At 40.4% G+C, this 72,089-nt stretch overlaps 1 protein-coding gene across 1 annotated transcript; it reads left to right on the forward strand.

The window, feature by feature from the left end:
- Window positions 1-1,672: 1,672 nt before the first annotated feature.
- On the forward strand, window positions 1,673-27,895 carry LOC148028861 (Serinc-domain containing serine and sphingolipid biosynthesis protein). Its single transcript, XM_087687634.1, has 6 exons — window positions 1,673-2,004; window positions 2,360-2,599; window positions 2,712-2,823; window positions 2,921-3,095; window positions 27,000-27,240; window positions 27,331-27,895. Exons 1-6 carry the CDS (start codon window positions 1,818-1,820, stop codon window positions 27,621-27,623), a joined length of 1,248 nt encoding a protein of 415 aa, XP_087543760.1. The 5' UTR covers window positions 1,673-1,817; the 3' UTR covers window positions 27,624-27,895.
- Window positions 27,896-72,089: the final 44,194 nt, after the last annotated feature.

A 72,089-nucleotide genomic window follows, 5' to 3' on the forward strand; every position in this document is an offset into this window, starting at 1 on the left:
TTTGTGTATGAGCCCCGGTAATAAAATCTTACGAAATCCACCATAAAGCCTCATGGAATCCACCGTGGAATATGCCTCCTGGCATCAGGAAACAAGTGCAAATGTTTTGAAAGACTACATTGAAGAGCTTCATTAGGATTCAAGCAAGCAGGTGACTATCATGGATACAAAAGAAGCATATGCAAGTAAGCAGAGCAAGTTGCTCCAAACGCTCTTTCAAGTGAAAAAAAAAACCAGAAGGGCAATGCTCTTGCACGTGATAGTGTACCCTTGTTAAGATAAGATCGCAACATTTAAGTATAATTAATGTATTATATATACACACACATGTATTATTATACTCTAACATTGCAAGAATGCAAGTATGTGATACCTATCTCTCTCTATGTCCAATACTTAATAATATATATACGTATTATTTTCTATATAGTTCTCTTTCCCTTTCATTATGATGTTTTTTTTTTCTCATGTATTAATGTACTTTAATATTAATATCAATATAACACCAATATGAAGCATGTGAAGAATTTAGGTGACGAGCACCTAATGTTAGTATATGTAGATCCAACTAGGGAAAACTTTTTCTAATGCGTTCACTTATATTTCAAAAGGTGAATATTTACAGCACCAGAACAAGGTTCATCAGGCTAAAAGCCAAAACCAAGGTAAACACTGTACCTAAGACATTGACTTGAGTTTCATGCCAAAAAGCTTAAGGATCTAGTGATGGGATTCAAAAACTTTCAGCACCGAGATGCAATTAGCAAGTAGTGAGCTAGTGCTCTCAATAGGGGGAAGTTGGGAGAGTTCACTTGGAAAGCAATCTTATTCCTCTTGATCTAGATAAATTTCAGGGCTACAATAGATGATAGGACAATTAGTTTCCATGAGGCACAATCCAAAATTGCTATGATTGCCAAAGAAGATCGTAGTGAAGCCAATCTTAGGCTAGCACCTTTAAGCCACTTCTTGGTTTTGCGCCAAATAGGCTTGATTGGTGGGCACTCCTAGAAGAGGTGTTTCTCATCCTCTTTGTGCCGCTTGTAAGACACAGAGAGGGGATAAGGGAATTCTTTTGGATAGCGTAGCTTTGAGTAAGGACTTTTCTTGAAAGGAGCCTCCATCTGAAAAAAATTAGTCTATAGGGAGGGGTGGCCTTCCAAGTGCGCTTCAACCGCCGATGTTGGCAAGGTCTTGCTGCACTTGTTCAACTGCTAAACAAGTTGAGCTCATTAAGCCCTTAAACATCCAAGAGTGTGCTGGAGCCATTGTGACTCCCATGGGGCCAAATTGAAGCTGGCCCATTTAATAGAGATAGTCCAACTGAATAGTTTCGGCTTAGACCGGTTACACACTGGCCGGGACAAGAGGTGCAAAAAGAGGTGTTTGCCGCAATACGTGTCAACAGGTCATTGGATCTGATTTTCACGGTCGGTGGATACTTTTGGGGGGGGGGGATCTCCCCCGTTGTGAAATTCGGGCACTCTTAATGCACATGAAGTCAACACATTTATTCAAAAAGGGAATTGCACGACTACAAGTTGTTTTTTTTTTGTTCCGTGTCTAATCAAAGCAATGGACGGCTTGTCCAGCAGTACGAGGCTGTGTGTAACCGGCCTTAATACGAGATTTAAGGTTTCGAAAGCCCGTTCCGGTTTAATAAGAGATTTAAGGTTTCGAAGGCCGTTCCATGCTTTTGCTTCAGGGTCGGGCAAACGCGCATTCGAAAGAAAGAATCGTCAGAAAGAAAGAAAGAGTAGAAACCTTCGACCATATCCAATCGTCCGATCGATCGTCTATAGCCAGCAGCAGCAACTATGGGGTTGATGGCATCCTGCCTGGCCTCCTGCTGTGCCTCCTGTGCTTGCGAGGCATGCCGCTCAGTCGCAGGCGGTATCAGCCGCAGATCCGCTCGTATCGCCTACTGTGGCCTCTTTGCCCTTTCCCTCATCATCGCACTCATCTTCAGGGAAGTAGCGGCGCCTTTGATGGAGAAAATTCCCTGTAAGTCCTCGCATTTACCAGGAAGCTAGGTTTTCCACCTAGCGAATGGAGTTTTCTAATTCGACCTTAAGGATAACAGAGACCATGTGTCTGTTTTGCGTATATGCGTGCTGCTCGAATAACAGATAACGGGGGCTTTGTAGGTGCCCCGTGTAAGATCACTGCATTTCCTTTGAGAAAATTGGAAGTTGTCAGTGCTCTATAAATTTTATTGTGGAGAACGACATGGGTCTTTATGCTCTTATTTAGTCAAATTCGTTTGCTTGTGTACGAAATTTCTGGGAGTATTTTTTGAAAACGGACTGTTTGTTTTAGGAGCAAGTAGAATATTGACAATCCTTTCTCTGATATGCAGGGATCAACACCTTCGCTCACGTTCCAGAAAAAGAATGGTTCGAGACACAGGCGGTGGTGAGGATTAGCCTGGGAAATTTTCTGTTCTTCTTGCTTTTAGCCGTGATTATGATTGGGGTGAAGAAGCAGAACGATCCTCGTGATGGATTGCACCATGGAGGCTGGATGGCCAAGTTTATTGCGTGGTCCACACTTATTGTTTTGATGTTTTTCGTTCCCAATGGAGTAGTCTATGCATATGGTATGATTTTTGGTTTGACCTTACTTCTGGTATACGTCTTTGGCTTTGATTTTTTGAAAGGGCTTTCTTTGTAAGTTTACTAATCCCAATTCATGTGCTTTTGTTTGTGTAGAGACATTGTCCAAATTTGGTTCTGGTGCATTTCTTCTTGTGCAAGTCATCCTTCTGATAGATTTTACTCATAGTTGGAATGCAGCATGGGTGGAAAAGGACGAAAAGTTTTGGTATGTTAAGGCATTTCTTGACTGGCTGTGAAGACACATATATAGTATGTGTCCTCTTGTTTTTGGCCATCACAAAGGGTGTACTTTTGTTTTGCAGGTACATTGCCTTGCTCATTGCCTCTATTTTCTGCTATGCAGCAACTTTCACCTTGTCAGGACTTCTTTTCCACTGGTTCACCCCATCTGGGTATGATTGCCAGTTGAACACTTTCTTTATTACTGTCACCCTTTTCCTCGTCTGCGCATTCACTGTCATCTCTCTTCATCCAAAGGTAGTACATCTATGCTCTTACACTAGGTCTGAGGACTCTTTAAATGCTTTGTAATATGTTCGTATGCACAGGGGAGCCATGAAGTATATGTAGGCAGTGAGTGTTTTGCATAATTGTTCTAGGAAGTAAATCAAAATCAAAAGTTAAAGCAGTCCACTCTCTTCATTCTTGTCAATGTATTGGTGGGAATAGATCCCACTATCTGAATACATAGATTGAGTAAGTTTTCTCAAGGAGAACCTCAAAGCTCCACCTACAAATTAAGATTATCCATGTAGAAGATAGGTGAAATCTACATCCCCTGTATCATAGATTAATGTCTGACCTCATGAAGCCATCATTAGGTAGGTTGACTTCTGACCTTGTGAAGCAGTAACTACAAAGAAAGCAAGTTTAACATGTGACTTTGTGAAACAATCGTAAGAAAGAAATCGAGAATGCTTTCTAAGCTTAAACATTTATATAAGGGTGACATTGTAAGGCACTAGTCTTCAAAAATTAAAACAAAAAAGCGATGATAGAAGCTAAAGGAAGAAATGTACATAATAAAAAGAGGAGGGAGTGATGTTTTCTTGGGGGTGGGGCAGGAGGGGGGAGAGGAATACTTGTAGTTACGAATCCTGGCCATCTCGGGAGCCGATACATAATTCTCCACTCTTGCGTATTTGGTGTTGGGTGTAAAAGCCCTTTTGCTGCTCTTGTGTATATATATTTACTTGTGCATGTGAACACACCCTTGCGGGCGTCAATGTACCTTACCCTAAGTATAAATACATTCTTTTATTCTTTATGTGTACCACATTGGTACACACCCATCTTGAGTCTCCAATCTGTTTGCACACTTTTTGTTGTTGAATACACCTCCTTTGCCATGTGCACTACCTGGGTACTTCCGCTCACCCTTCAAATTGGTATTAGAGCTGCGTCAAGAGTGTGCGCGCTTCTCGAGGGTTGTATGGGTCAGTTTTTGTGTGTGCACGCGAGCAGACAAGTAGGCGTGATCAATTGGACCAACAACAATTAGCGCGACTATAGGCATGACCTGTTGGGATTAGTTCGGTGGTTAGTTTTTTGACCAGAGGTAGGTGGTGACCAGGCGTAGGTCACGAGTCAGCAGTGAGCGTCACGTTTCCAAGGGGCGTCACGTTTCCAACAAGCGCCATCAGGTGCAAGGCTTGCAACAGGTCTATGGCTTGGTTTTTGGACACATTTCAGCCAATTTTCAATAGTTTTTTAATTATTTCTTGCAAGCACGCTGCCTTCTCATTGATAGGGGTTAAGGTGCGTAAGCACAATGCTCAGATTTGTATCCGAAAATTTGGGCCTTTTTCCAGATTTGATGCTATTCATGCAAAACAAAGACATTTGACCCAAAAATTGTAGACATTGTGCGCATTTGCCTTGGAAAATTTGGGGCTTTTCATGTACAAGTGAAATTTTGCTGAGCTGAGCCAATTTCATTGAGATTTGTGCACATTTGGACCTTGAAATTTGGGGGTTTTGCAAAATTTGTGAAATTTTTGCAACATTTGCCTATATTTCACACTTGGGGATGATGTATTAATGGAGTTAGGCTAGATTTATTGCAAAAATTTTGGGGCTTTTCGCATCGGTGATGCACTTTGAGTCGATTTGTGCTTTGACAGTAAAATTACAGTAGATTCACTCTTGAGTGTGAGAAATTTAGACTTTGGATGTATTAAATGTTGTAAAATGGCAGGTTCTCTTGTTACATGTATTGCTAAATACTCATTATGCAGTGAAACAGTGGCACATACAACACTTGGGTTATTGCATTTGGGCATCATGGTGATGTATTATTGAAGTGGGAGGTGTCTTTTATGCATATGTATCAGATTTGGTTCATGTATATGCTGTAATCAGCCCAAGGGACTGAAATTGCAATATGATGTCTACTTGTTGGGCACTTTTGGAAGTGCAAGTTTGAATACTTGCAGTTATATTCAGCAACCTTGCTATTGGCTAAAAGTATTCAGCATTTTATTGCAGTTTTTTAATTGCTGTAAATGGCTGGCAGTGCATCTACGTTTGACACAAAGAATCTTTTTGAGATTCGTAAATTTGATGGCAATGGCCTTGATCTTTGGAAAGATCATATGCAAGGTATAGTTTTTTTAAAGGATTGTGATGATGCTTTGGCAGAATATAAGCTTGTTGCTTTGTCAGATGAGGATTGGGCTATAATGAATAAGACATCCATTACCTATATCAAAATGGTAGGTACAAATGATATCTTGGTTGATATCAAGGGACTCACCATTGCTTATGCAGTTTGGGAGAAACTCAGGCTACATATGAGAATACAACTTCTGTCAATCAAGTTCATCTCATGCAAAAGTTGGTCAACTTGAAGCTTGATGAGTCTAAGCCCGCCTTAGAGCATTTAAATGCTTTCATTGGTATTTTGAGTCAGTTACAGGATGCGGGATTGCCGACTTTTGATCCTAAGCTAAGGGCTATCTTCTTGCTCATGACTTTGCTAGATTCATGGGAAGCATTGGTTGTGTCATTGAGCAACAATCCCAACTTGACATTTGATGGTGTGCGTGGTTCTATTTTCAATGAGGAGATTAGATGCAAGGCAAGTGGGGAAAGCAGTGGATCAGTGTACAATATAAGTGGACGAATTGAAAAGAGATCAAATGCTGCAAATAAGCACAAAAATTGCAATAAAAGCAAGAAAAAACAGCAAGATGTCACTTGCTATCAGTGTGGATGCAAGGGGCATAAAAAGCCCAATTGCAGGTACTATAAAAACGAGCAAGAACGCAACAAGTAGGCTAATGCAAAAGGCAAAAAGAATGAGAAGGATAGTAGCTCTATCCGTAAAGAAATAGAGAAGACAAATATGATATCTAATTCTAATGTTGTTATTGAGGAGATAGAAGAAGATAAAGATATTGATTTGTTGGTTGCATCTTTAGATTCATATGCTATGACAGTGGAAGACATGTATATCACTAAAAGGAATGTGTTAGATGCATTGTTGTTTGCACTACCTGTTTGAACCCGCAGGCAACTAGGCGACGGTCTGCAGAGACCAGACGGTAGCTTTTTGCATTAGGCAACATCAAAATTGTGTTTTGCTAAAAACTCAAATTTGTGTTTTTCGCAGGTGTCCACTTTTTGGTACAAGCGTCACCATATTTCAACAGGTGACAGCTTTTTTCACCTTGGTGATAACTTTCTGTTGTAGGCGATGGTTTTTGGGCAAGTCCTAGCCTCTTGGTGGTAGGTGATAGTTGTTTTTCAGTCCAATGCAGCTTTCTGGTGATTATAGATTCGAAGATGTCTCACCAGTTCATGAGCTTTGATGACTCAGAGGAGGAGCTTTTTTCTAGACACTCTTTTGAGTGGAGATGCGATTATCACAATTAAAGTTGGCACGAGAAGTTCCCCGTTCGCACCCGTTTCCCTTCTATTCATCTTTTAGCAAGACTTTCCGATGCAAAGTGGACTCGAGAGAGAGGGAGAGGGAGAGAGGGTCGGGGGAGGCAACGAGTTGTCCTTGTGCTTTTGGCCTTCTCTCCTCTTTCAGAGAAGGTTCCGTCCTCAGTGAAGATGCCATCCTTGATACCTTCCATACAGGTGCTTGCCTTACCTTTATTACCCAAAGAAGACAAACTCAATGGTTTGAACTATTTGTTGTGGTCGTACAAGGTGAAGTGCATACTCGACACCTTTGATCTTTGGGCTCTTGTTTCAAATTCCATCCCCCATCCTAAGGAGGATCCCACAGATGGAATTTCTATGAACCTTGTAGCTTTGTAGAATTGACTCAACTCTCAAGCTTTATCCTTCCTTTTTATGAGTTTGCAGGATTTTGTCCTTGTGCATGTTCACTGTTGGGATGTAAAGGTCCTTTATTCACCTCCGTGTATTTTACACGTGTATTGTTATGTTGTACATGTGAATGCACCCTTACGGGCCCTAAGTATAAATACATTTTATTCTTTGTGTACCAACATATTGTTGGTACACCAAAATCTGTTCGTCACTCTTACTCTCACTCTCACTCTCACTCACCTGTTCACTTCCTTTGCTGCAAATCTTCACGCTTCCGCTACCCGCGCACTCCAACAACTGGTATCAGAGCTGAGGTTAAGGTGCTCGCGCTCCTCGAAGTCCATGTGAGACAACACCAGCTCTTCGCTTGCGAGAAATCAGTAAGTCGTCACTCATACAGGTCAGGTCGTCACTGTTTCCAGGCACGTGTATGTGCTGGACAGTCAGGCGACAGTGTTGCAGGTCATGTTTTGTGCAAGCGACAGCCTGATAGACAGGCGACAGGTCGTTTTTGACCTAGCAGGCAGGGACAGGTCGTTTTTGATCAGGCGGCAGTCAAACAGGTCACGAGCAGCCAGGGACAGGTTGTTTTTTGATCAGGCGGCAGTCAAACAGGTCACGAGCAGCCAGGACAGGTCGTTTTTTGATCAGGCGGCAGTCGAACAGGTCACGAACAGGTCACGAGTATCAGGCACAGGCTGGACAGGTCACGAGCATCAGGCGCAGGCTGGACAGGTCACGCGATGCTGTTTTCGTCACGTTTTTGAGCAGGCGACAGCTCACGCAAGGCTGCCGCAGGCAGCGCAGGTCAACGGCTGCAGTTCGATACGATTTTTCTTCCAGAAAATTTTAAAATTTTTTCTAAGGTTTACTGCAAGCAACCTCTTTGCCACTGACGGGAGTTCGCGCGCGCAAGCACAGTTCTTAGATTTGGTCAAATTTGAACCTGGAAATTTGGGGCTTTTCCCAGATTTGATGCTGTTTATGCTTGACAGTGACATTTGTGTCAGAAATTGCAGACATTGTGCACATTGACCTCAATTAATTTGGGGATTTTTCAAAATTTGTTGGAATTTTGCTCATCCGAGTAAAATTTCTTGGCATTGGACCAAGGAAAATTGGGGCTTTTCATGTATTGATGCAATTTTGCTCAGCTGAGTCAGTTTGGCTGACATTTGCGCACATTTGGACCTGGAAATTTGGGATTTTGTGCAGAATTTGATAAATTTCTGCATTATTTGCCTGTGCAGTGGCTGGTTTATGTCAAAACAGCAGAGGATTATTGCTGGTTATGCAAGAACAGCAGTGTATTTGCTGATTTAGCTTGTGCTCTTGCAGTTCAGTGCTTTTACACTTGTACTTTGTGAAAAAATGGCTGCAACTTCTTCCAGTTCTGACATTAAAAGTTTGATGGAAATCAAGCGATTTGATTGTCAGGGCTTTGATCTTTGGAAAGATCGTATGCAGGGCATACTGTTCTTAAAGGATTGTGAGGATGCTTTGCAAATGGATAAACCCGCACAAATGTCTGAGGCGGATTGGGCCAAAGTCAATAAAAGGGCTGTGGCTTATATAAAGATGGGTGTCACTGATGACATTTTGACAGACATTAAGGGTTTAGACACTGGTCATGCAATATGGGAGAAGTTGAAGACTACCTATGAGATCACCACACCTGTTAATCAGGTGCATTTAATGCGTAAGTTGGTGAATATGCGGCTGGATGAGTCCAAGCATGCAGCTGAGCACTTGAGTGCATTTACTGGCATTTTAAATCAGCTCAAGGATGCAAGTTTGGATTTTGATGATAAGTTGAGGGCGATCTTTTTGATCATGACATTGCCTGACTCTTGGGAGACTTTGGTTGTTTCTCTCAGCAATAACCCCAACCTCACATATGATGGTGTGAGGGGTTCGATCTTGAATGAAGAAATTAGACGTAAGTCTAGTGGAGAAGGCAACAACTCAGCTTACAATGTTAGAGGCAGGGCTGAAAAGAAAAATGCAAATGCTGGACAGAGAAGCAAGAGCAAGAGCAAAGGAAAAGAAAAGAGTGATGCTACATGCTATCAGTGTGGTCGGAAGGGCCACAAGAAGCCTGATTGCAGGTATTACAAGAAGGAACAAGAGAGAAAGAAGAATGCAGGAGACAAAAGAAGAAAGAGGAAAAGACAGATGCATCTGAGGCAGGTAAAGGCAAGGAAAAGGCCAATGTAGCCTCTAGTGTTGTCATAGAGGAGCTCTCAGATGCAGAGGCTGATGTATTATGTGCAGTGGATTATGATGCCCTTGTATGTCACATGCAGGATATGCAGATTACCAAGGTTGATGTGATTGATGCACTTTTGTCAGTTGATGATTGTGTCACTCAGACTTGGATTGTAGACTCTGGTGCCTCTTTCCATGTGACTCCATGCTTGGAGTTTTTTGCTACTTTTGATGCAGGCTGTTATGGCAAGGTTTACCTTGGAAATAATCATGCTTGCAGCATTGATGGGATTGGCACCATACACTTGTCTTTGGATAATGTGCAAGAACTTGTGTTGAAAGATGTCAGATATGTGCCTGGCATCAAGAAGAGTTTACTATCTGTTGGACAGCTTGACTTGCATGGTTACACCACACTGTTTGGTGGTGGTTTATGGAAATTAAAAAGGGGTTCCATGCTGATTGCTAAAGGAACCAAGAAGGGCACTTTGTATTGTCTGCACTGTAAAGCTTTGAATGGCAAGTTTCTTGCAGTTGCTGAAATTGGCTGTCATTTGGAGTTATGGTATAAGAGATTAGGCCATATGAGCCAGAAAGGACTTGATGTCCTTACCTCTTTGAAGAGGGTTGATGGAAAAGGCTCTAAGCTTGATTTTTGTAATGACTATCAGTTTGGAAAGCAAATGAAAAATTCCTTTTACTCTGGTGTCTCCCGTAAGTCAAATGTCTTGGACTTAGTGCATTCTGATGTATGTAGCATGCCTTTGAAATCGTTGGGTGGTGCTGCATACTTTGCCTCTTTTATTGATGACTGTTCCAGGAAGATTTGGGTTTATTTGTTGAAAAAGAAAAGTGAAGTGTTTGCTGTTTTTAAAACTTTTCATGCATTCGTGACCACTCAGACAGGTAGAAAGTTGAAATGCTTGAGAACTGATAATGGGGGTGAGTTCACGTCTAAAGAATTTAAGTCCTTTTGTGACCTGCATGGAATCAAGAGGGAGCTTACAGCCCCTTACAGCCCTTCTTCAAATGGTGTGGCTGAAAGATACAATAGGACTCTATGTGAGAGAGTGCGGTGCATGCTGTCCACTGCTAATCTCCCTCATGAATTTTGGGGAGAGGCACTTAAAACCGCGGTTCACATTTGTAACCGCTCTCCAAACAGGTCCCTAAATAATGGCATTCCTGAGGAGGTTTGGTCTGGCAAACCGGCCTCATATGACCATTTACGAATATTTGGCTGTGATGCTTTTGTGCATGTTAGAAATGAGCTGAGGAATAAACTTGACCCCAAATCCACCAAAGGCATTTTCATGGGCTATGGTGATGAGGGTGAATTTGGCTATAGAGTGTGGCTACCTCAATCCAAGAAAATTGTTCGCAGCCGTAATGTTGTGTTTAATGAGGCAAAGTTGCTGAAAAGTACTTTAGCCTCTGATGAAGACATGAAAAAGGTCAAATTTCAGAATTTGCAGCCACCTATTACTTCAAATGATGAGCCTCATGGTGCTGTACCACAGGCTGAAACTGATGATCAGCCGGTTATCTTTAAGCCAGATGATGATGGACATCAAATAGAAGCACAGGGAGGTCATGGACAGCAAGATAGACTTGCTGATTATGAAAATGCAGGTGCTGGAAATGAAAATGACGGTGCTGTACAGCATGAACAGCATGCTGAAAATGGCTTACAGCAGCCAATAAATGCTGAAAAGAACATGCCTCCAGATGTAGATCCGATTCCTGAGAGTGGATCATTGGGTACGCAGGTCTACATGCCTAAGAAGGCAGCCACATAGGTATGACCCCTCTTTGCATTATGTGATGCTTACTGACGAGGGTGAGCCTCTGACATATAAATAGGCTAAGTCATGCAAATTCAGCAATAAGTGGGAGCTAGCTATGCAGGAAGAGATCAAATCTCTGTATGCTAATGATACTTGGGATCTTGTGTTGTTGCCCAAAGGAAGAAAGCCTCTTCCAAACAAATGGGTTTACAAAGTAAAGACAGTTGATGGGAAACCCAAGTACAAGGCAAGATTGGTTGCCAAAGGGTATGCACAGAAGGAAGGGATTGACTTCCAGGAGGTCTTCTCACCTGTCATGAAGATGACCACACTACGTGTGCTTTTTGCTCTCACTGTTGTATTGGATTTAGAGCTGTACCAAATGGATGTGAAAACAGTCTTTTTGCATGGTGACATTGATGAGGAGATCTACATGAAACAGCCCGAGGGTTTTGTAGTTCCTGGAAAAGAGCAGTTGGTATGTAAACTAAAACGCAGCTTATATGGGCTGAAACAAGCACCACGGCAGTGGTACAAAAAGTTTGACACTTTTATGCTCTCTCATGGGTTTACACGCAGCCATGCATATCATTGTTTGTATATGAAAAAGGATACAGATGGCAGCCCTATCATACTTGTTTTATATGTGGATGATATTTTGCTAGCTGGGAAGAGAAAGACTAGCTTGGATGCCCTCAAAGATCAGCTGAAATCAGCTTTTTCCATGAAAGATTTGGGGAATGCAGAGCATATATTGGGCATGAGGATTCGTAGGGATAGAACGCAGAAATTGCTGTTCTTATCTCAAGAAAAGTACATTGAAAAGGTACTGGACAGATTTAACATGGCTGAAGCTAAGCCTCTCGGAGTACCCTTACCTCCATACCTTAAGCTTAGTAAAGCCAACAGCCCAAAAGATGACATGGAAGCCAATGCTATGAAGGGAGTCCCTTATGCATCAGCTTCTGGCTCTCTTATGTATGCTATGGTGGCTACTTGTCCCGACATTGCTCATGCAGTGGGAGTTGTCAGCAGGTTTATGTCAAATCTTGGCAAACCACATTGGGAGGCTGTCAAGTGTATTCTTAGATATCTGAAGGGTACACAAAGAAAGTGTATTTGCTATGGGCAGGGTGCACTTAATTTGCAGGGTTATTGTGATGCAGACATGGCAGGTGACTTAGACACTCGCAGGTCCACTAGCGGGTATGTCTTTACAGTTGGTGGAGGGGCCGTCTCTTGGTGCTCCAGGTTGCAGAACATCGTCGCACTGAGTACTACTGAAGCTGAATACATATCAGCTACTGAAGCTTCTAAGGAAGCTATATGGTTGAGCAGACTCGCAGAGGATCTCGGCATGTCTGTGAGTACTCCAGTGTTGGGATGTGATAGCCAGAGTGCTGTGTATCTGGCTAAAAATGCCATGTATCATTCACGCACAAAGCATATTGATGTGCGATATCACTTTATCAGACAGATTCTTGAGGATGGTCTAATCACATTGACCAAGATCAAAACACAGGACAACCTTGCAGATGTTCTCACTAAAAGTCTAGGCAAGGCTCAGCATGAGCATTGCATACGACTAGTGGGAGTTGGTTAAAGGTTCACTCCGGACCTTTAAGTGGGAGGTTGTTGGGATGTAAAGGTCCTTTATTCACCTCCGTGTATTTTACACGTGTATTGTTATGTTGTACATGTGAATGCACCCTTACGGGCCCTAAGTATAAATACATTTTATTCTTTGTGTACCAACACATTGTTGGTACACCAAAATCTGTTCGTCACTCTTACTCTCACTCTCACTCACCTGTTCACTTCATTTGCTGCAAATCTTCACGCTTCTGCTACCCGCGCACTCCAACATTCACTGGTTGAAGAACGTGGTGGAAGTGTGGAAGAAGCTTGTATCTTTGTATCAACATAAGACGTTTGTCCACAAGATTTCCGTGAAGAAGTTGTGGATGCTTAGTCTTGATGATTCCTCCTTTATGAAAGAGCACATCATGAAGATGGAGGACATGAGAGGTGAGCTTGCCTCTCTTGGTTGGATAATATTCTCTAAAGATATGGCTATGATCCTTTTGACTTCATCTCCTCGGTTCAATGTCTTCTACACCTTGAGGATCCATAAGACGCTCTTATGGGAGGAGCTTTCAACGCTTATCTTGAAGCATGACGAGCAACTGAGAGAGGTTGGGGCATATAGTTCTGGCTCCACCGAGGCATTTATTGCAGATACAAGTGGAGGGAAGAAGAAGAAGTCAGAGGCCTAGGATAAGAAGTAGGAGGACAAGAAGAAAGAGAAGTAGAATAAGCCCAAGTGCCCACATTGTGGGAAGGGTACTCATCCTGAGAAGTGTTGGCAAAAGTACCCCCATCTGAAGCCTAAGGAGAAGGATTCCAAGAATTCGAAAGTTGCCTTGTTAATGTGATAGAGTTTGTTTTGTGTATGTATTTGTCGAGGAGGATACAACTCTTGCTTCTTCTACTCAGGAGAAGCCTTGGCTTGTTGATAGTGGGGTCTCTTCTCACATTACCTATAGATAGGACTGGCTTCGGGACTTGAGTGCCAGAGGGGGTATCGTCACCATTGGTAACAACTCTACAGTTTCTGTTTGAGGATACACTAGTACTTGGTGGTATTTGATACCAGTTTGTTGGTCTAGGTCATTCATTTTGGCTATAAGTGTCAGTTGGTGACACTAGAGAAGTGGCATTAAATGGCATCTAACGTCAATTTGATGGACAAAGATGACGTAGAGACACTCGGGAATGGAAGTTGCCTAGCTAATTTAATTATTGGCCAATCAGCCTATTTTCTTGGGCACTGAAATAATTATTAGATTAATTTTTAGTATTTAAAGATTGAAAATTAATATTTAAATATAAATAATATTGAAAAATGAGATTAGAAGGTTGCAACTTGGCAAAACTTACCCATGCAAGTGGGAAAAACGTTTTAAGAGGCTGGTGGAGTCTATTTCAGCCATTGTGAGAGAGAAGGAGGCTATTAGAGAGTAAGGAGAGACTACTGATGTGATTTGTAGCCACTAGGGATCAGTCCTACAACATGTGATTGCAATTTGGAGCCCTCCAAGAGCAGGTGATAACAGCCCAAGGTCCTTCTGGTGCAGATGACAGCATATAGAAGGGGGGCAGAAGTCTTTTTGGTGGTCCTAACCTATAGATGATAGCTTTTATGGTGGTTTGAGTAGGGTAGCAATAATTTTTCAGTGTTTATTACAATGAAACTCTGAAATTTCTCTCTACAGCATTCTCTTTTATCTCCCAGCCTTTCTACAACCTTGCTCCGAAGCTTACAGTATTGAGATCACCAGAGGTTGAGAAATTTCAGATTTCTTTGTTGTAAACTCTAATCTACATAAAAAATTAGGGTTTAGCAGCAGCCTTGGAAAGTGTGCCAAAAAGTGGAAGCTCCAAGACTTGGATTTAACAAGGTTGAAGTTGTTTTCAATCAAATTCAAGTGGAGAGACCAGCAAATCAATGAATTTGGGGCATTTCTCATCTCCATCAAAGTGGGCGAAGGCCAATTGTTAGCTCGAACTTGGGGACAAATCAGATTGAAGACTTGCTGGTCATTTTGGACAGCAAGGGGAGTTGGAATATCAAAAGGGATTGGGAAAATCCCATTGTATATCAACTTCTTCTTCAAAATGTCCATTGTCCAAGATTGTGAGTTAATTTTCATTTCTCAGTTTTGTAATAAATGTTGCTATTGTAATTAAGTTGCAATCAGGGAATTATCACCCATCCATAGTAGGAAGGTTGGTTTCACTGTTCATGGTCTTACACGGCTTGGTATCCGTGTGGTCTTTACATAGAATGCGGTGACAGTGGAGGATGCTTCTACATGTAGTGTTCTTTGGATCGGATCTCAGGAGGGTGGGCTTTACATGCTCACAGCCTTAGCCACGATGTCTTCCCATGAGCTTGGTTGCGTTGGCATGCTCCACGAAAGAAGATAGTGGACGGACTACTTGATTTTCCTGCTATTCACACTTTATACCCTAGCTGTTTGAGGGGCAAGCAACATAGGTAGCCACATTTCAGATTGCCACTAGGAGGGCTTTTTTTCCACTTGAGTTGGTTCATACCGGTCTTTGTGGACCTATGGGCACGGCCTTCCTTGGAAAGGCCAAGTATTTGGTGCTGATTATAGACGACTTGAGTTGCTATGTGTGGCCTTATTTTCTAAAGTAGAAGAGTGAGGCGTACCTCTGTTTTTGTAAGTGAAAGGTGTTTGTGGAGACACAAACTACTTCCAAAGTTCATGGCGTATGAGCAAATCATGGTGGCAAGTTTACTACTTCCAAAGTTTGTGGCGTATGAGCAAATCATGGTGGCGAGTTTACTTCTAATCTCTTTTCTTGGTTTTGCAGGAATCACGGCATTTGGATGGAGTATACCTATCTGAATACACCTTCGGAGAATGATGTGGTGAAACACACAAATTGGACCATGCTAGAGATGGTCCGATTGATGTTGGAGCATTAGGGTCTTTCGTATACCCTTTAAGGTGAGGTGGTGACTACTGTGGTGCACATTTGCAACCGCTCCTCGACTTCTGTATTATAGGATATGACTCCTTATGAGGCTTTATATGGTCGAAATCCTTCCGTGTCTCATTTTTATCTTTGGTTGTGATGCTTTTGTCCATGTGGACAAGAAGAAGAGGCAAATGAAACTTGACTCCAAGTCAAGGAAGCTTATCTTCATGGGCTACAACACTACCACGAAGGACTATCGACTCTACGACCTAATGACATGAAAGCTTGAGGTGAGCAGGGATGTGATCTTTGATGAGGCTTTGGCCTACAAGGATCCAATTGATGATTCTATTGTAGGCGATTCTTCGTTATCGACCGACTCTCCCTCATGCTCGGTTTCTCTTTCCCTCCAGGTTGCCTTTTCGCACCCCTTCTTTGTCTTTGGCTCCTCCCCCTTCCCCTTCCCCTCCTCCTCCTTTCTCTACTTCGGCTTCCCTACCACCATTGACGGAGGCTACCACTTCTACTTCATCGCATATTTTCAACCCTATTGCCTTCCCTTCACAGTCTTCTTAGGGTGCTCAGCCATTAGAGGGGGAGCCTTTTTTAGAGGAGGATTTACCTTCCCTTGGTGAGGGGGAGTCCCTACCCCAGACAGGTGCATTACAGGTACCAAGACCGACAGTTTCCCTTGTAGCAGGATGAGCCTATTCAGATTCCCGGTTGGTACCGACAACTCATGCAGGCTTTAGGTGTTTCTCACTTTCTTGCTTCTCCTATAGGTCCACGTAGATCAGCTCGCTTATAGGCCCAGTGGAATAGTCCACTTTGTGTGAACTATGCTCTTATGTCACAGATTTTTCATGAATGTGAGCCTACTATGATTGAGGAGGCTCTTGTACAGGATATTTGGTGTCAGGCCACGTAGGAAGAGCTTGATTTCATTGTGCGTAATCAAACTTGGGAGTTGGTTCCGTGTCCCTCGAAGCGGCAGGTGATAGGTGTGAAGTGGGTCTTTAAGACCAAGTACCTTGCAGATGGTTCCTTGGACAAGTGCAAAGCTAGGCTTGTTGCCAAGGGTTTTGCTCAGAGGGCAAGGTTGGACTATTTTGAGACTTTTGCACCTACGGCTTGAATGTCTACTATTTGGGTTATTTTGGCTCTTGCAGCCCACCATTGCTGGCCTATTCATTAGATGGATGTGAAGTTTACCTTCTTGAATGGAGTCCTTGAGGAGGAGATTTATGTTTCATAGCCTCCTAGTTTTCTTGTGTAGGGGAAGGGGGACCATGTCTATAGATTGCGGAAGGCCCTCTATGGCTTGAAGCAAGCTCCCAAAGCTTGGTACCAAAGGTTTGATTGATTCTTTCTTCGGACTAGCTTCCATTGATTAGCTCATGACCCCACTCTATACTTCCAGGTTGAGGATGATTGGTGTGCTTTGCTCATCTTGTATGTGGGTGATCTTATCTTTACAAGGAGCCATACTCAAGAGGTTGATCATACTTGGGAGATTTTGTGATAGGAGTTTGACATGATGGATATAGAGATCCTTCACTTCTTCCTTAACTTGGAGATTTATTAGATGACACAAGGCATCTTTGTTTTGGAGTATAGGTACATTTCCAAGCTTCTCTCAGAGTTTGGTATAGTCGATTGTCGGCCTCTTTCATGTCCCATGGACCCAGAGTCCAAGCTTTTGGCAGTTGGAGTTCCCCTTCCAGATGCCACCTGTTATAAGTGTCTTGTTGGCTCCCTTGTTTGGCTTATTCACACTCAACTGGATATTTCTTTTGTTGTGGCTCCGTTTTATTCTTTTATGACGACTCCCATCGAGGAACATTGGAGCGTGGCCTTGCGCATTCTTTGTTATTTGTAGGGGACTCGATCCAATAGGATCATGTATGGAGAGGGGTTTACTCTCTTTGGTTGGAGTGATTTTGATTGGGCAGGTGATGCGGATTCACAGAGGTCCACTATAGGTTATGCCTTTTCCCTTGGATCGGGAGTTATCTCGTGGATTACCAAGAAGCAGCCTACTGTAGCCCTTTCTTCTACAGAGGCTGAGTATCATGTTCTATGTCACGGGGACGTGAAATTTTGAGATGCTTTAATCTTGCTAGTAACATTTGATTAAGTTATTAATCAAATGTGCAAGGTTGTTTAGCACATGTGATGCACATGGCAGTTATTTTATGGGAACGGGCCAAGGACCCCGAGGATGCAATGGGTGTTAAAGGCAAAAGTTGTGTTAAGTTATGCCAACTGGGTTTTGGTGGTCAGTTGGTGCCAGGTTGGACCCTAGGACAATTGTTTGGCCATTAAGTGTCAGTGGTGACACTAGGGACTAGCATTAATTAATTAATTAATTAATGCTAGTCTAAGGGTCAACAGAGATTGGGAACCACTCCAAGTTGCAAATGGCCCAGCCAATTTCATTACAGATGGGCATGTTTAATTTTGGGCAGGGTCAAAAGGGTTGAAATTAATTTTCAAAATTAATTAATTTTGAAAAATTAATTTAATGGCTGAAAATGCATTAGAAAGGCTGCCACTTGGCAAAACTTTCCCATGCAACTAGGGAGAAGGCTGTTGGAGGTGGTGGAAGCTGAATTGCAGCCATTCTAAGCTTGGTGGAGGGAGAGGAGGTGATCAGATTTGGCTTTGAGAGGCAATGGCGACTGATTGCGCACCGTGACAAGACAGGGGGCAGTAGGTTCTTCTCTTCCGCCTCAAGAGAGGCGGCGGTAGGAGAGGAGGGCTCGCCAGCTGGGCTGGTGTTTTATCCCCCTTTTGAAGTTGTTGGTGCTATCAGATTTGTCATCAGAGCTACTAATCAGAAGATACATTTCAGCTGATTTTCTCTCTCTCTATAGCATTCTCTCATCTCCTCCAGTCTATGCCTAAGCATTCTCAGTAATTCTCAGCCATTGGTAGCAAAGTACAGCCAAATTTGGTGGACAGCAGAGAGTTGACTGCTGTAAACCCTAAATTACAGCAGTAATTAGGGTTTAGCAGCCACCTTGGGACCCGTGCCATCAGTCAAAGGCATTGTACACTGAAATCAGCACCGGAAATTCGTGGAATTGTGAGGATTTCAGATGCCTGCCCATCTATTGTGATTTTGGGGCAGCATTTGACCAATTGGGGTTCCATTAGAGCAAGTCCTGGGTGAAAATCAAGGGCAATTTGTCCGAATGCTTTGCTGATTATTGGAACAGCAAGGGGCTTTTGAATCAGCCAAGGAGATCGTGAAATCTCGGCTTGTAATTTATCCATCAGCAATTGAAATTAAAGAAATACCGAAAGGAGCGCCGGTTTTGGGGCCAACAGGGTGTCCACTGTCCAAGTTTATGAAGGTAAAGTGAGCATTTCAGTTTATGTTCATTTGCTAATTGCTGTTATTAAGTGCTTAATCAGGTTAAACCACCCTATCCGAGAATGTTCTACAACTATGGAGGTGGTGTTGTGTGTGGAGGTGGTGTTGTGTTTCATGCTCGCACGAAGCACATCGAGGTTCTGTACCTCTACGTTTGAGAGCGGATCGTGGATTCCGAGTTGGCGGTGGCCTACTGTCCCATGGAGGACAACGTAGCTGATCTTTTCATGAAGCCTTTGCCCAAGGCTTCTGTGCTTCATCACATCAGGTTTTTGGGTCTTCAAATAGACACTCCTCAGATTTGAGAGATGGTGTTAGCTTGCATGTGTTAGTCATGCCAATCTATCATCTCTTGGTTGTGAGTTCTTGTCAGAGTCTGACAGAGACATAGGAGCTCAATTTAGGTGCATTTTTTTAATTTGTCGGCTTCGCGTGTGCATTCCTAGACTAGTTATTGCCTTCTATAGTGTGCCTACACCTACCATACATTGTCATTGCCATTTGGGATTTTTTTGGGGTGTCCCCTATTTTGTTTCACATTTCTTCTATGTGACTAGCATTTATGGTCTCTCCTAAATCGGGTCGGCTAATATTTTGGTGCTTTTGCTATTTATAGCTGTACCCTACACTTGGCAGACACACTCTTCAGTCTTCAGTCTTCAATCTTCCCTTTGTAGGTGCATACTATGACTCTTCGTGCTTGGTATTGCCATCGTCATCGGCGTGATTAGGTGCCCTTACTGACGCTTTGGGCTGCGTGTAGGGATTGATTAGTCCATCATCATTGTATCATCATTCTTCTTCAATCGGTGTAGTATTCTTCCCTTATTTTCTACTTCCTCTCTCTCTCTCTATGCTTCTCTATGTGTTCGTGTTTCTCTTCCGTTGGGCACTCTCATAGATTTCAGCTCTCTCTCTTTATGTTGTCAAGTCTCCATTGCTTTTATATGTGTGCTCTTGGGTTCTTTACCTCTCTCTCCTTGTCCATTTTCATGGATACCATGAGGGACAAGAGTAGTAGGTGTAGCAGTTGGAGGAGTATCTCCTCTTGATTGTTGAGGCGGATTACCGCTCGTAGGTGCAATTGCTGTTTGTTATGAGTATTGGTAGTGAGTACAAAACCTATTCTTTTTTGATAGGAGTTGTTAGATAGATCTAGTTTCTTTGGTTCCATTGGAAGAAGGGGTGTCACCCTCGTTAAAAGTTGCCTTGCCATTTTGAGAGTTCTTGCCACCTTTGGATTTTCCTTTGCAAAAGAGGATACCTGTTGTTGAGAAATAACAAATTATGTATGCTCCAGGAAGAGATGTACTGAATCCCATATGCATAGTGAGGAGAGTGGAGAAGCTGAAAAGCTATAAAGATATGTACTTGGTTCACTTTTCAAGTAATGCTATGTGTACTTTGTACTTCATTTTGTGTCTCTGTCATGGTCAGCTCAAGATTGTGTTTATGAGTCCAAGCCTACATCTTGGAACCTAATTCACTTGAGCAATAGTTTGTCTTCTGTCTATGTCACTATGAGTCTTGTTACCGACTTCCATCCTCCATAGTCAGTGCTATGCTCTAGATCCATATTTTCTCACATGGTATCAGAGCCCAGTTGAGCATGGCACTACTCCTCCAGCTTCATTTCACTCTTATCCAGCTCAACTTGAGCTCATATCAACTTAGGACAAGTCTGGAGTTCCAATTCCTACTCTTTCTTCTCACTACCTGCTTGGCAGCCATAGCTAGACTGCACCTACCTTCAGTTGAGCACTTAGATCTCATCATACAGGCTGTTTTAGCTCTTACTTTTTTCATCAAAGTTGCTTCTTAGCTTAAGGCACTCCCTGCTATCACATCAGATGATGACATTACACCTTGTAGAACGCAGCATTGTGCATTTAATGAAAATGATGGAGTTCAGAATACTACAATGGTGTATACAGCCCACACAGAGCGAAAAACTAGGCCTCTATCCCGGAACCCTAACTGGCAACCATAGCTAAAGCTTGTTTTTTTTTTCACTATTTCTTCTCATTGAAGCCTCTACCAATCAAACTTACTTAGATTTCAGCAAGATTTTCTCTCCAAGCCAACAAGAAAAAGCTTCAAGAAGAAGATTAAGCATCAATGCCCAACATTGAGCTCCAAGATAGTATCTCCTTGATACTCATGCAATGTTGTTAAACACCAATCATCCTGTGTTTCTTGACATATTGAGATACAACTTCTTTACTGGTTATTTGAAGCTGATTGCTGCTGGTAAAAAATGGCAGAGCTTGAGCAAATAGCAAAGTTTAATGGGGAAGGCTTTCATACTTGGAAAGAGAAGACACATACCACCTTATGCGGAAAGATTTGTGGAACTTGTTTGAAGATGAAGAAGAAGATGCAGATGACAAGAAAGAAGATGCTGCTGCAGAAGACCTGCCTAAAACAAAGGCATGGAAGAAGATGAACAACAAAGCTCTAGGTATTATTGCTTGGGGTCTATTAGATGATGTATTACACCACATCTCTGGCACCACATCTCTGGCATCAAGGATGCAAAGAAGGCATGGGAAGAACTTGACAAGATCTTTGGTACACAAGCAAAGAACTTGAAGGTAAAATTACTTATGCAGTTTTATAAGTTGGATGTAAAAGACAGTTCATGAATGATTGTACACATCAATAAGTTCAAGAGTCTTAAAACTCGGTTAGCAACTCTTAAAAAGAACATTGATGAAGATGAGGCAATAGCAGTGCTACTTGCCAGTGTTAATTATGAACCGTATGAGAACCTTGTTTCAACACTAAGTAATGTTTCTAGTCTCTCACTCAAAGACATTGAGCACTCACTGCTTGATAGAGAAAGCAAATTTAAAAGCAAAGATGTAAAAGAAACCAGCTCAAGGGAAAATCTCTTATATATCAAAGGAGCTACTGGACCGAAGGGAAGAGGTCGAGGATTCAACATCGATAACAAAAGTCAGATGACATGTTATTATTGCGGTAAGATTGGCCATATTGCCAGTGAATGTTTCTACAAGAAAAGAGCACAACAGATGCAGAATGGCTATCATCAAAGTCAATTCATGAATGAAGAAGAAGAAGAAGAAGCTTCCGTTACCATCAACAACTCTGACAGATTGTTCTAATGAATTTGTTCCCATAGTGGATTTACTTTGTAAAAACCCTTGTAAAAAATGTAAAGTCTCAAACTTTAACTTGACTAGGCTGCCTATGAGCTAGTCTCCTGGGCCATGTTATCGTGTGGGGGGGGGGGGGGGGGCAAAAGCCAACCTGTAGGCATGGTTACTAAATCAATAACCCATCTATAGTGAATGGATAAAGGAAAGGTATGCTGAAGCCCATCTCTATGCTTAACCATAGAGTACATTTTCAACAAAATGCTCAATGTCTTTATACATGTTTTGCCACCAAAATTTCTCTTGTATTTTGGCAAAAGTACAGTGAGAAGAGTGGAGAAGCTCAAAAGCTATAAAGACATGTACTTGGTTCACTTTTCAAGCAATGCTATGTGTACTTTATACTTCATTCTGTGTCTCTGTCATGGTCAACTCAAGATTGTGTTTATGAGTCTAAGCTTATATCTTGGAATCTAATTCACTTGAGCAATAGTCTATCTTCTTGTCTATGTCACACTGAGTCTTGTTACCGACATCCATCCTCCATAGTCAGTGCTATGCTCTAGATCCATATTTTCTCACAATACCAGAGGCCCCTCTAAAGTGGACCATGTGGGGGAGGTCTTTTCATGGACTTGGTATGCAGCCTTGTATGATGCAAGAGCTAGCATTTAAACTTATAAAAGATTTGTAGTTGGGGCAATGAAATGACTTGCAAGCATGAAGTGAAATTATTTAGGAGGGAGGTTATGTAGGAATGTGACTTGATCGTCATGTGATTTTGGTGAGCTAGTGGTGGCGATTTCGGGAGTAACCGGCTATACTCCGCTATCTTGACTTTTAGATCATCACTTTCCTTAATGGAAAACTCTTGTAGTCGTGATTGAGATTGATATATCAAGTTCAATTTCTTGCCGCATAGCAATCAATAAGATGATTCCGATTATCAGATGCTAGGAAAAAGTATTGTAACTATGAATGAAACTTGGGGAGTAATCCTTGTATCAACTTGATATTCATTGTAGCATTGTGAGCTTGGATTGATTAGGTTGGACCGATCAAGAGTTTGCCGACTTGTCACAAGGACGTAAAATTTTATTGCTTTGCTTAGCATTTGATTAAAAGTTAATCAAATGTGTCAATGTGACTTGCATACGTGAGGTGCATGTAGGTGGTACTTGGTGTCAGATTTGGGCTGGGATCAATTTATTGGCTACTAACGTCAGTGGTGACACTAGAGATTAGGCATTAATTAATTAATTAATGTTGGTCTAATGGTCAATAAATGCTTAGGGATACTCTGAAGATGAATTGACCTAGCCAATTTAATTATTGGTTGGCAAAATTATTTTTTTGATCACTAGAATAATTATTAAAGTATAAGCTGGATAATGCTGAAAAATGGGATTAGAAGACTGTCACTTGGCAAAACTTATCCATGCAAGTGAAAAAAACGTTTTTGGGAACTAGTGAAAGTCTATTCCAACCATTGTGAGAGAGGAGAAGGTTGTTAGAGAGTAAGAAGATGTAGGAAAGTCTCTTCTAGACATTGTGAGAGAGGAGGAGGTTGTTAGAGAGCAAGAAGATGTTGCTGATGTGATTTGCAGCCACCAAGAGCTAGTCCTATAGTTGGTGACAGCAGTTTAGAGCCCTATAAGTGTAGGTGATAGAATACAAGAGGGGGCGACAGCCTTTTTGGTGGTCTTAAGCTGTAGGTGATAGCTTCCATGGTTGTTTAAGCAGGGCAACAGCAGTTTTTTAGCCTTTCTTTTGATGAAACTTTGATAATTCTCTACAGCATTTGCTCTCATCCTACAATCATCTCTCAAGCATGGCAACCATGCAATGCATTTCGCTGGGATTGAAATGCGAAATGGCTAAGATGGCTGAAATGTCTTATTAAAATGTGAAACATCCCAAAGTGAAACGGTTGACTGAAATATGGTTTTTAAATGCAAAAAAATGGTATTTTCTCACTTTTTTGAGGTTTTTTGCAAACTCTCATAGAATACGATTCTTATTGATCTTGTGTACACAAAAAAGGACATCTTTTGCTTGATATATAAGGACTTGCATGGTGTAAATGTATAAGTTGAAACTCATTGCTTATAAAGAAACCTCATCGTTTCACTTGGCGTTTTGCTTGGAACTTACCCAAGGTGAAATATTTTGGGGTGAAAGGCAATGTTTCAATGGTAAAACATTTCGAGGATGAAACGTTTCATGATTACCTCGCTCTCAAGTTGTGTTAGCAAAATCCAATCATTTGAGTTATTAGAGGTGGAGATATTGGAAAATCTCTATTGTAAGTACTAATTTTTGTTGGGGTTTGATAGCTACCTTGAGATGCATGCTCAGAATTGAAGGCCTAGGACTTGAATTCCAGTAGTTGAAATTGAGGAATTTTAGGGAGATTCAAGAGGCTAGCCTGTCCATATTAGATTTGGAGCTTAATTTGTCTTTTAAGGAGCAGGATGAAAGCCAATCCTCAAGCAAACCAAGTGGCAAATTGGTTTGGAGGTTTATTGGTCAGTTTTGACAGCAAGAGACACTTGGATTAGTGGAGGAGATTAGAGAACCTCAGTTGTAGTCCATCCATTTGCAATAAAAGTTAAAGAAATACCGTAAGGGGTGCTAGTTTTGGGGCCAACAGGTTGTTCACATTGTCCGAGATTAAAGTGGTAAAGTGTGCATTTTTAGTTTATGTGAATTTTATGCTTGCTGTAATTGTTGATTAATTAGGTCTCATCCGACATATACTCTGGATTAACTACTAGATCCCAAAGACCTTGAGATTTCAAGCACATAATGAGGTTTTGACCAAGTCATGAAATTCGATCTATAAAATGAGTCTTATGTACAAAAGTGTTCTTGGCCATGGCAATTGAAGTGCGTGCATTGCAATGCGAAGACCACCGATCAAAAAAGGATGGTTGCAATTGGGAAAATCTGAGCAAAAACAACCAACCAGACCTCAAAAAGTAGTCATCCAGCCTACAAGGATGTCAAATACTGAAAAACACACATGCTGGAATGCAAAACATAGTTAGTAACAGCAATAAATGCAGGCCATACAGCAATTAAACAATGCAAAAATAAAAACACAGATAGCTGAGGTGGACAACATAGGCAATAGAGGGCTGGAAACAGGCTGTATTGCACTAGGGTCAGGCCACCTGGGCAGCAATTAGGGACGATCAAGAACAACAATTGGCAGGCATGCATCAAAAGAAAACAACACTCCAGGACCTAGGGTGGATGTACCTTCAGCATGTAATTTGATACCATGTCAGATCTTTAAAAGTTGAAATCTGATACCATGTCAAAAGTGGGTGCTACGATGGAAGTGTGAGAATTTGCTGTAATAGACTGCGCAACACAAGAAAGAAGAAAGACCGCAAAAGGAAAGAAGAAAAGAACATTGCAGAGGGAGAACTTAGAGGTATTGTTCGGGAAATGGAATTTGTTATTATACCAAGACCTGAGATAATAGTGTACAACAATGAGTCACTGGTTGTGTGAGCACTAGCAGCGGCTCCCTCTCTCCAATAGGACGTGCTCTAGAAGTCTGCAAGTAATAACTAATTGAGGAGGAAGGAGCCTAGGCCATGAAAACTCAAACCATTCTCTCTAGGAGTGGGCTGAATGGAGGGAGTCAATGGAGATAGCCTCTAGATGATCTTTAAGCAACATACCACCAAAGCTCGGATGTTGGAGGATGTCTGTTAGTTTGCCTTATTCTATAAGTCTATCATCTCCTGGTTGTGAGCCTTCTTAGTCAGAGTTTGACAGGGACATTTGGAGCTCTGATTGTGTTTTCTTTCTAGTTTTGTCTGTTTGTTTGGCATCTGTGCTGCCCTAGATAGCTGTGATCAGCCCCAGATGGCTGGGAACTGCTATCCCTGCCATGTTAGCAGTCTGCACAGGTCAGCCCACATTTATGGCATATTTTATTGCTGGTCAGCCAGTTTTCTGCATATTTGGCCAACCAGCAGGTGCTCTGTCAAGTCGCTGCAGTCATTCTCTGTCTTTGTTGTGGGCAGCAGGCTGCACTCTCTGTTTCCATAATCATCACTGTTGAACATGCTGTCATCCGGTGCCCTCACTAATGCCTTGGCTTGCGTGCAGGGACTGATTTTATTCAGCTTTCTTCTTTGTTTAGTCCAGATCATTCTTCTCTTCCTGCTTTCACTTCTTCTCTCCTTTTCTCGCCATGTTCATGATTCTCTTCTGTTGTGCACTGAAGAGAAAGGAACCGCAGCTGTAACAGTCCCTTAAGAGTGAACAGCAGCAAATGCAGCCTCTGGAAGAGAAGACACAGCTGGCTGGGAACTCTAGAAGCAGGCAGCAGCAAGACTTGATGGAAACTCAGCCAACACACTGTCCTGATGATGACATCAACCAGGGTGGTTAAAACAGCAGTACAATCTTGTTATAATATGCAGGAGGATTATGCCCTCGCTATATTCATTCATTCGTGCTACTGTTGCCTGTCTTAGCCACTTGTGTTTCTAAGCTATGTCCTTGGGCAGTGTCAGGCATATTGCAAACATGCACTGACTGACACTAGAGTCATCATGATAAACATATGTATGGGAGTGATACGATTGCTATGATAAGTAATTATCAAAATGACTGGACTGTTCTTCAAGTTATCTAAATCACTGGAATATTCTGCAGATTTGTGATAATATTGAAACGTTCTGAGTTCAGAATAAATGAAAATCAGGAAAATTAACTATTATTAAGAGGTTGAAGAAACGAGCCACTCTATGTCTCTGTTAATGTTTCTTGGAAGGTAGAGTGGTAATGGTGAATGCCCTTCTGCACTAGCCAGCCTTAGTCATAATCGCATGCTTTATGTACTTTCATTTAGTGACAGTCCCAGTTTGAAGTGTGTACCATAGTGTTTGCAGCTTGCTGTGTAGGCAGTGGGAATAGTTGCTTCTGGTTTTGTGGAGCTCAAACACAACAATGAATTTCCTTCTTTGCATTATCTTTATATTTGCACTTTCTTTCTTCTGATTTGACAAAATAATGAATATGGTATGACATAATAATGAATATGGTATTTATTGGTCTGTTAAAACAGGTTGGTGGAAGCCTCTTACCTGCTTCTGTTGTATCCCTCTATTGTGCATACTTGTGCTTTAGTGGCCTGTCAAGTGAGCCTCGGGATTATGAATGCAATGGCCTGCATAAGCATGTGAAGGCAGTCTCAACTGGCACCCTTGTTCTTGGATTGCTTACGACAGTCCTGTCAGTGGTATACTCTGCTGTTCGAGCCGGGTCTTCCACAGCTCTCCTTTCTCCTTCATCCTCTCCTCGAGCAGGTAGCTTACCATTTCGAATTTGGGCTTTTTTGCATACATCATTACCAGAGCCAGTTTTTGAACTTGATTTCCTTTTGATTCATTATGCAGCTGGTCAAAAGCCATTGCTACCTGTAGGTGGTGAAGAGGAGGAAGAGGAAGAGAAAGAGCCAAAACCGGTTACATATGTCTACTCCTTTTTCTATCTTATCTTTGCACTTGCAAGTATGTACTCAGCAATGCTGTTGACCGGATGGACGAGTGCAAAAAGTGATGGTCAAGAATTGATTGATGTTGGCTGGCCCTCTGTTTGGGTGCGCATGTCTACGCAATGGGTGACTGCTGCACTTTTCATCTGGTCTCTGATTGCTCCCCTGGTGTTCCCTGATCGCGAGTTTTACTGAGCTGAATAAAGGCCTCTGAAGGTCATACATAACAATGCAGATCATGGTAATACTGTGAGGAAGTGTTGGGCACCAAAACTGCCTTTTGTGTAGCTTAAGCAAGCAAAACAGTTCCCAGACCTCTGGTGTTTGTATATGTATATATAGAACTCAATACAGGTGTGTGTGCATGTGCGCACTGCATAAAAGTGGGTTTAATGTGTCTGAACATAAGTTATTTATTGCAAATGTCTCTGCTCACATAAGTTATCTATTATAAGTTTCTCTGCTCATTTAGTCAGTCTTTTCTCAGTGGTGCTATTCTGGGATTGATGTTATTTACCATTTTTCTATCTTAACAAAGGTGAAATTTTATTAAGCCCTGCTTTAAATAAATAGAAGGGAAGAGTTGACAAAAGCAAGGAACAATAAGAGACGATTTGCAATGGGAATTGGAGAGAGAAGTCAACTAGACACTGAAATCAAAGGCACTAATAATTCGTGATAGAGAGTCTCTCAATGTGTTCCCTGTATAAATTTTCCAAATGTAGAAAGCTTCTTGACAACTGATAATGGAGTATACAGTGCAAATATATGCACATGGTCTATAGATGGAAAATGTTAGAAATAGGCAAAACAGGTTAAGTCCAAGAATCAAGCACCAGACTGGGAGGCCTTTCAGCAGTCATCGAGGTTTACACAACTTGCACAACTCACAAAAGTATCAATATGTTTACATAACTTCCATGACCTACAGGAAGCTGTCAAACCACATTTTTCAGAAATGGAGAGTTTTTACTGGACACCGTCTCTTGTGGCACATGGTTGTCTGCAGATCACCATTAGGTGTTAGGAAATTGAATTTTGTAGTCATAAGACAATATTAGCACTATGAGAACTGAAGCTTTAATAGAACTTGTGTTTGTTTTTAGAAGCATTGATATTCTTGCACAATTTGAGGTTCCGAAAAGATGTTATAATGTCATATTTGTGAGGCTTAATTAATCATTTGATTTGCTTTGCTTACCTTATAGGTGAACTGTCAGAGAGGAATGACAATTAGCCCATTTAGCCTAAACTGCCTAAAGTTGGAGCCTTTAACTTGGGTTATCAAATCTAAACGTATTGCTTTTGCTCTATTGGCTAGCCCAACCTGCAAATTGAGTACTCATGCTGAACTGAATGCCTTGAACATTCCATGATATAATGTGAAACATAGTTGGCTCATTGAATCAATGATTTAGTTGGGCTTAGAGATTCAATATTCATGAAAGTTGACAGACAAAAAATGGGGAGGTTTAACAAAGAATACATGAAAGTTGTGTAGGGGGGAATTTGTTGATTGAACTTCCTCCACTTCATCCTTCAACCTTGAGTGGACTTCTAACCATGTTGTGTGGAATGCAATGTGCCAACAATAGTGAGGTTGCCATACTCAAGAGTCGTCATAGAGGTTGTACATCTCTACTCTATCCCTTATTGTCTTGATTATCTTGACTATACAACAAACTTTAATATAATAAACATAAGAAACATAAATTTAAAAAAAATGATTTAGCCTTAACTTATCTAGCTTTACCCCTCTCAAAATATATTTAATATCCAATTATTATCATTTGCTACTTTTTTTTGTATGCCAAAGCATATTGGTAAGATAGGTGGGAGTGCCTCAGTGATAAATGTCATTGTTGACCATATTTTGTAGGTTTGCATACTTTTTAGTGTTACAAACACAAAGCCATATGGCATAATCAATGTCATTTGCACATATGAATGAGTATTTCCAATAATGATGCACAAGGTATGGAGATGCAAAGACTTAGAACAATAGATTTGGGATAACATCGTTGTGTTGTTTAATTGTGATGAATAATACATTATACAAAGAATCATACTTTGTAACAATGATCGTTGAATCTACAAACCATATTTTTATGTCATATTTGTCAATATTGAAGGTAGGAGATGTCAATGCATAGGAATATAGTTAGTGGCCTCTCCATCCAATGTTATCTTTATGGAGGTTAGGACCCAAGAAAGTAGTTGCATGATTGGTAGGGTGACTAATGTATTAAAAAACCCACAGGCTCATGTGTGGCTCCAGGAACTACATTTGGGCACACCGTCGCTCTATGACTATTGAGGTTGCAAAACCTTTGGTGAGCCTTAGATTAGTAGCTCTCCTCATGATAGATTTGGGCCAAAAGAAGGGGGACCGCCCTAATATAAACATAGGATGATATTCACTCCACTACATTGCCATGGTAGATAAACTAGAGCACTAAAGTGGAAATCTAGCTAGCTAATTTGTTAAAGATCATGGACTTGGTGCTCCCTAGGTTCACAATGAAACCCTCTCTCTCTACATAAAACACATGCAAGGTATCAAGATGACACTATAGTCTTGTAGGTCAATTTGATATTAGTACAATTTCATTTGCATACAATAGAATCAAGATTAGGATTCCTACCAATGGTGCTCATGGTCCTCCTATTTCGTCTAAAACATTTGCAATCTCATCACAATCCAAAGAGTGTGGGCAAGAGGGGGTAGCCTTGCCTCATGCCAATCACGCTCTTGACTATGTTAGACATTCCCACTGGTATTGGAACCTTGCCTATCATTGACTTTGATAGTGCAAAGATTCCCTGCCTCATCTTTACTAATGGTTAGAGTTGTCGTAAGAGCTTGGCTCATGGGATTGTGTTAAATGTCTTGCGAAAATCCCCAGAGTAACAATATATCATTTGTTTGTGTCCTCAACCTTCCCCCAATTATAGTGTGTAGGGTAAAAATATGTCAATGATGGAGTATCCTTGCTTGAAGCTAGCTTGCCTAACTTACTCTATGCTTATGGTTCTTAGCCATTTGCTTAGCTCATACTCTATAATAGAACCAAAAAGATTGGCCAACACATGACCAATCATGACTATGTGTGGTAGGCTTTGTGGGATCTCCTCCTTTATGAACGAACACCATATGTTGGATGTTCAATAGGATGGGAATCCCTCACACATGGCTTTATTAAACATGGGTATTAGAAGGGGGCAAGCAGGTCCCTTGCATATGAGAAGTGCTTGCCACCAACTAGTCTGTCATGATCCTAGGCCTTACCATTGTATGATGATCAATCCCCTTACCATATCGGTATGAAAGAAGGATGAATGAGTTGGGGCCTAATGGATGGGAGGATGATAAAGTGCATGGCAGAGAGAGTGAACATATGTGTGCCAAACCTTTAGTGAAGTAGTAGGGATCATGTGATGGTGTTCCTAGAATCTCCTCTAAGATGCCTTGTGAAGTTTTGCATGCATGTTGTGATACGCTCATCAAACTAGCTATTCTACAATACAGTCCCCCATAGTGGCCATGTCCCATTTTGTCTGTGAGCAAATCTTGCCATGGCTAATGTATGCAAGATGTTACCGAGTACTAAAGTGAGTTCCTCCAAAGGTACTAATAGGCCCTACATCTAAGATGCTCTTGTATATATGGTCAATGTGTACATGGCTAGTCCCTCACGAGAAGTGGATCCTTGTATGTTGAGGTAGAGATGCATTATTGCTAGTATGCTGGTGTATGCATCTGAGGAATAGAGCTAGCTAAGCTTGGACTGCATCCACTCTAATGGGTCAATAGGAGAGTGAATCTTGAGATGAGTGATACTAAAGAGAAGGCCCATCAACCATACCATTAGAAAACACCAATACAATGTGATCCTTCTTCCTCTAATGTGTTTGCCATAACCTATACTATCAACTATATCCTATGAGGTCTTGGTGAGGCCTAAGTCATCTATATCCTTCTCTTTATATATGGGCTCTAACATGTCAAACATGGGGCTTGATGGCTAGCTGTTGCGAGCATTAAAGCCCCTATCCATTCTCCTATGCCGAAGGACTTCATGATGTTGCATATCTAGAAGTGGCTCAAAAAAAGTGGCACACTGTAATGTGTAACCTTGGGCCTATTAGTCTTACTTCGATCTACATGTATTTGGGTTCCTCGTTTCATCTTAGTACATGTAACATGCAACTATGACTCCTCTTGTATAGCATGGCTATTCTCCTTGAGCCAAGGGTCCCCTCATGTTTGCCTTAGGATCCAACCTAGATAACTTTGGGAAGAGGATGGAGAAGAGATTCTTATAATCAGTCCCTTACTCCCTCATATGCTCTCCTCACACTCTCTATCACTCAAATTCTAACAAATCAAGCTCTAGAAGTAAGAGATGAAGAAGAGATGGAAACAAGGGCTAAAGATTAAGCTTCACCCTCACTAGTCCCTCACTCAACCTCACACTATGACTCTCTCTCCCAAACTCTCAAGAAATAGAAGCAAAATGAAAATAGATAGGAAGATGGAAGGGTGGAAGACTCAAAAGTTGTACATCTAAGAATGAGCTCTCTACTCACTTTTACGCGTTATATATTCACATCCATTATGGATCTTGTAGTATAACCTTTGGTGATAATTCAATTTTTATGGGAGTGCCTATTATCTCTCATTGAATATGTATAGGGGTGATAATACAATTTTCATAGTCTTGTGGTGTAATCATGGGTGACAATATGATTTTCATGGGAGTAAGCCTATTATCTCTCCTTGAAAATTTACAAAATTAGCTATACATTCTCCCCCAAGTAGTAGATGGGAAAATTACAAGTGCACCTCATTGATGGATGGTGCCTAGGATAGTACATTTAAGTCCTTTGGATTTAGCACTTTTGATTGGCCCTTTTGCTCCTCAATTTGACCTTCCTACTTACCTTAACCAGCTTGTACTCTTTGAGAATAAATTTTCTCACCTTGCTAGCCAAGTGTTAGTGCCATGGTATTGGGGTAAAGTCCAATAGTCAATAGCTCAGTGCGCACCCCTTGTATAACTACACATTGTACAACCATATGTAAGTGAAGACAAAAAAGAGTAAGGGTACCATCCATTGTACCCACTAAACTCTCTTTTGTACTTTGCTCTCTCAACCCTCTTGCACTCCATAGCTTCTACATTGCATCCCACAATTGCTTCCCTCTCAACTTGTACAAGAGTAAAGTTCGATGAAGCTTGTCTTGGAGAAAGGAGTATAAGGAGCAAAGCTTCATTGGCAAGGATTAAAGGATTTGAGCCTCTTTTGTGACATTCATGCTTGTTGTCTGCATTTTGAAAGATTTACTACTCTCATTACCAAGCTTTACATGTAAGTTAAACATGCATTTTGGTTTGAGGAGTCATTGGGGCTTGATTTTTATTGCATTTGGGTAGCCATTAGTGGCTAGAAATCAAGTCAAATAGCTTAAACATAGAGTTTGCTTAAGTAGGGGTAGCTTAGTTTTCGGAAGCAAGGGTTTAAGTAAAAGGCTTGCTTGTTGATGGATCTAGTAGGGGGCTTGCTTAAGCTCAAGCTTTACTCGTTTTGAAGTAGAGGGTTTGCTCATGTCTATAATAGAGTAAAGAAAAGAGAGAGAGACTTGATGATTTGCTGAGATCACGATGATTTGCTGAGATCACGATATCTATGGACTATGCTACTCATTTGGATGCATGTTTGAAGAGGCTATTTATGATAAGAACAACCTATATTGATGGATTTTGGTGTTCATGGCTGCTTAGACCATTTTTCCACATCTTTCACAATATTGAAATAAGATATATGTGTTTTGGAGTTTTCTTTTCTTGAGATTAACAACCTAGGAATTCCAAACAAAATTGAAAAAATACTAATACGCATTGAAGAGTGTTTATGCTGCTCATGCTATTATGGTATTCACTTTGCCAAAAACTGCAAAACCAAGTGCTTTTGTATGTAGAGATAGATGAAGCAGTTGTTATGGATGGAGAGCCACAAGAAATGCAACAAACACTTTCGTATGTAGTCTTAGAGGCTTGGTCAAATATTGTTTAGTTTTAGTTGCACAATGACCTTATGAGATATTGAAGGGTTCTTTTATTTCAAAAGACATGGAAATCATGTTATAAGAGAAGGCTAGCATACAATAAGAGCTGTAGTATAATATCAGACATCAATGCTAGGAGATATACCATCAATTGGTACTACAAGATATAGACCTTATACCGACGTTTAAAGCGACGAAAATACAAACAACAAAATTCGTCCCCGTCATCGCAAAAAGCGTCGTTATTGACGACACCATAGAAACGTCGCTATTGGCGTCGCTATATGCGTCGCATATAGTGACGCAACCAGTGAATTTGCGACGCGCATAGCAACGGCAATAGCGACGCGAGCAGTAAATTTGCGACGCTAATAGCGACGGTAACAAGGATAAAATTCTTTTTGTGGCAGGGCAGCATTGTGTGCTGTATGAGAGCTATACAAAATAGTTTCTGCACTACTGCATACAAAGCGCTTGCAAACAAAAAGAATGTATACTGAAATCATAAAACTGATACATGAAATAAATACATGATCGCATGAAAAGCGATTGGTACAATCATGACAGGATATCACTAATACATAGAAAATGTCTACATAGATCAGGCAACTAAAAAATAAAGGTGTGTGAGCTCCAAGGATCCAAGGGCGAGCTACAAATCCTCGTCCCCGAAAGCTCGTCCCGCCGCAAAGGAGCATCGAACGGATTCTGCAGAAAAAGAAACAACACATCAATCCACCATACAATAATGCATTCAAATATCTCATGGTAACTACGGACAAGAAAGATGAGTGACTTACAGGGCCGTCGCGTCTATACAATCGGTCGATCAATGCATTGAGACCATGCCTCTCTGCATATCGAGTCTCAAGGCCTTGCGGATCACGATTTGTAATGGAGTGCTGCAAAGAAAACAAAAATGCTAACTGTTAGAAACATGATTGTCAGTACAAAGAATATTTCAAAAAAACAAACAAGCAAAACAAAAGAGAAACTTACAAAGTCCTCCAAATATGTCCTGTGGCCGCCACTCCCAAGATGATAGACCACTCCGGCCTCGAGTCGTGCCCTCGCCGCCTCGTGCTGCTGACTCCAACGTCTTGGAGAATCTGTAGCCTCCTCACTCAGTCGGCACTAGTCGTCTGCATCTAACCACTCGAGCTTTGTAGCCCCACTCTTGATTGCCTTGCGTGCCTCGGATCGTCTTTGTGACATGTATGCACGCATGCAATCCATCATCTAGCCCGTAGAGAATCTATCTACTGCCACTGGCACTGGAAACTCCTCGTGCAAGGATGCTACTATGTAGTCCTTGCTCCCCTCCGGTATGTTCTTCCAATGATCCAGGACGTTGTGCCGAAAAACTTCTTGGCACAACTCTCTCATGCGAGCCATCACCCTCCTCCCCTCATCATTCATGATGATGACTCCTGGCCTACTATCGACCAGATATCCATAACCCCTAGGAGTTTGCCTAAGATGGGTCCTCTCCCATCTCCGTCCACGCTCCTGGGCATATCCAGGAGACCCCTCTACATTCGGTGTACCGACGGCGGTAACCTCTCTCGGAGTGGCACCACATCCTAGAGGTGATGCAGCTCCAGCTGAACGACGAGATGGAAACACCACATCCGTGTCTCCACAGCAGCATCCCCCTGATCCCGATGCAGTCCCTCTCTCTGGCCCAAGTCGTGAGCATCGAGATCATCTGCTCGAAGCCGAAGCATCCAATCGCGCTGAAGCAGATCTAGCAGAGCGCCCTGACGAAGAACGAGATAGCTCCTGGTCTGCCATCTCTCTGAATCTCGTGAGCTAGTCTGGAGACATGCGTGCAAAGATATCCTGCAACTCCTCATCGCTCATCCCTCGACTCATCCTGAAAATGTCACCTGCACAGATAAAAAATTGTGTTAGAATAATCAATTTAAATTATACAAAGCACAGTAATATAAATCATTTTTAAAAAATCACTCTTAAAATGCATATCTTATGTACCTTTATAAGAGATCTAAACAACGAATTGAGTAAGTGGATGCTCCAAGTATGAAGTATCCTATGGTCCCATGTTAATCCCCTGACACAACTCCGCATACATTGGAAGGTCGATAGACATGTCACCACAAAAGAATGAGTCCGCCTCGTTCTAAAAAAATTCTTGGACTAATGTATTTCCATCATTGTTAGCGGATGCGGGCTCCAAGCTTTCAACGGCCTCCACCCCTTGTAATATCGACCCCTCTATTTGCATATTATCTTCATCTATGCTCGGAACATCGCTTTGATCATATACTCTCGCACTTCGGGAAGTTGAAGGTATAACATACCACCATCGAGGTTGTCGGGGGTTTGGATAGAAGATTACCTGTTCACAAATATGTACAAAGCGATTTCAAACCATTGTGACATAAACCATGTCGTATTACAATTAGCAAGCAAATGACTCCATGCACCTGTTCACAATGGGTCGGCAACACAAAGGTGTCGCGCAAATCTATCCATTTTTTTTTGGAATCTATTTAAAGAAATCCCGATGGACCTCGTTGAACTATTGCTCCAGCTCTTCCAAGTACCACTTTGAACCACTGCACATCGAATAGTACCATGGAGAAGCTACGGTAATCCACTGTAATAATACTTTGCAAGTTCCCAAAATACTCCATCTCATCCACAATCGTGTTCGGATCCGTTGCTTGTTATCGGCTCTCTTGCTCGAATCTTACCATGACACCACAGTCCATTGTGGAGCGCATTTTGTCAATACGCTCTATGCGAAAATACCGTCCATGCGATCGCGCTGCATTATATATTTTGTACTGTACATTGAAACACTCAAATTAGATGTCGCATATAAAATTTGGATACGACAGATTCTAAACCCCTCATCACCTTTGGACTACATCTCCTCCAGAATTCCTACTCCATTGAAACCTCTGTCCCTTCGTTGGATGCTACGGTCAAGGCTCTATGCAACCATCGTGTTGACATAAACCGCGGCATCTCCTCCATGCCTTTAGGATATCGAATTGGTCGATGACGCGTACTACGTCGGAATTCAGCTCGCGCTTCCTCTCGATCTTGCCTTGCAATCTGGTACTTGGCGAGCCACGTCTCCATGGAGGCATGGTGCAACATACAAAAGCGATTCACCTTCTCTTCCATTGAGGTATCAATTCTTTTTTCTACCCCATTTCCAACCACCACATCTCCAGTCAGTCTATCATCGTCCTTCAGCGTCCATAGCGTTTCATTGTCTGGTTTCACCGTTGGTAGCCATTGTGAGATATGCACTAACGCCTCTGACACCAACTAACCTTCGGCCATGCTACCTTCTGGCCGAGCTCGTTGTCGCACAAAGCCTTTCAGGGTTTTTATGAAGCGCTCCAGGAAGAACATCCATCGCGTATGGACATGTCCATCAATCTCCACTTCGTCCACAAGATGCATAAGGTGGACTTGTATCGTGAGCATGCTAGTTGACTTGTATCGTGAGCATGCTAGTGGACAGGTATTTCTCAAAGAGACAGACCGTCTCCACTGCTGCCCGCCTCGCGGATTCAATAGAGGACGTCTTAATCTCTTTCTGTAAGATCCATTGTACCAAAGTCGACAACTTGTAAATGGCCCCGTGAATTTCTGGAGTAAGGCATCCTGCGATCGCGATCGGTATGACAAACTGCCAAAAATGAAAAAGCATTATGAATAATGGCCACTTTTCAAATTGCAAAATGCCCACGCTAATTACAATCCATTCGTAGCACAAGCCTGACATATCTTATGCCAATCATGGGATTTTAGTCCCGACAATTGATCATCTTTAGAAAATGCGGACCTGAGAGAATGCATCATACCCGTCGGAGTGCGGATAGACTTGATTACTTGCTTCACAATGCGCTCTTCTTTAGTGGACAAAACCTAAGGAGCGCGAAGAAGCTGCACGTGACCATCAGCACTCGTCGACTGCGACCAAAGCGTCTCCATCTTACCTACCTCCTTCAAATCCATTCGTGTCCCTATAGTGTCTCTTTCCTGTGATGTGGTTGGTCCCATAGCAAGCTGCCCACATTCTTGAAAATATGCATGGGATCCAACAAGTGGTTGACCTGTAAGTGGGTCCAATATGGCAACTCGTAGAAAACTGAGAACTGTCGCATTCCATTTGGATGTGATTCCGGGTTGACCATTTTCAACTCGTACCAGCTTGCGATGTTCATACGTGTTGGAGGTCGTCCAAGGAAACCTTCCCTGAGTTCATGATCCTCCGGCAAGAAAGCAGCGTGTCCTTGATATACCATCTTCTTCATGGTTCGTGACCTTCGGGAGTCTAACTGTGGCCCACACAATGGACATGCATGATAACCTGAGGTAACTAGACTTGTAAGGCAAGCCACGACCTAGTGAATACTTGATTGAATGAGATAAAATATAGATATTACTAGCGAGAACGGAGGTCTGCTCACCTGAGCACTCTCCCAATCCCGAAAAGTCATGCATCGTCCACATGAGAATGGCTCGAATGTTGGCTGACCGCCGACCATCGCGCCTCCTCATATCTTGCACAGTGACCCCCTTCTCCCACAAAATTTTAAGCTCATCGACTAATGGACGAAGATACATGTCCATATTTTTTACTTTGTAGTGGCGTGGGACGAGCAAGCTAAGGATGAGATGTTCTTTCTTCGTAGAAAGCCATGGAGGGATGTTGTAGTTGACAAGGACTATAGGCCACACAGTGTAAGAAGTTGAGCGCAGACCGAATGGGTTTACACCATCCATTGCGAGACCGAGCCGAAGATTCCTTGGCTCTCGCGCAAAGCCTGGGAAGGTAGAGTCAATGTGGCTCCATGCGCGCGAATCCGCTGATATTCGTTGAACTCCATCCGTGGATCTATTCTGTACATGCCACGTTGTCAAGCTTGCCATACCGGACGTACGAAACATGTGGTTTATGCGGGGGATGAGCGAAAAGTGTCAGAACTTTTTGAGGGATGGTTTGCCCTTGCAAGTCCTGTCGATACCTGTGAGCACCACACTTTGGACATGTCTCCATAGTCTCGTATTCATCTCAAAATAGTATGCAATCATTGATACATGCATGGATGTTATTGTAGTCCATGCCAAGCTTCCGTAAAACATATCGTGCATCATCACGAGACTCAGGCATGGTATTTGCAGGTGGTAATATATGATATTTTAATAACTTGAAAAAAATCATAAAATATCTTGAAAAAGCACAAATGTTTGTAATAATAGTGTCAAAAAATAATAATCAATGAAGCCTATGTACAAGGTACCTAAATAACTCGGTCATACTCGTATTGCTCCACCCGTATTTTGCTTGCACACTTAAGAGTGTAAGCAATGTCTTCAACCGAGATACTCGGCATCCATCATATAATGGTATTGATGCTTCCTCTCTAAGCGGATCAGATGTCTCGACATCCATGGGAATTAATGCATCGATCATTGCCTCCATCTCAGACTCCAAGATTGTAGGTAGGTTTGGAAGATTGTCTATCTTCTCTGGCATTGATGATATAGATTGGTCTTGCGAGTGGTGGATTGGCTATTGCATTCCATCCATCGCATACCCACGAACTCTTCTAATTGGCCGCAAAGGGTGCACTCCCCCTTGGGACGAGACATCACTCCCCTGAATAGAAAATTTGCAAACAAGACCCAATCTTATTGTGTATGGTTTTCAATTAGCTTGCGAGTACAATGTATGATTAATATTAACTTCAAATTACCGTTTGCTGAAAATCCGCCTTCGCCTGATCAATGATCTCAGATTGAAACTCGCCAAATCGTCGTACGTGTTCTATAGACAATCGGCGTTTTCGTCTAATTGCCAACTTGCATTGAGAGCAAGAACATGGGACACGCTGATTAAGATACGCCTCGCGATCTTGAATAATAAGACATTCTTCGTTTTCCATCTTATCTACATTACAACAAACGAGGCTCAAATGGATAGCTTTATGGAGATGTATGTCAAGTTGCAAGTTGACAATAAGCTTTTGCTTGAGAGGTTTTAGCCTTTGCAAGAGCTTGAGAAGAAAATTTTGTAAAACATTGAGGTTGATATTGATGCATCCATCGTGTTGAAATCTAAACTTTAAGATATAAGAAATGCTTTACTGATTAATGTAAAGAATGCATTGTACATAGTAGTTAAGAGATTTATTGATGTTATATCTCGGTCATATACCATACTCAAGGATTTATTTATCCCGGTAGATAATTATTCGTTATTATAAAAAAAAAGTATTAATTCATAAGATTCATGAGTCGAAGACTAAATATTTGGACTTGAATAAAAGATTGGATAATGGCTTAGATGCTAAAAGGAAAAGTGATAAATATGTTACTTCATCATTGCAACAAAAAGATTGGTGACAAGGATGCTATGATTAATGAAGTTTTTCACAAGGTGAATATAGAGTTGAAGGGGATGGAACACGATTCTTCTTTGGGATTTAATGGCGATAAGTCAATTATTGAGGTGTCTTCTTGTACAACCATTATACCTTATATACCTAGCTACGGTCTCTAGGTTATGTACTTCGAGTATCTTAGAGGGGCTCTATTAGGATTACTTATACAACTGCACTAGAGGGCTTTGAGTATAAGTAATCCATTTATGAGCATCATTGAGGATCTCTTAGTCTAATAATAAATCAGTCTCAACAAAAAGCATATTAGAAATGTGGTTTTTTTGTCCTAGGTCCATGTATTAAAATTAATGTCATCTATCAAATTTATCAACTATAGTAATAAAATTTGTTTCAATCAATTCTACTCATAGTCATAACATTTGAAGAAAATATCCTATGCTCAATTTAAGGGATTGTTTTTCTATAACAATACTTTTGGGTTCATTTTGATGAAGTACCGTAATGACCATTAGCTAGGGTATCATTTTCTTTTAGTCCTTCCGTTGACTAGTTGGCATGATTTCTAATTTGTTATGCCTATAAAGTTAATACAAAAACAATGAATTATGCATATCACAATTAGATCCCCTACTTGGACATTATGAAGGATATGACCAATTTTAAGCCATCTTAAAGAGTCACCAATGTACGTGGCCCATGGCAAAGCACATTGCATACCATTATCGATAAGTCTATTATCGTGCATCTTAAATCTCCTAATTAGACTTTATAAAGTGTATGACTAATTTTTAGCCCTCTTAAGGAGTCGATGTAATGGTACCCATAAAAAAAGCAAAGTGGATACCATTACCATAATCATGGATATGCTATCGTTCCAATATATGTTATCTTTCTCTTTCTCTCCCTCTCTCTCCATTTCCCTCTCTTTCTCTCGCATTTCCTCTCCCTCTCACAATATATCTTAACACTCTCCAAAAGCAAAAGGGAGAGGGAGAGAGAGAATGCACTCTCCCTTCCTCTCCCTCTCCCTCTCTTTCTCTTTCTCTCCCTCTCCCTCTCCCTCTCCCTCTCCCTCTCTTTCTCTTTCTCTCCCTCTCTCTCCCTCTCCTTCTCCCTCTCTTTCTCTCTTTCTCTCTCATTTCCTCTCCTAAACAAGCAAAAAAGAAAGTGATTTAAACCTTTAACAAGCAAAAGGGAGAGGGAGAGAGAGAATGCACTCTCCCTCCCTCTCCATCTCTTTCTCTTTCTCTCCCTCTCTCACTTCCTCCCCCTCCCTCTTCCTCTCCCTCTCTTTCTCTTCCTCTCCCTCTCTTTCTCTCTTTCTCTCTTTCTCTCTTTCTCTCTCCTAAATAAGCAAAAAAGAAAGTGATTTAAACATTAAACAAGCAAAAGGGAGAGGGAGAGGGAGAGAGAGAATGCACTCTCCCTCCCTCTCCCTCTCTTTCTCTTTCTCTCCCTCTCTCATTTCCTCCCTCTCCCTCTCCCTCTCCCTCTCTTTCTCTTTCTCTCCCTCTCCCTCTCCCTCTCTATCTCTCTTTCTCTCTCATTTCCTCTCTTAAACAAGCAAAAAAGAAAGTGATTTAAACCTTAAACAAGCAAAAGGGAGAGGGAGAGAGAGAATGCACTCTCCCTCCCTCTTCCTTTTTTTCTCTTTCTCTCCCTCTCTCTCCCTCTCCCTCTCTTTCTCTCTCATTTCCTCTCCTAAACAAGCAAAAGAGAAAGTGATTTAGACCTTAAACAAGCAAAAGAAAGAGAGAGGGAGACTCACCGATGAGATATGGCGAGTGTGGGGCGGCTCCTCTTTGCGATGAAGGCTCCTCCTCTCCTTCGCGAACAACGGCGGCGGCGGCGGCGGCAAGTCTTCTTCCTCTCCTTCTCTCACGACGGTCGCTCTCTTCCTCGCTCTCGTTCTCAAAACACAAAACGTGAAAACGCGAAATAAAGCCGCGCTCGGTTTCGGCCCGCTTTTTTCCCTGTGGAGCGTCGCTATTTGCACGCCGCTACCCGCCGTCGCTACCAGCTCAAATCCTTGTAGTGTGGTATAGGCTAGGATTCAAAAATGGAAAAGTGATCAATAGGTCTTTGAGCAAGCCATTGGATGGCAAGATACTAGATAGATTATGGTTTGCCAAGAGACCTAGTTATGATCACTTGTGTGTTTTTGGTTTTGTGAAGCATTTATGCATATACCTAGGGACAAGCCTAGTAAGCTTGATCCTAAGCCTAAGAAATGTGTTTTTCTTGGCTATGGAAAGTTAGGTGAAATGGGCTATTACTAGTGAAATCTTAAATTAAAGAAGGTGGTATGCAACCATAATGTCATCTTTAATGAGGATAAGATACATAAGTAGCCTATGGTTGAGATCTATAGAGTGATATTTTAGGAAAATGGGCAACCAAAAAATAGGTAGGCTATATGATCTGTTTCACATGATGGAGGGCTTAGATAGCCTACTAATATTGAGGTGGGAGTGCCACATGATGGTGCACAACCTCATGTCTTACAAGATAAACATGTGGGCCAGCTAGAGGTTCCTATTGAGCTAGATTTACATAGGTCTATGAGGGTTTCTAGACCACCAGATATATATACTCCGTTGTCATGGTCATAGATTGTGGTGAGCCTTCTTGTTGTATAGATGCTATGACTAGGGATAAGAGTCGTAAATGGAAGAAGACTGTAGTCAAGGTCTTTCAGTTGATGCTGCAGGACTAGGGCCTCCCATGCAATTTTCTCCTTCCGAATCATGCAAGTACCTCCATGCGATCTGTCACCCACCTCAACTTATCATATTCCAATCCCCTAGCAATAATGCAGGTGTAGAAGACAGCTTCTCCTGCAAGGTAAACCAAAATGCAGCTCTCCGAGAGTAAACCACAACACTTTTACCATCTACCTGAATCTGGGCTGCAACAACACGATCCCCTCCTTCCATCGAATGCAGTGTTGGTCTCAAGCATTCTCGAATCAATAGAAGTGTGCCTCCCTCTTCCCCTACATTCTGCATCAAAGAAAATCTTGTAGTTCTGAAACTGTAACTCCTGACAATCCTCCACTGCTAACTTTATCTCTTGTATGGCTATCATATCAGGCTTCACTTTTCGCAGGACAGCCCATAGTGCATGCTTTTGCTTTCCCGAGCACAAGCCGTGGATGTTCCATGACAAGCAGTAGATTTTCCCGGTTGCCCTACTCATCACGATAGGGATCAAGTTCATCTTCCTCCTCCATGCCATCCAAGATAGCAAACACATTTTTCTCAACAAGGGGCTTGCGTGCCATCTTCTTAAGTGACATCTTCGCTTTGGTTGCAATCTGTGCATTTGAAACCTGCTTACCCTTCCTGGCCATTTGCATGCTTTCCTTATCTTCACATGCGCCACTAAAGGATGGGCCAACAACGGATGGTTTCTTGCCAGCACGTTGCTTAGCTGAGACCACTGCAATGAGTGCTTCTCCGCCAAATTGCCTGCTGCAGGAGCTGTTTGAGCTGCAGTCTTGGCAGGAGCTTTTGACACAGCCTTCTGTGCAGCCTTTGATGCTTCTTGAGCATTCTGATTTTCTATGATGTCTGTTGCAGGGACTGCGTGTTCGGCTGAGGGGATCGCTGATACTCCGGGATCCTCAAGTGCAAGTATTTTTGGGCAATCACGGGCAAAATGGCCTGTCTCTCTGCACAAGTAGCACGCGTCAGGGAACGGTGCAAACTTGACATCAATACATATATCCAAACCATTGGCATCGAATAGATCCAACATCTCAGGAGGGTCTTTACTCCTATCACATAGGACACATGCTTTCTTCTCATGGCGCATGGGTCCAGATTCCATATGAATTCTAAGGCACGTAAAGGACTTTTCCCAGGGCCTCAGCAATGGCAAGGAGTTCTCCCTCCGGCCAATTAGGTAATGAGGGAAAAGATACCCAAATTTGGAGCATATGTGCTCCGTCGCTTGCCCAAAAAATGATTTTTAATTACACTAGTAATGCTAGAGTGATTGGATTGACCTAAGGCTATAGAGTCATGCAAGTGCTGAGCTAGCTTTATGCTTGAGTTGGAAAGCCTAATGTATGTGTGAACATGTGCACTTAAAGAATCCAACATTGTAACATAATCGGTCTTGCTCATGTGTTGGCATTTAGGTTGTCCACCATGTGCACCTATTAGTGTGTATATAAAGATATTAGTATGATAATACCCCATGAGTAAAGCATGACACAAAGTATAAGTAGCCATATAATGTGAGATTACATATAAAAAGGGTCAATGAAGAAGCTTATAACTATACCATACAATACTATATGACTCTCGAGGGCTAACAATTAACTAAGAGTCCTTGTCTTGGAGACTTGTGAATCATATCAACATTGTAAGTAATTATGTGGTCCATAGTGTGTGACCCTTAGTGAGGGTCCACCACTACCAATGTGAGCTATAAGTTGTAGCATTTTAATTAAGATTTAGTACATTTGACGCCTATCTAGTCATATGTGATGGTATTTCATGTGTTTTGGAAACCAAGGAGGTCAAACACTCAATACATCAGTATGTCATGGGTAAGCATGAGCCTAATTGGATACATAGACTTCAAGGTAAAGCTTTTGAGAGAGACAAGTTGACACTGTTTTTGGCAATGCACTAAGATATAGGCTCAAGATATGAAGATTTAATGCAAAAAGAGAAGTTAAATGGCTCTTTTTAGCCACACTTATATCTCGTTTGAGGATGCTCTTTCAATAGTCCCATGGTACATTGGCACCTTTGTGGTGAAATCTGAATCAATCTCCTTGTATTCAACATTCCCAAATTCTCTTCCAATCACCAACGAGGATGGTGCTTGACAGCTCCACAAATCCATCAGCCCATGCCAATAGTGTAGCCACCAAGAGATTGTCGTCCACAAAACCAACATGTTACCCCTTCCTAAGTTGTTTTGATTGCATGGTACAGATTATTGCTATTTTCATTTTTATTGACACCCTTCTTTGCTAGTATTCTTAGTGTTGATTGCACTGTAGCACCTCTATTTTCATGATCTTGCCACCGTGTGTAGTTGACATGTGATTTGGAGTTTATTGAGCATGGAGTAGTTTTGGGATATGATCATAGTTTAGAGCATAGCCCTGAACATGCGGACTCCATTTACTTCACGGCTATGTCTTCAACCACTAGCCTTCTTCTCCCTTGTTTCATAGCAATGCAAGTCCTGTCACTCTTTACCTTTTCCATGTCCTTTCTTTGGTAAAAGCAAGCCTTGAGTGACGGTCTTTGAAAAATGCAATCTAGCATAGTGTTTTCGTTTCATTGCTATTGTTGAGAAGATCGAAAGATCTTGCATAATGAAGATGATGCATTGATTGATCCTCCCACTCCAACCTTTCTTCCAAAAAAAGCTTTTTGCACAAGACCTTTTCGTTATTCTTTCCCTCAATACGCTTTCCCTTCTACTAGCTCAAAAAGATTGTGCATATTTCCTCCTCATGCAAGCACACTCAAAGCATGTAGCCATTAGGCATATGCAAAAATATAGAAATATAAACTAATGCTTGTTGTTCTTCTTCCATTCCACACATCATAAGCTTAACCCTCCCAAGGTACCATTGCCTAAGGTCTATTGCAAGGCATAAGTGTGTGGTTAAAGTCCACCATTTATGTTTTGAGTTCAATAATGCCACCAATAATGGATTTACACCCTAGCAAATGACAATATGTCCATGCATTAGCTTGATCATCTCATAATTGCCTCCTCTTCATCACTTGGCACATGGCGACATGAACTTTGCCTCATCCCAACATGAAGACACTCTTGCACAACACCAACCCACCTTATACCTCTTTTTCATCAGCTAATGAAATAGTAAAAACAAATGGAAAGAACCGACTAAAGACACAAGAGCACTGCCTCCTTATGCAAACCGGTCATCCTAGGTTTTTTGGGTGTGAATGCGCGGCATTAGGACATCCACCCCCTCTAAACTTGCTCATCCCCTAGATAAGCCACATCTACTCATTCTCATCTCTTTTTAGCTCTACAAAAAACTCGAGCTCCTCATCATCAATATCCAATATATTATCATCCTCTACTATATCATCCATTGCATTCTCATCAAGCTCTCTAGCCATCGAATCATCTTCTGCTAAATTGTCTAGTGCATATACATCTTCATCTCTCCTCTTGAAGATTTTGATCCTCTTGCCCGTAATAAGTACCTTCAAGGCTATCCCATCAAGATCAGGTAGCTCATAAGAAGCATTGTCATATGCATGTTTCACCCTGCAAGGCCCAAATCATCTATTCATCATCTTGCGAAAAGTGCTATGCTGATTGTCCAGGCTGTTATCATACTCCAATACCCAATCTTCCTCTTCCACTACTCTAGGTCATAGCCTATGCTTGCTATCAAACCTATCCTTATTCTATAGCCTAGCTTCCTTGAGCTTTTGCACTGCACATTGTACATCCTTTTTCCTTTGCTCAAGTTGGAAAATGCAAAGAGCTAAGAGCTCCGCTCTAGACATATCCTCTTGTCAAGGTAAAACATTCCATGCAAGTGCATAAGCCTCTATTGGCATAACTGACTTTTGCCCATATATTAACTTTGAAGGCACATAACATGTGGTAACAGTACGAGTAGTGCAATCTACCCAAAGAGCATAGGGCAACATCCTCAACTAATCTCCAATCCTTCCACCATGAGCTCTGGCTAAAGCCTTCACTATAGGTGGATGACCTCTCTCACTCTTCTCATTTCCTTTTAGATTATATGCAGAAGTCAAAGCTAGTTTAATGACATGATTAGAGAAGAATTTTCTAGCCTCATTTGCAACCAAATCTCCATGATCTACAATAGTCTTCCCCACACAACCATACCTGCAAAAGATTTCCTCAAGCAAAAACTTGCACATGACATTAGTAGCCTTTGTTCTTAATGCCCTTCCCTCAACCTGATTGGCAAGATCCTCCCTTGCAAGTACTATATACCTCATCTGCCAAAGCCCAATTGCCATAGTAATCAAATCAATAACCCACTTGTAGTGCATACAAAGTGGATACATTAGATGTAGCTCATCCCTATGTTGCACTAAAGAGTACAATTGACACTCCCTACATGTCTCCACAAAGTGTGATACATCCTTATATCTTTTTTCACCAATAACACTCTTTAATTTTTTCATAGGTAACCCACACTCCTCTATGTTTACCCCATAAACTTTCATTAAACTCACACATAATATCTGCAATTGCATAGCCTTGTCACAAACCATACGCAAGGGAATTCCACCTCCCATCTTAGGATGCTTCCAAAAGCAACCCATCCCATAAGAAATAGCCATAGGCCTTACACCTAATCTTCCTATACTCCACATTAGACCAATTAGCCCTTTTAGTGAGCATGCTCAAATACCATCCAATCTACAACCACTCACCTAAATAAAGCTCTTCTAAAAAAGCCTCAAAAGAAGACACATGGCACAAGTGATCAATCTTGGCTGAATTTTCAGCCTCTCCATCCTTTGCAAGAAGCGATTCCTCATCCTCAAACTGGGCTCTTGAAAGCATGTCAGCCAAGAGGTTGTCTTTCCCTACAATGTGCCTAAAATCCGGATTCATTGACCTAATATATGTAATCCAATGAAGCATCACTATATCGAGGGTAGAACAACTAGTAATCATTCCCAATAGAGCCAAACAATTAGTCTCCACAACCATTGAAGCACCAATAAAATACTCCTTATCACATCTAAGAGTGGTCACAATACCCCAAAGCTCTCACTTAATTTGTGGGTAACTGCACTAACTCTCATTTAAGACCTTTACTCCAAATCAAATTGCATACATGTGTCCTTTCTCATCATCTTGGCTAGTAGCCCATCCTATCCCAGTAGGGGTAATTTCAACTATAATCATAATGGGTCTTCCACTAGCATAATATTCCTTCATGAGGGTTGGAGCAAGCTTCTCATAGCTCTTGGATGTCTTTCATCCCAAAAGAATTTTCGCCTCTTGCGAAGCAACTAATACAATACATTTGCTACATGGGAAAAATGCAGAATCCATATCATATAAAACACACATGCTCCAAAAAAATCTCCTTACCTAAAAAACTAATGTGCAAAACATTGCAATCTTCTTAAAGGTATCCACCTTAGCAGGAGATGGCTTCCCACCATAATAACCATCCAACAATAAGCATCTCATTTTCTCTAGAAACAAACTTCAATCCTAATAAGGTCAATTTTACCTGCTCCAATCTAGTTAAGATCCTATCACAATCCATAATATGATAAAAGAACAAAGCAAAAGCAACTAGAAGAATCCAAAGATTCATATTTTTCCTCCTCCATGCAGCCTTTAATAGGGACATCATCTAAAAAAGGCACAGTCAGTTGTGGAATGAAATGCAAAACCATGTTCATAGCATTCATTATATGAGCCACTAAATTTGTGGCTCCTTGTGGCAAAGTGTACATCTAAACAAGGCCCAACGGTATCTTCATGGTGGTCAAGTCTCTACTCTCTGACGTAAGATGAAACTAATCATATCTAGAATATAGATCACTAAGAGAATAAATAGCCCACCATCCAACAAAAGGCTCAACAAAATTGTCCACAGCTGTGGGCCAACATCAACATTTGTCATAGTCACTCTATTCATTGGCTGCAAATCCTGTATGAACCTAAGAGCACCGTTCTTTTTAGGTATGGTAAACCAACTATTCGAATAGAGCAGTGAAGATTAGGTGCACCTTTGGTACTTGAAATGTGCCAAAGATTCCAAGGAATATGAGGAATAGTAAAGATAATCATTGAAGCCACTACCTCTAGATCAACACACCTAATCTTCTCTGGTAAAAAGCAAATGCTCTACCATGCTTTTCCAACATATCCACAAAACACTGCCTCTCTATAGGAAGTAAAAAATCATTATTTCCAAATTTTAACTCTACTAACTAATGTCTCTATTGAGAACTTGTGACCAATCTATGTAGGATCTCGCAAACTTGGTTGCCTTGCAACCCTTCTCATCTGCTCATCACTATCCAAGGGTAGCAGACTTGCAACTTGTTTATCTTTCTTGACCACAGTCTTATACTTAGTGCACAACCTAGCCTCTATCTACTGCATATGCATCACATGCAACTCTACAGAATAAAAATAATTACCCTATGATCTATTGTCTGAAATACCTTAGCCCTCTCTCCTTTTTGCTGAACACTTTTAGTACTCATTTTCATTTGTTGACATACCTCAACCTCTAACTGCATAAATGTAGCAATCACACAAACAATACATTACCAAGGAATGCACTAAGACAATGATAAAACAATCCAAGTCCTCAATTTTTAGCATGGTCTCAAGTTGTGCCACTATATTTGCATAAGTCAAGACATCAAACAATCCATATATATCCTCATCATCATGCAAAACACTTGTCTCCATGAGTACATTTCTCCTCTTTCACATGTACTTCTTGGCACTCCTCAACATATTTGAAACCCTCTGATAAGAAATTGAACTATCTGCACAAAAAACAATCAAACTAGAAGCAAAATTTCCACTGCTAAGAGGTGAAAATTGGTCCCATCCCATACCACTATCGTCTTGCAGGATAGGGGTACCTAACAAAAATCCATATTTGCCATTGGTAAAGGAACGTCTTGTAGAGCATCACCTTAGTCTCTGTAAAAATGAATGGCTGTCCTAATATGACACCATACAAACAAGTGTCCTACACAAAGAAATGAAAATCCTCCTGCATGTCACCTATGGATACTCTTATATTTAGGCATGCAACATACAAATCCCTTGCTATGTTGTTGGCCGCTCTCATGTACCAACAGTGATCCACATCAATTTTCCATCTCTTACTTTCATAAATTTGGTGCACAATCACTTTAATTTTAGATCCATGGTCAAGCAAAGCAATGTATAGAGTAGCCTTCTCATCAAATTTGACCACTATCTCCATAGTGGCATGAGGTTAATGAGGCCTAGAAAAGTGACTATGAGATACTAGGATACTTGTGTCATTCTCCTCATAATGCAGAAGCTATGCATGCTGAACAACATTTGAGCACATAGAAACACTCTCCTCATAAGACTCATCCCTATTCTCATCAAGCAACTCCTCAATTTGAATTCCTTGTCCCTCTACAGTTTGGACAACTTGTCTCTTTTACTTTATGATATTGATAATCTCTTCATGAAATTCCCTCTTAGAGATTCTTAGGATCTCGCAAAGAGGGAACTCCACTTTATTATTTAGAATCCGATCCTCAAGCACCCTCTTGAGGTTCGTAGAATTCTCAATGTATGAAATGAATTTATAGCTAGGCTACTTCTTATGTCATGCATCTTGCTTTTTCTCATTAGTCTGTATATAATCCATAAACTGTTAGCCTAAAAGGGAGAGCGGAAGACTCACCCCCTCTAGTCTTCTTTGATGTACTAGGAACCTCACCATCACATCTCTTCTTCTTCTCAACTTGTATCGTAGTTCCTTGGGTCTTTGCTAGGTACGCATAGATAGAGTAAGTATCCACTAGAGCATCCCAACTGTCTCTCTCCATTAGCTTTGATCTACATTAGGTAATTCTGACTGCTACATCTTTCCCTTGTGAGTTGTATCCAAGGCAAAAGTCCAAAGTGCTAACTTACTTTGTGAACTTTGCTCAATCTACATGTCATAGGCATAAGTATTGCCCCTAGCCACATAAGAACTTAGTGCATCCATCTCCTCAAGAGTCTGCTTTATCCCTCCATTGCCAAAATTGGGCGTCATCTCTGTTAAGAATATTCTGTTTTAAAGCCCCCAGAACACCTAATTTTTTCTCCTTGTTTCCTATAAAAAATCACAATCCTTGCATTGATGCTCAAGATTCTCACATCAAATACATCTCTTGACATTATCTCTTCCTGGAGGTGAGTGTGTTTGTGGCCCTATTCTTTCACGTGTTGTAGTTGGCCCTACAAGTCTAGACAAATCAAGCCTAAAATATTTTAAAGTTTGAATTGTCTCATACATACCATCATTTGTGAGTAGTAGAGGTGCAAGGGCTAGTGGTGCACTCATAAGTACAAGCACTAGCACTGGTATAGGTGTAGAGACAGGGTGCAGGCATAGGAGTAGAAGTAAGCAAGTAAGGTGTAGGAAGAGTAGCCGTAGGCACAGTAGAGAGAGGTGTACTAGTAGGTGTAGGCAAAGAGACATGAGCTAAGGATGAAGTAATAAAAGGCATGGCAATATGAGTGATTGTAGGTGTCACAATACCATTCTATAGCCGCGACTTCCACATTTGTTACTTCACTAGAGTGGTGACAACATCCTTCACATCTTGCCAATTGGTCTTCAAGCCATATGCTATGTCATGCCCTCCAAAATCTCTCTTAGTTGGACTTATAGCACAAGATTCATTGCCTATAAGAATAACTCCACCTTCTTACGCTCTAAGATTGCTCAATCTAGAGCATCCATCTCATTAAATTTGGACTTGAATTCCCATAGAAGCTTAATCGCCACCAAGCCTTTGTTTGGATTGTGAATCCATTCATAAAATCTATGCCTCGTATACATCCCAATATCCACTAGGAACTATTCTTCTTTCAAGGCTTTCTTGAAGGTAACCCAAGTAGGACTCTTGACATAAAGCTCATTGATGTGCGGCTTCAAAGAATAGGTAACCAATCACATAAAAAATAGGTTCATCATGTGCATAGGCATGCTAAAGAACTCCATCTTCAACTCATAGAGCTTCAAGTAGCTCATAACATTGCAGATATCAAAGAGCTTCCTTTGGCTTTCTACCACCTCCATAGCCTTCATGGCTACAACTTCATATTGTGCATTGGCTTGTAGTTGCATCTATTGTAGCATCCACTATTGATGGTGCTAATACTATTGTTGCATCAGTGCATTGAAGGTATGAAGATGTTGCTTCACATCTTCAGAATCACATGTAGAAAAGGGTGATTCTTCCATCTTGTTGACAATCAAGACATGGCTTTCACATCAAGTTCATCAACAATGTTGAAGGGCAATCGCATCATGCCACAAATCCATAGAGGATCAAGTACCAAGCAAGATGAGAGAGGTCATGAAAAGTGAACCAACAAGTGAGATTTCTTTTAAAATGATGAAGCACAACTTTAAGATTCCAAGATAAGCCTCGAAACACTATTTGAAGTACAAATCATTAAATAGATTGATACCCAAAACATAAAACTCTTGAAGCATTGCTCTCAAAAGAAAGCAGTGTAGACTCAATGAATCTATTATCCAGAGTTTAACAAAGCATTGGACACAATAGAGTAGTAGGGATTTGAAGTTGAGTTGCATTGTGGTATTTCATGTGTTTTGGAAACCAAGGAGATCAAAGACTCAATACATCAATATGTCATGGATAACTATGAGCATGATTTGGGTGCATAGACTTCAAGAGACGAGCTCACAATGTTTTTGGCAATACACTAAGATATAGGCTCAAGATATGACGATTTAAAGCAAGTAAGGGAAGTTAAATGGCTCTTTTTAGCTACACTTGCAACCCATTTGAAGATGATCTTCAAATAGTCCCATGGTACACTGGTATATTTATGGTGAATTCTAGATCAATCTTCTTGTATTCAACATTCTCAAATTCTCTTCCAATCACCAACAAGGATGGTGCTTGACAACTCCACAAATATGTTAGCCTACAACAATATTGTATCCACCAAGAGATTTTCATACACAAAAGTGATATATTTCTCCTTCATAAGTTGTTTTTATTGCACGGCACATATTGTTGCTATTGTAGGATTTTATTGACACCCTTCTTTGCTAGTATTTTCAGCGCCGATTGCATTGCAACACCTCTATTTCCATGATCTTGCCACTTTGCATAGTTCACGAGTGATATGGAGTTTCTATCATTAGAAAGAATACTAGGCGTGAAGTGATTTTGGGTTATGATCAGAGTTCATAGCATAGACCTAAGCAAGTGGAATTCCTTCACTTCATAGTTATGTCTTCAACCACTAGCTTTCTTTTTCCCTTGTTTCACGGTAATGTAGGTCTATCACCCTTCACCTTCACCATGTCCTCTATTAAAAGCAAGCCTTGACGGTCTTTGAAGAATACAATGTGAAATAGTATTTTTGTTCTGCTGAGAAGATTGAAATCTCTTACATAAAGAAGATGCTGTGTCGATTGATCCTCCCACTCTAGCCTTTATTCCAAAAAAAACTTTGTGCTGCATGAAACCTTTTCTTTTTTCTTCCCCTCAACATGCTTTCCCTTCTACTAACTCAAAAAGCTAATGATTATTTCCTCCTCATGCAAGCATGCTCAAGGCATGTCCAAAAAACCAACTGAAAGCTAGCAATGCAAGCTAACGCTTTGTTATTTTACTTTCACTCCACATAGCATAAGCTTAACCCTCCCAAGGCACCATTTCATAAGGTTTATTGCAATGCATAAGTGTGTGGTTAAAGTCCATTGTTCATCTTTTGAGTCTAATAATGCCACCAATAATGAATTTACACCACAACAAATGACAATATGTCCATGCATTAGCTTGATCATCTTGTTATTGCCTCCACTTCATCACTTGGCACATGGAAACATAAACTTTGCTTCATGCCAACATGAAGACACTCCACCCTGCACAACAGCAACCCACCTTATACCTCTTTTTCATTAGCTAATGAAATAGTAAAAGCAAATGGAAAGAACTAACTAAAGACACAAGAGCACTCCATCCTTATGCAAACATATCATCCTAGAGTGTGAATGCACAGTGTCACGACAATGAACGAGAGAGAGAGAGAGAGAGAGAGAGAGAGAGAGAGAGAGAGAGAGAGAGAGAGAGAGAGAGAGAGAGAGAGAGAGAGAGAGAGCCATTTGCAAAGGAAGAGACGGACATGAAGGAGAAGAAGAAACAGAGAAGAAGGGAGACCGTGAAGGAGAAGAAGAAGAAGATTGTGAACAAATCTACCTCGAGCTATGAGGTAAGTGCATTCTCTCTTCTCTCTTTGCTTTTCTTTATGGAGAGAGAGAGAGAGAGAGAGAGAGAGAGAGAGAGAGAGAGAGAGAGAGAGAGAGAGAGAGAGAGAGAGAGAGAGAGAGAGAGAGAGGGAGGGAGGGAGGGAGGGAGGGAGGGAGGGAGGGGAGGAAGAGAGAGAAATAATAAAACAAAGAGGAAGAGGAAAAGGGAAAGTGATAGAGAGAGGGGGAGGGATATAGAAGGAGAGGGAAATAGAGAGATAAAGAGGAAGGGAGGGAGAGAGATATATAGAGAGAGGGAGGGGGAGGGGGAGAGAGAGAGAGAGAAATAGAGAGGGGAAGAGAAAGAGGGAGAGAGGGGAATAAAGAGAGGGAGAGGGACATGGACGACATGGAGTAGAGACAGAGGGGGAGAGAAAGAGAAATGAAGATAGGAAGAGAGATATAGAAAGAGAGAGAAGAAGAGGGAAAGGAATGGAGAAGGAGGTAGAGAAGTAGAGGAAAGGGATAGAGAGGGAGAGGGAGAGGGAAAAGAAAAAAGAGAGGGAGAGGGAGAGGGAGGTAGAGAAGGAGAGGGAAAGGGAGGGAGAGAGAGGGAAAAGAATAAAGAGAAGGTAGAAAGAGGAAAGGCATATAGAGGGAGGGAAAGAGGGAGACTGAGGGAGGGAGAAATAGAGAGGGGGAGGTAGAGAGAGGGACCTATTTCAACTTGGTTTAGGATGTAGGATCATGGTAATTCAAATAATATCTTATCTATTATATAGACAAAATGATCAATGATGAGAGCTACCATGCTAGAGATTTAGAGCATATCTCAGTTAGCAAGTCCCATGTCCTTGCACTTAGTGTAAGCTTGCAATTTGATGAAAACATCACTTGTCTATAGACCATGTGTAATGTTACGGTGAGTTTTAGCTAGAAATCATTGATCAAGAGATCTTGGACTTTGAGTTAGCAGTGAACAAAGTGTGCACTAATTGTGCTTTGCAATCATAGTGGGGTATCAATACATCCTAAGCAATGGATGCATTACGACCAATAAGAAGAGTTTATGGGTGTACAATAGAAGGAACATCCAAGCCTTTAAACCCACTAGAGGGTACTTCATCTAGTGTGCCCTCTATTGGAGAAGATGTTGGGGACCTACTAGACCTTCCTCAAATTCTGGAGCCTAAGATGAAAGTAATGATTGATGCATTACTACCCATGGATGGTGAGTCATCTAATCCATTGATAGAAGAGGTCTCCATACCATTATATGATGGGTATCAAGTATCTCACTTAAAGACACTTCTTGCACCCTTGAGTATACATGCAAAGTACGAATGGACCGATGCACATGTGACTGAGTTATGTAGGTATGTAGTACACTCTTTTTTTTATTGCATAAGCAAGTTTGTCACATAGTGCCTTCTAGAAACACGATGCTCGAGTCTCATGTTGATGTGCAACAAATATTGTAAAAGCTAGGCATGGATTACATTAGCATTTGTGCATGTGCTGTGTACTCTTTTGAGGAGAATATGAGTTCATGAAAACATGTTCAAAGTGTGGTGCTTATAGATATCAACAAGACTTGCAAGGCCAAACAGTTTCCCAAAAGGTTCTCACACACTTTCCACTCATAATACTATCTATCACATGTTTAACATGTTAGGTATGGTGAGCTTGGCAATGTGGCATGTACAAAATAGGTCCACATGTGTGGTATTTAGCGCATACCAGCAAACTGGTAGGTATGGTGTTACATCGATTTCACCTTTCTTGACTTTGCACAAGAGGTAAGGAATCTTCCACTTGGTCTTGCTATGGATGGCATGAACTTATTTAGACTCTGCTCAACCCCTTACAATGTGTAGCCAATAGTCCTTGTCAACTACAACATTTCTCCATGGCTTTCTATTATGAAGAAAGGATACACGATTCTTATGTTGCTCATACTTGGATGCTATAAAGTCAAGAATATGGATGTCTGTCTTAATCTACTAGTTGAAAAGCTTAAGGTATTATGGGAGGAGGGGATTACATAACCTCTTGAACGGATGAATGCCCAAATCTAGTATGAGTAGAAAATGGTCTATGAAGAATTGCTTCCAAAAAAAATGTGAAGGTTCTTAGTTTTCTATGAGTTACCATATTGGAACCATTTGCAGATTAACCATCTATTGGATCCCATGCACATTTTCAAGAATGGTGGTAGCTTGTTGTGGGACCATATCATAGGAAAGAGAGATAATTTGGGGCCAAGGATGGACTCGAAAGAGAGAGGTAAAATGGAAGTATTTTGGTCTCATAGACAAGCTCTGATGGTTATGTGCAACTACCTTGATGCATTCTCTCATGTTTGCATTTTCCAAGGATGACTAGCTAATAGGACTAAAATCCCATGATTGGCATAAGACACCTCGGGTTAGTTCCAATTATGATAGTCACTAACTTCATAAGGTATATATATTGTTTTTTATTTTTCATTGATCTATAGTATGTAATGCATTAACTTTTTGACAATTCATACTACTAATCGTGATTGTGAGTTGTCTCACTCTAGAATTACATTGGAAATGGGATGAAGAAAAGGATGGATGGAGCCATGGAGAAAGAAGGTGAATCATTTTTGTATGTTACATCATGCATCCATGGAGAAGTGGTTGAATAGGTACGAGCTTGCTCGAAGGCAATGCGATTGAAGTTTAGGCATAGTACATGTCAACGGCCTATTTGATACTTTGAGGGCATGGAAGAGTTGTCGTAGTTCATAACTATGAGGTAGTTGCATAATGAATTGACAACAATTTCATGTGAAGGGAAGGAAGTCTCTAAGGAGGAGTGGGAGTTTTGGAGGGGATGTAGTCCAAAGATAAATTTGTGCATTCATCATTGTTGTATCTAGCAACTATATGCAACAGTTAACCTAGAAGTTTTGATGTATAATATAAAGTCTATAGCACAGTGTGGTCACGTGGGTAACATTTCCAAGTGGAGCACATTGATAGAATGTGCTTGATGATGGATTGCAATGTCTTGGTTCGGTTTGAGCAAGAAAGTTGATAGTAGGCCATAGATTTGAATATTGTAGTGGATGAGATGGAGTATTTTGGCAACTTGCAAAGTGTTATTTCAATAGATTCGAATATTGTAGTGGATGAGATGGAGTATTTTGGCAACTTGCAAAGTGTTATTTCAATAGATTATCATAGCTTCTCCACAATCATATTTCATGTGCAGTGGTTTAAAGTAATGGTAGAAGAACTAAGGGCAACTATTTGACAAGGGCATTTGGGTTTTTAAAAGTGAATTATGAGAAAAGATGGAATGATTTGTGAGACATGTTTATCATGCTAGATCATTGTGAACATGTGTATGGTCCTTTTTTAAAATGTCTATCTCAGCAAAATAAAGGCCAAAAACACCTTTTTACTTTGCGATACGTTCAAAAATTATTTCCAAATAGGTGATTTTCTACCCCAACCCACAACAACCTTGTTGGTGGTGTGTTGTGCTTGTAACATCTTGAACATCTCAAGTATATGATGAAAGCAATGTCCCTAGCATGGACGTGATAAACACGGAAATCCAAGTGAGAAGATAGGCATACATGAGTTCTTCAAGAGTGAAATAGACTCTTATTTTTGTTGAGACCTCTACATAAGCATTTTGGTCAATGTGGAGCTATATCAAGAGCTTGTTATGGAGTCATAGGATCATTTGTATTTACATGCGCCTCATTGACTTTTCGCTTATGTTTGTATTTTATTATCTATTTTAAAACCTACATATCTATTGACAGATATATGTTCTTGTGCTTTACTTTTACCCTTATATTGAATATACTAATATTGATTCTATATGTTGTGCAAGTCACTACAGATGGTCTAGAGAGTAGGGTGATCTGATAGTTCACAAATGAGGAGTTGTAGGAGATATTCACATAGATGTCTCTCTAGATTAGATGGTGTGCTTTTAGGGAGATAGCAGACGATAACTTATCTCAATCAACATTTGGGCATTCTGACTTGGCATGCCTTGACTCATTGATCTCTAGTAGGTGGAGTTGACGCTATAGGATGGTTGGGGAGAAAGGCCACTCAAGGATACCTTGCTTGACTAGTGGAGATGATGGCCATGGTGGATACTTCAAGGAGCCACATGCTTCCTCTTCTCCCTGCATAGAATAAAATGTTGCAACCCATGACAGCCAGTTGCTACTCCTGGCTCTCATCCCAATTCTAGAGAGGGTGGCTCTAGTGGTTATTGCCAAGACACCGATGTAGTGTCCCTATCCCATCAATCGAGTGGACATCCATCACCTCTCATATTTGCTATACCTATAAGCACTTCCACTCCTATGACATTAAGGTTTGCTTAGCCCTTTGTAGATGGAACTCCTATGGGTGCTACTTGGATAGGTGCCACCCCTATATGTACACAAGATATACATGGATCTCTTAGTTATGCCTAGGAGAGTGTGGTCATAAGTGGGAGAGGATGCACCTTAGATACACCCCACTAGGATATGGATACTCGATGGAGAAGAAAACCAATGAAATATATATAAATGGTGAGGGGAAGAGACCAATTGCATGCATGCATTTGTATTGATAGGTTTTTAGGCACAACATATTGGATCACTGAAAGGATATACTAGAGGTTAGTAGGGACTATGTAATAGCATCCTTGCATGAGGAATTTCTAATATCCACACTAGCTAATTGATTCTTCACTAGATGGATGATGGAGTTAATGCATGCCTACATGTCCCACAGATGATTGGATGCATGGAAGGAAATCAAGATTGCCATACCAAAGCCCGAGTGGCTAGACCAGGAGTATTGGAGGGGGGCTGTGGACTCTCCAAGGTGATGGTGATAGTAGCGAGAGACAATGAGGGCACGGCTAGAAAAGGGAGTCACATACCACCTTTGGAGTGGCAACTACAAGACCTACTTGGAAAAATTTAAGGTCTCTATTAGTTATATTCACTTTCTTATTTTATAAGTAGAAAGACATGGTCTTACTGCACTTATCGACGAGTTATAAGCACATGGCGGTCCGGTAAGTCACACATCTTTCATGTTTCTAGTTTTTAGTTTTTGTGATTCATTGTGTACTCTGGACTGATATTTGGTTATTTTGAAGACTCCTTTTGATGATCCATTGCATCGAGATGAGCTATCGGATGGTGAGGAGTTGTAGCCACATAGCTTAGATTCCTTAAGTAACACTCCCTTTTTTACCTTGAGCTCCATACATACTTTTTTCATTGATTGTATCTAGCTTTCTCTAGACACATTTCTCCTTCATTTTATTTAGGCTGTTACATCAAACACCTCACCTTTCCAAAGTTCGTTGCATTCCACCACAAGTTCTCAAGGGACACTGTAGAGTTCCCTCTTTTTGCATTGAAGACATTGTCAAGATATCTTGGAGGGTATCCTATTAGGTGGAACATAGACAAGATAATGTTTTTGGAGAAACAAGAAGCTATGGGAATTTTTGGTCGTGACCCTAGTTTATAGAAATTACGTGCCAAATACCACTTAGTGTACATATCATTTGGGGGGTTGATAGGTGGGATTAAGGATCCAATATGCTTGCAAAATATGGAAAAAGACACTTGCTTAGAAGTAGATCAATTCCAAAAATTGATCAACAATCTTTAAATGAACTAGAGTAACAATTATGAGAAGAAGTTGGGCCATCTTCAAAGAGGCCACAAGTAGAGGAGTGAGCTTCATTATTATATACTCAAGAATGGCGGTTTTTCGAAAAATGTGAGTTGTATATTTGTTATGTAAAATGTTTCTTCAAAAAATAGATAATTGATAAGTGTTTCTCTGTGTCAAAATTTCCACAAACACCTCAAGTATTAATGAGGAACTATTGGTTATGGGCATCCAAGTTTTTTCTTGCCTTTGTCTAGTTTGCCGCTACATAGTATGCTTAATTGATGCATCCGAATTCTCCCATGATTCTTTTCTTCTTTGTCTCTTGAAATATTGCATTACTTTGTTGATTTCAAACATTCTTAGTGCTTCTTTTCTATTAGCTCTATTGAAAGATTTTTGTGTATGCCCATTGGTGTAATTCTTCTAAACTGTTGGCTTTCTCTACTCCTTCACCATGTCTTGTATGGTTGAAATAGCTGGTATGCGTTTGATTATGGGTTTTCTCCATAGCTTGAGTTGACTACACTGATAAACTACCATATTCGTTGGCAAACCAAGGGGTGTGGTTATGTATAATGTGCTATTAAATAATAAGAAAGGATGTCAGATTAGTGCTTTGTGCACTTGTGATTAAGCAATTATACTTTATTAGATATTATGAAGATAATGTACCATGTAGTGGGTAATGCGTTGATCTATCCACACACTAACCATTGAATTTTTAACTTTGTCCAATGTTGTTTCAAAGACCTGGTAGTCATCTAAGTTCCATGCGCGCATGCCACAAAAATTAAAGATTGTATTTAAAGACTTCCAGACGTTGGCCTTAAATGATCGTGCTTCACCGTTGTCAACATGGTCCACAATTGCATTGTGGATGCACTTCCACCTATTGAATTGAATTCTTTGAGTGGATTGTTTTACTTGACTAGCATTATCTAAGGGTGGTGGAGATAAAAACCTTCGTGCTTTCACACCTCCAATGGAGAGTTTCTTTGGCATGTCTCGACCATCCTTTGACCTTTTCTCATCCCTTTTAATCTTCACATTTTCACCATGCAAACCAATGTTTGATAATGCCTTATCAAGTGTTGCAATTGCCTTGACTGCATAGACCTAGGTTGCATTTTCCAAGCAAAATATATATACAAGAAAAGTAATTTCTCAATGATCCTGCAAAGTCCATACATTGTGTAAATATGGACTCGAGACAAGGGAATATCTAAAAATGCTCTTAAACTTGATATTTGAGGTACCTATTAGGTGCCTTTTTTCAAATATTTTTGTCAAGTTCCTTTGTAGCATGCATGCAATATATGAATGGGCTCTTCGAATTGGCCCCTTTTGGGACATTGTATATGCACTTTAGGGTCTTCAAATCACCTGCTAGATGCCACTCTACTTTGAATCTTTCAAATCCTTCCACGTTCAAGATTCTCCCGTTCCTTTGCTCATTAATGATTTGGGGTATATTTGTCTTGTGTAAAATCCAATGCGAGGTTTCAAAATTCTCGGACATAACTTGGAATACACACATATTATAAGCATGTGACACAACAAAAATATTAGCATAAGTAAACTTTCAATTTCAAATATATTTATCACCTGAAAGGAACCTAGAGAGAATATATTGTTCTCAGACTAGATACTAAACCATTTTGGATTGTGCTTTGAAATTGTTTGATTGAGTGCCCTATTCATTAGGGTGATGGTGACCTGTTCTAGCTTTCTATTCTTCACAATCTAGCACTCATAGAGCTTGAGTACAAATTTCAAGAGACCATCACATTCATTTGGAGTCGCCTCAAATAATTGAACATAGTATGATTGTAGGGTCTCCAAGTTGTAAAATATATTGTTGTATTTGTTGTAAACCATCGCCTCCCTTGGTGCCAAATACATATCTTTGATATGAAATGGAGCTCTCAGGAGTTGTAGAACTTGATCATTCACTTTTTTTTCGCATTCTTTTGAGATATGTTGGGTGGTTTGGCAATATCAATCCTTGTAGCTTAGATTCCTTCATCATTCTGTAAAGAGATTTGTAAATAGTTGTATATCCCCTGCTAGATATACTTGCCTCATCCAACAAAGCTTGCATATCACTTGAGCTAATTTGACTCCCTCTAAGGAAAATCTCAATCTCTTGTTTTGCAAGATTTTGATACTTTGGATCCTTCAAGATTTCTTTGATAACTTCCTTATTTAGACATTTTAAAGTGTTGAATTGATGCCTCTACACTTGAAGTTATTTCTTCATTGGGTTGTAGGATATCCTTGTATTCACAATAAAAAATGTTTAGTTATCATAAGTTATTTGCCAAATACTTTATGAGATGGAGAAAAAAGCAACAAAGAGCTTACTTACTTCATTGCATGTATTCTTTTATTAATACCACAGCTTCATAGCTTCATGTCTTGAATATTTCAAAGTTTTCTGCATTGTTTGCAAATCCCCAATATTGTTTCTTTAATCCTTGATTGATCTCTTTGTTTCTCTAGCTCTAAAATAGTGTCCTTATTATGTAGTAATTTGTGCTTACATTGCTCTAATGTTTGCCTCAAAGAGCTTCTCCTTCTCTAACAAATCTATTTTTAACTTATATACATTGCTAATGGCATCCAAATATTGAGTGTATCCTAAGAGGCCATTATAATCATTTACAACGAAGCTTGCTAAGGATGTAATATCCTTGAACGGAGGCATGGAGTTATGCAAATGATCTTTTGGATACAGTTTTCCATTAGTCCATAGATCTATATTCCTCTTTCCTTGCAACCTACAAAGTTTTTGGTATGTAAACCATATTAGAGAATTTGAAAATTTATTTAGGGTAGAATCCACATTTAAGTAAGACAACAAGATTTGACCATGTGGTCAAATAATAAATATATTTGGGGTTTCCAAAGTGCATGGAAATCCCCAAATTTCCAAATTCCCAAATATAGTGTTATGTAGAAGATATGAGTCAAGGTTTGTTTTTCTTACTTAATGGCTCATACTCACGATCAAGCTCAACATGGAGGTGATATACCTCTTTCCTATATCTCTTTGATGATTATTTTGACACCACCATCTCCCTTTGTGATGTTGATTCCACCCCAGTCCTCTCCATTTATGGTAATGATTCTACCCCAGCCATCCCTATTGATTTCACCCTACCATCTCCATTTTTGATCTTGATTCAGCTTCATCCATCCTTGGTTGTAATGTTTGTGAAGTTGCTTTCAAAAAAATGAGGGAGAATACATGAAAATCTTCCAAATGTAATGTGGGGGGCACAACTTAGGGCTTTCACATAGTCTTTTGGCTCGTCTTTTGATCATAAGAGACCATATCATTAATTCCAATCAATTCAGATGTGACCTGTCAAATTTAGAGCACTGGACAATTAATTCCAAGAATTAACCTCTAAGCTCTTAATTAAGGATAATTGACAACTTAAAGGCTACAATATAATTTGTATATTTAAAATAAAAATCTTAAAAAGTTTGAATTTTTAGTCATTTTTATTGATTTTTGAATTACCTCTCTCTACGTTGAGGTGGAATTTCTTACAAGGCCTAAACCTGCTACATGTCTACTACGATAATGCCTAGCATTGATGTATGAGCTTGGATATGATTATGACATGCTTTTGCACTCAGGTTTTAGCTACATTTGATGTATTTGGACTTTGGTTGGTTGCTTTGAGCTTTCGTGCTTACTCATTTATGGGTATTGAAGCTTTATTGGATAATTATGCTCTCAGATATATTTGTGATGTGCTTGGACTTCCCTAATACTTTGATGTGTAGGTCTTGAGCTTTTCTTACTCACTTTGCATTCTGAATTTTCTTTCAGTGGGGGAAGAGGCTTGTATTACTTAGCAAAGCTTGCTTCTTTGAGATATTGGGACTCTTGGATCATGTATATGCTCTCTTGTATGTTATTGGATGTAGTTACTCCCACTTATGGGCTATTTTGATTCTATATGCTTTGGACACTAGCACTTATCACTATCATCAATTTGTTAGTGATAAATATACTAATGAAAGGTATGATTTACTAACACATTGAGTTCGTGATAGTCTTTGGTACCAGTGGTCTATGCCTAGTACTACTAGTTGCATTCTTTGTATCCTAGTTGCTACTCAAATAGCCTTGTAAATGGGAGCTTTCTTTCTTAGCTATTTGTGCACAATTGGATTGATATATACTGCTATCTTTATTTTAGCATTGTTGTAATTGCAGTTTTCAACATTTTCTTGGAGAGCAGACATTGTACTTTGACAGTCTATTACTTGCAATTGATGGATAGCTTTATATTTGGTATTTCCTCATGTTTTTCTCTTGATTTGATTGAGTTTTGGGGGATGGTTTGCACTCATTATAGTAGCCCATTCTCTTAGATTATTGGCATACTGTCATTATGGTTGGTTATTTGATGATAGTACTATTTTCAATATTGAAAAGCTTAATGGCACAAATTTAACATATTAGAATACATAAATATGACAGGTACTAGTTCAAAAGAAGAAGGTTAGACCATTGAAAATCAATAGTCCAAAGTTCAAAGGCATAGATCATGATGATTGGGATAAGTTGGATGAGCTATGAAAATCTCTTATACTATCATTCTCTAAATGGGTTTAGTTCATTGTTGTTACACTTGATGATAATGACTCGCAGTTATGGGAAAATATATGCAATCTTTATGACAAGTAAAGTCCTACATCATCTATGTATAAGTTGAAATAGCTTATGGACCTTCACATCAAGGAAGAGACTAGTGTGTCAACACATTTGAATGAATTTCATTTGATTTTCAGCCAGTTGATTTTGCATGGCATTGAGTTCAAGGATAGCCTACCTTCCTTGTTCTTACTTGTGATACTTCTCGAGTCATGGGACACTTTTTGTATAGCCGTGTGTGCTAATATATTTATGGATAGCTTGAAACTCTAGGGTGTTAAGGGTTGGGGATGCTTTACACATAAAGGAAATAAATAGAAAGAATGTGGATGCCTCTCGTACTTCTCATGCATTGGCTATTAGGGGCAAACATGATGGTAAGAGCAATAATGACCTTTGTGGTAGAGACTCATAGAGGTCTCAGTCTCATGAGCAGTAGTCTAGCATTAAGTCATGTGATCATAAGTTCTCTCTCTCACATGTCATTATTGTGGGAAGTAGGGTCATATTCAGTCGCATTGCCATAAGATGATGATAAGTGAAAAGAGAAAGGCAATGGAAAAGTGCTGGAAAAGTCACATGATCACAACATTGTCCCTAGTAAGTCCAGTTTAAAGATTAAATAGATAAATATAGTACAAATGAGCTAGAGTTAGATGATGAGCACATCTTAGAAGCTTCCTCTCTTGATGCTTCTCAATTTTGACAAATGCTTCATCTACATATTCTTAGTGTTGGTTGCTTGATTTAGGGGGCTTCCTTTCATGTTACCCTGCATAGGGATTGGTTTTAATCCTATCACAGCATGACAAGTTCTGTGTGGCTAGTGACTTGGCATTGGATATTATTGGTATTTGGGATGTAAGGTTGTAGTTTTCCTCACACAACTCTTTTACTTTGCATAATGTATGCCACGTACTAGCTTTGACCAAAAGCCTTCTATCTGTTGTTGTTGGACAATTGTATGATGCAAACTATTATGTATCCTTTGATGATTCCCCATGGAAGGTTACCCATGGTAATATTGTCTTTGCTCAAGGTGCCAAGGCTAGCAACCTCTCTCCTTTATTTATATATGGGTCTATTAACTATGTTTTGGTTGTGGTTGCCATACCACACATATATTTATGGCATCATCACCTTGGACACGTATCCTTAAACTTGCCTTTTTGGCAAGTAGACCCACATTTCTCATAAGAAATCTAGTATTATGCAAATGGGTGAGCCTTTGGCTCTTGTGCATTATGATGTATGTGGTTCCATACCCTATCAACCATTGGATGGTGCAAAGTACTTTATTATGTTTACTGATGATTATTCGCATAAGGTCCAAGAATATCCTATTAAGTAGAAATCGAATGTCTTACCTACCTCTTATAGCATTGGCTTGCTCTTGTTGAGAACCAATCTGGGTATAGGCTGAAATGCCTAAGGTCAACAATATGCTTGAAACATTCTAGTATGTTTCTAAGGCATTTGAGCAATTGTAATGAGAGGGGTATAAAGTATCAGTTGACTACCCTATATACCCCATCCTAGAATGGTGTTTTAGAGTGCATGAAAAGATCATTCAAGAAAGAGTCAGCAATATGCTTAGGAGGCATGCTTCATAGCATTTTTGGGCTAAGGTAGTTACTACTATTATACATTTGATAAATAGATCCCCATTCACTACTATTGATTGTCAGGTTATAGAGGAGGCATGGCCTGGAAAATCTCCCTTATATATGCATCTTAGAGTCTTTGGATGTGAGTCTTTCTACCATGTACCTAATGACAAACGCAGTAAGTTGGATCCTAGGTCTATGAGAAATGCATCTTTCTTGGTTATGGGGATGCAATTGAGATGGGCTATTGCCTATGGGATCTGCAAACTTGAAAGGTTATCCACAACCATGATGTTGTTTGCCATGACGAGAAGATGCATATATAGCATGAGCAGGTAGTTGAGGTATATAGGGCGATCTTTCAGGAGTAGCCTCTTGTTATCATATAGTCAACTAGACAACCTATAGCTAATATTCTAGTGACTCGTAATCATGATGTTGGATAGGATGTACAAATCCATAGCTTTTTTTGAGATGGTATATTAGAGATAGATATCAACTTGATCGATTTGCACCCTCCATGGACTATGTTATGGTGGTGACAGATTGTGGTGAGCTCCTTACCTATGAGAAAGCCATGCACATGGATGATTATCACTATTGGAAGAGGGCCATGTAGTCTAAGTTTTCTTCACTGCAGAAAAAATATAAATGGGATTTGGTTTCTTTGCCTAGTGGGAAACATGCATTGCCATGCAAGTGGATGTACAAGTTGAAGAGACCATTAGATACCCCAAGCCAACATATAAGGCTAGATTGGTTGATAAGGGATTTAAGCAGGAGCATGGTATTGACTTTGATAAGTCTTTCATCATGTAGTCTAGATGACTACCCTACGATTGGTTTTGGCCTTAGTTGCATAGTTAAATCTGCATTATGAGGCTATATATATGAAATAGTCTAAGGGATTTATGGAAAAGGGTAGAGAACATCTAGTATGAAAGAGACCTTGAGGACTAAAACATGCACCTAGGGAGGAATGGTACTATAAGTTTGGTAATTTCATGCATTCAAAAGGATATACTCACAGTGATATGGATCCATATTTATACACGAAGAAGGCCCATGATGGTCTTGGTATTTTATAATGATGATATGTTGATTACTAGGAGAGCTCATGAAGTATTTTGAAGACTCAGCTTAAGAAGAGCTTTGACATGAAAAACATGGGGTAGACTCACATGCACTTGGTATATATGTATCATGTGTGATTGCTGTAAGGGGCTCCTTTACTTATCACAGCAGGAATACATACAAAAGGTGGTTGAGTGATTCCATATGCAAGATGTTATGCCTATTGGCTATCCTTTACCTTACCATGTGAAGATCAGTTAGGCTGATTATCCCTAGTTAGATGAGTAGAAGGCCAAGATGGCCAAGATCCCTTATGGATCGCAATGGTATGCTATATGGCTACACCTAGCCAATGACATTGGGATGACATGAAAGGTGTCATGAGGTACCTGAAAGGAATTGTAGATATGTGCATTTGCTATGGTGGCCATGATACTATAGTTGTGCATTACATTGACTCAGACTATATAGGACATGCAGATAGTAGGGAGTCCACCTCTGGGCATGTCTTCACCTTTACTAGAGGTACTATTTCCTGGAAGTCCAAGGCTAAGAAATGCATGGCCTTATCTACTACTAAGGTAGAGTATATTGTAACCGTTGCGGCTTACAAGAAGGCCCTATGGTTAGGCCATCTGGTGGCAGACCTTGGTATTACTGTTACTCCTACACTACATTTGAATCCTATGATTGCTATTCAATTGGCCAAGAATTTGGGGTCCATGCAAAGACAATACATCAAGGTGGACTATCACTTCATCAGGGAGATGGTAGAGGAAAAGTATGTTAAGCTTATCAAAATCTTGATTGACAAGAATCCTACAATCTGCTCACTGAATGTCTCTTAGCAGAATGTTTTTCCTTCCTTAAGAAGATGATGTGCATATGATGAGCAATGTCTATTTCTCATCATGTTGTAATTCATATACATTTGTACTTGTCACTTTTTTCTTGTTCTCTCCTCACTTAAGGAACATTTGCCTTTAACTGGGAGGTTATTGGGGATAAAGATGCATGTGTCTACATTGCCTTGTATTTACTACACACACCATGATTGCATACTTATACATTGTAGGTGGTGAGTGCCCATCGCTATCACTTTATTCTTTATTCTTTTAGTGACTATTGAATAAGGGAAGGCTGGTCACACATTGTGACTATTGGAGTTCCCACACATGGTCTCTCTCTCTCTCTCTCTCTCTCTCTCTCTCTCTCTCTCTCTCCATCCATCATAGCTCTTGCTTTGCTCTTACTTCTACTTGTATACTTCCACTTGGGCTATAATTTTCAAGGTAATGAATGCCATACAACCATTCACCAGGTTGTGCTAGGTGTTAACACTTGGAATAAACTATTATGCTCTCATTATGCTTTGATGTATGTTTGGCATATGCACATATCCCTTAAAAGGCTTGGAGTTATCTTCAAATTAGCCTAAGGTTTTAAGATCCATGTTATTGCATACATCTTGGAGGAATTTGGAGTCAGTCAATTCTTGGGAATGGAAGTTGAGAGAGAAGGAGTTCTTGTCTATTCTATTATTTTTTGTGCAAGTATGACAACAATGACTTATGTTGTATATTGCATTGTGAATGGTTTGGTTAATGGAGATGATTGATCTATTCTGTGTGCTATGCACCATCTTTTTTGATGTTTTGTTTCTTGTTTTGGATATGCTCTTTGTTATTTGCAATATCCAAAGTTTGTCCATTATGTTTGTCTTTTTAGTGTTCGTTGGTCTAAGTGATTGGGTAACAAGGCTAGAAATAGGAGGATCAACAAAAATATCTAGGATTTTGTATTAAGAAGAAGCATGAATAACTCTCTTTACAATAGTTGTGGTGGTGAGAGGGGCCTAGAATAGCGACTCATTAGCCAAGATAACTCGAATCACTTGCTCATAGATATAGCGGATTGTACCAAATTCACTATCTACCTACGTGGAGAGTAGGATTTAATTTAAGATTCTTAAAAAATGAATAAGTTAATAACTTTGAGAATCTTCATCGATTGGATTTCCTTTAGGTTTGTTCAGCTATAAAAGCAAGGAGATTGGATTGATGAGATAATACATGCCATGACATGTCTAATGTCTCTCATGGTATAGCGGATATAGATTATGGCTCCAATGTAAGAGATGCATAAACCGATCTCTCCAATCAAATTCTAGAGACTACTATATGATTGAAATTGAAAATAGCTCAAAGTACTAGGATGTACTACCAAGCTTCATTAGTTTGAAAAAAGTATTAGAAAAAAATGTTAAGTCAATAACTACAAGCTTCTTTTACTCTAATACCATGTATAATATGTCTATCTAATGAAAAGTTTATATTTTTTAAACATTTTCTAATATGATATTTTCATGAGAAATCTCTCAGCTCATGGAGACCACCCTGCCATTGAATAAATCAATCAAAGATTCACCCACTCCCTTTCCATGAAGGAGTAGTTTTAGCTTTTTAATTAATCCTACCATAGTTATGTTTTGACTTTTACGAATAGCTTCCTTAATTAACCCAGTAGAACATGTTCATTCACAAAATATTAACACAACCATAAATACAAGTGAAAACAATCTTTATGGAAGCATGAACCATTTATTTCAAGGAAAATTTATGCAATCATTGCTTTATTCCATCAATTTACAATCCATAAATTGAAGTACGTCAATAGAGGCAAACTAGCAATCCACCCTTAATTAGCATCCAGACCTTCTTGGAGATCTATCCCAAGATTGTAGGGGGTTAGACTAGTCCTAGTATCACAGATGAATAACGGTGAGACCCCTTGGCTCCTTAGTGTCTCCTTGCTAACTACAAGTCCTTACAGAGAAATCCCCCATGTCTGAAGCCAGTACTTATCACTCAACCTTCTCTTGGAATCCTCAACTCATTTCTAAGTTCTTGTTTTATCAGGATCTTAGGTCTTTTCTCACCTTTAGCCTCTATCTTTTAACCTAACTTAACTTGGGGTTTTAGAAGTCTTTCCCTAATGATGGGGGCTCTGGAGAAGGTCTTCCAAGTGTAAACTCAACATCTCTTTAAGTAACTCTATCTTAGACTTGTAAGAAGGATACTACTTTACTAGTCAATAAGAAAATACTTTACTATTCAATTGTTCTTCTCAAAAGGGTTTATCCAAGTAACAACCATCAAGATAATATCAAGGTTATCTTTTTTAACCTAATTAAGCCTAGCTCATCTTTAGGCATGGAATAATTAAAATGTATCACTTGATAGAGTGGTTTTTCTTGTGAAAGAAGTTTCTAGTCTTAGTTCCTAATGTCTTTTGATACATAGCTCTAAAATATTGAGTTCCCTTATAGATTCTCTTATAGACAACTATAATCATTCCTCCATTTGTACATTTAAGGATTTAACCAATCGGATCGTACTCTAAGTGTGGACTACACCCCATCATAGGAGGGGATGCTCCTTATGGAAGTTCCCTCCTAGGCAACCTTTCTATCATCTGCATACTCAAATACAAGGTACCCATAAGGATCCATGAACCAAGTGATTATTATGTGTTTTTGGTTCTTTTATTAACATTCATTACTTTAAGTAGTATTATAATGAAGAATGCATATCTTAGATACAAATAGGGACACCTCGGCTTGAGTTGGTGTAGGTAGAACATCATTAGTTTGTGCAATCTCTTGCCAAACTCGAATGCTTCTTATATTGGCAACTTTCACAAACACACAAACTATCTCTTGTGTGTGCTCCTTGTTAGCTCATTTTTTGATCTTTATGGTGCACCACAGATTAGAACTTGATCACAATCCTTGAAGTGAATCTTGGGTCAAGAATGAAGGGGTTCTTGGCCTTAGGAAAAATAATGCTTAATAACTTATGGAGAATAGAGATGAGATAGATCTAAGGAGTGTATTGGGATTGTAGTTAATTTGGAGAGGGTATAAGGGGATTTTAATGTAAGTTAATAAAAAGAGAATGACTTAAGCAACGGATATGGGGTCTTTAGGTACTCCAAGATGGGTTTGTTTGGGCTTGATTGACAATAGGATGGGATTGGGGAATAGTTGAGGAGTGGGATCGGTATTGGATTAGGTAAACATGAGACAAATGGATGAATGAGAAAGGAAGCTTGTGAAGATGACGTGACAAGAGAGGAATAGGCCTTCAAATTAATATACTCAAAGATCCTTTGCCCTCTCAAGATCTACTCTAATTCTCCCCTTCTTACACACACTCTCACTCACTCACACTCATAGCTTGTGAAGACAATGTGACAAGAGAGGAATAGGCCTTCAAATTAATATACTCCAAGATCCTTTGCCCTCAATATCTACTCTAACTCTCCCCTTCTTACACACACACACACACACACACACACACACACACACACACACACACACACACACACACACACACACACACACACACACACACACACACACACACACACACACACACACACACACACACACACACACACACACACACACACACACACACACACACACACACACACACACACACACACACACACACACACACACACACACACACACACACACACACACACACACACACACACACACACACACACACACACACACACACACACACACACACACACACTCTCTCTCTCTCTCTCTCTCTCTCTCTCTCTCTCTCTCTCTCTCTCTCTCTCTCTCTCTCTCTCTCTCTCTCTCTCTCTCTCTCTCTCTCTCTCTCTCTCTCTCTCTCTCTCTCTCTCCCCCTTTACCCTTCTTGCTCTCTCCCCCTTTCCCCGTCTTTCTCTCTTTCAATCACACAAGTTGAAAGAAGGGAAGTGAATGTTCAACCTACGTATATCATTAAGATTACTTGTATACACTTTATGGTGCACACTAAGGATTGCATGGCGAGGCCACACACACACACACACACACACACACACACACACACACACACACACACACACACACACACACACACACACACACACACACACACACACACACACACACACACACACACACACACACACACACACACACACACACACACACACACACACACACACACACACACACACACACACACACACACACACACACACACACACACACACACACACACACACACACACACACACACACACACACACACACACACACACACACACACACACACACACACACACACACACACACACACAAATAGCCTTCTTTCACAT

The sequence above is a fragment of the Lygodium microphyllum genome, chromosome 11, assembly GCF_053477565.2.
Source record: "Lygodium microphyllum isolate KBCC chromosome 11, Lygodium_microphyllum_v1.1.10, whole genome shotgun sequence".
Lineage (NCBI taxonomy): Eukaryota > Viridiplantae > Streptophyta > Polypodiopsida > Schizaeales > Lygodiaceae > Lygodium > Lygodium microphyllum.

Coding starts and splice junctions, on each gene's coding strand:
- LOC148028861 (XM_087687634.1), top strand. CDS start 1,818: ATGGGGTTGATGGCATCCTGCCTGGCCTCCTGCTGTGCCTCCTGTGCT. Junction 2,824..2,920: donor GAAAAGGACGAAAAGTTTTG/GTATGTTAAGGC, acceptor TTTGTTTTGCAG/GTACATTGCCTTGCTCATTG. Junction 3,096..26,999: donor TCATCTCTCTTCATCCAAAG/GTAGTACATCTA, acceptor CTGTTAAAACAG/GTTGGTGGAAGCCTCTTACC.